We start from the raw sequence: 72,089 nt of genomic DNA on the forward strand, positions 1-72,089 counted from the left end.
AAATAAATTAACTAAGAAATACTATATTCATTAAAGTCTTAACATGACATTTATTTAAGTTACAAAAGTTTGGCTTAAATCTTTACGCAAGTGTTCAAGCTTTTTTTATAAACAAGTTGGCCATTGGTTTTCTATAATTTTATTCTAGGTGTTTTTTTTCATCCTTGATTTTTAAATTACAAATTTTTTGTCTTTTTTAGTAGAAATTCAAATTTAAGGTTAAATTATTGTTTTAGTATAAAATAACTGAAAAGTTACTGTAGTGATATTTCAAAGAGTTTTTATGTAATAAACTTAAGTCTAAAAATATAGGTTTTAATATTATTAAAAATATTGATTATCTTATGTAAACTTCATTATTTTAAATTAAAAAAGTGTTTAAAACTTCATGTTTTTTAAGATTTTAATTTAATTTTATTTTTAGAATTACAGATTTTTCAAAAAGTATCAAATTCAAGTCTTAATGATTTTAATTTTTCTAATTCTAGGTAAAACAGTCACCTTGTGTAAACTAAAACCAACAGTCAGACTTTTTTTGACATGTATTTGACCATGGTATTTGACCCCTACACCATCAGGCCACACAGTCTCAAAAATAATATTAATTCCATCACATTGACTCCACAGTAGTTACTGTTAGTTCATTGTTAATCATAATGTTTACTAAAAAATTACATAATCTTATGAAGAATTAAAAAGTCCAGGCCTTTACTATAAGATCTTGTGTTAGTTCTATCTTTATTTTTTTGAAAATGTTTATCTAATGACCTGATGAAGAGAAAGACCTTGTACATAATAATAAAAAATACCTAGTACTAGCTACTATAGCAAATGCATTCATTTTTATTAACAAAGAATTTTGAAGGTTTATGTATGTTTGTTTAAAAATGATGAAAACAATTTTTCTTTATTAAGGGTCTACCGAACTTATCCGAGATTTTTATTTTTTAAATGTTAAACAGAATACAAAATGAAAGTCTCAAATCTCAATGGTAGATAAAATTTTTCTTCTAAAATTTATTACTTACTTAAAAATAACATTCATAATTTTATTTGAATTTTAATGAGAAATCTTAAAAAGCATCAATATATACTTTGGCTTAAAAAAAATAAACCCATTTAATATCACATAGGTAAATACTAGACTAGTAAACAGAGTTAAAGGGTTCTGCTTGCTTGTTTAAACTTAAAATGTCTTGCTTAAGTATTGTGTGGCGATTAACTCATAGAAATCTGGTTACTACATTAAACTTTTTCTTTAGAAAATAAAAACTAATTTCTATATTTAACATATTTATACATTGAAAATAATGTTTTTGCGTATTTTGTTCCTTAACATAACTTATCTAAGTTAAAATTATTTTTTTAGATGGTTCGTTATCGAAAACTTTGTTTTTTAATTAGCTATTAAAAATCAATTGGTTTCAGCTTAATAAAATATTGTATTTTTTTATTAGATTGACTTTAGTTTTTATTTTACTTCATGTAAATTTGTCGAAAATATAGACTTTCACGCGTGATACTTTTGTTATGAAAGTTTAAAAGTGTTTTTACTGAATTTTTTTTACTTGAAATTTTTTAATTTACTTATAAACTAAAAGACTTAACCAGGTAGAGCAGTGTAACTAATTTTAGTTAGTGTATAAATTTTAACTAACAAAAATAAATTACAATCGGTTTGTAAAACTAGAATAAAAAATTAGTCTATATTGCTAATGCTAACTACATTTTAATGTAAAATAACATACCTAAAAAACTAAATGATATTTATTAATTTTTTTTAATTAATCAGACTTTACCGAATTGTAGTTAGTTATCAAAATCTAAAAAGTACTATATTTCTAATAACTATATCTTTTTTTTTAAGACTGTAAAGTTTGAAGAAAATACTTAAATTATCAAACTCTTAACTTTCACAAAACTGGAAATTTGATAAAAAAATTATATTTATCGATTTTTGTTCTGGCTTTGAGAAATTAAATGAAAAAAATTTAAATTCCTTTCTTAACTAAAAGTCAGAATAACAGGAAGCTTATAAAATTACTAGTAACTTTTTATGTTCTATTTAATGTTAATGTTATAATATTACTTAAAACTTATTCATAAAGATGTTGGGTCTATAAAAATTAAGTTCAAATCAACTTAAAAACAAAAAGTTAAACCTTGTATATTTCTTATTAGCTTGTTTTTACTTTTATCCTTTGTTTATATTGTTTTTAAAATCAATTAATGTATCAGGTACAACGAAATTAAATGTTTTTGAAACACTAATATGCTAACAGTTCTTTAAATATCAAAACAACTAATATTTAAAAAGTAGTAGTTGAAAAAAAAAAAATAATTAAAATATTTTTGGTTAATATAAATTAAGTTAGAAAATGTTTTAAATGTTCAAATATAATGACTGCTTATACTTGAATTAAAACCAAAGTTAATCATAATTGTTTTTAAGAATTAGCTGAAATAGTTGAAAATAAGCATTTAAACCGTTATTATTTTAAGCTAATGAATGCACTATCTATTCTATCGAATTACTTTTTATAGTTTTCAAAAGAGATAGGCAACTTTCTCTATTTTGTCTGCTAGACTTATTAGAAAAAAAACATTTTTGCAGGCCAGACTAGATAAAAAAAATCAATGTGCAGCATAATTTTAGAAAACTGTTTCGAGGATTAAAATAGGATAACTTATAATCAAAGTTGCAATGAAAGAATCATTAAACAAGCAATAATTTGTACTTAAATTAAAATTAAAGCCATACCTAAGCATATTTGTTATAGAAAAGCTTTTTTTCACAATTTTTTTTGGTCAGAAAGGTTGCTGGCTAAAGATTTCTCTTAACGGGCTGCAGGTATTAATTAACCACCCCTAGTTAATACAGCTAACGTTTACAATAAAGTAAATGACTTTAATGCAATTTAAACTGTTAAAACGATCAAAATTTTTAAGAAAAAAAAAGAAAATTTTTTAGTTAAAGTTTTGAATTTTTAAAGAGTTCTAATTAAAAGTTATGTTCTTTCTACTTTTATTAATCAAGACTGCAAACTAAATACAACTATATAAGGTATAAATTATACTCCTTTTAACAAATATAGAAAATTTGCTTCTTACAACCAAACAAAATTTTATAAATTAATCTTATAAAAATTTGCTTTGGACAAGATATAAAAATATATCCGTGGTGTACGACTAGATAACCGAAAGGTTCTTCGTGCACCAGATCCTAGAACCAAATGTTTTTAGCGACTTTTTCAATGTTCAATAAATTATATATAGTACTTTTTTTTCAATTATTTGAATGATTTTTTTAACTGAATCTTCTTTCATGAAAATTGCATATACAGTATTAATTTTGTATTTAAAATTTAACTGACAGTATTTACTATATATATATATATATATATATATATATATATATATATAGAATTAAGTTATTTAACTTGATAAATTAAATCTTTCACACTGAGCCCACCTTTAGGGCTTCATTAATAAAAAAGTTTATTTCAAGATGTAAAACTCAAAGGACTCGAGTTTCGTGCCTATGCACTCATCAAAACAAATTTTGATAGTTTCAAAATTACGTCATAATCTATTTATGCTAAATTTTTTATTTTCCATTTGTGTGTTTTGTTTTGTGCTTTATTTTAAACTTGTTTTGAAGCTGATGAGTGCATAGGCACGAAACTCGAGTCCTTTGAGTTTACATCTTGAAATAAACTTTTATATTAATATTCAAACTTGAACACCTTCTACTGAGCCCACTTGAAGGGCTTTTAAATAATTTATTGAAATGACGATTTTAAAAATGATCCAGTATTTTTAAAATCGTCATTTCAATAAATTATATATATAAAATAAGGTTAATGTTCAAACTTGAACACCTTCTACTGAGCCCACTTGAAGGGCTTTTAAATAATTTATTGAAATGACGATTTAAAAAAATGCTGGAACATATGTTTCATAAAGACAAAAAAGATTGTCTCTAATCTTCAGCCAGTTCAAATTTAAAATAAAAAGATGTATAAAATCTTTGTTTACCAAAATGCTTTTTATTTTAAATTTGAACTGGCTGAAGATTAGAGACAATCTTTTTTGTCTTTATGAAACATATGTTCCAGCATTTTTTAAAATCGTCATTTCAATAAATTATATTACATATATATATTATATATATATATATATATTAAAGGCTTTATACAAAGTTCTGATCGATAGTGCTCGACAAATCAAATTGGAGCTTAATATTTATTTAATTATATAAAAACTATAATTTAAACAGCTGTTTCACACATTGAAATGTAAAATTTCATGTGATGGTCAGTAAGTTACAGTTTATTATTGAAATGTAAGTTGAATTTAAAATACGCTGTGAATGTTATTTTATGCTTTTTAGGAAAGTTTAAAAAGGTTATTTTGGAAAAATTAAAATTCAATACTAAATTCGGCTGCAAACTTTGTAACTTAGAAAAAATAGAAATCGAAAAATCAGATAAGAACGTAACACTAAACAAGAAAAGCGAAAGACAAAACATATGCATCCATTATCAAAAATACTTTTTTAACAAAATTTATTAAATATTTATTAACCAACTAAATATTAAAACAAAATAAAATCGAAGCGGCAAACACGAGTATTTTATAGCATTTTATAACATTTTTCCCAACAGCCTAAAATTTTTTTCTAATAGCTTAAAACATTTTTCCAAAATAACCTTTTTAAACTTTCCTAAAAAGCATAAAATAACATTCACAGCGTATTTTAAATTCAACTAATCGTACAATAAACTGTACCATTACTACGTCATAATTATTATAAAAAATTCTAAAATCGAAATTTCTGTTCACTATTATAATAAACTGTAACTTACTGACGATCACATGAAATTTTACATTTCAATGTGTGAAACAGCTGTTTAAATTATAGTTTTTATATAATTTAATAAATAAATATATCTATATATATAAAATAAGGTTATTATTCAAACTTGAACACCTTCTACTGAGCCCACTTGAAGGGATTTTAAATAATTTATTACAAAAATAAAATTTCAAAAATACTGGTACACGTGTTTCATAAGACTAGACGCCTTAATCTTCAGCCAGCTAAATTTAGCGTCTAGTCTTATGAAAAACGTGTACCAGTATTTTTGAAATATTATTTTTCTAATAAATTATATATATATATATATATATATATATATATATATATTTATATAAAATAAGGTTAATGTTTAAACGTAAACACTTTCAACTGAGCCCACTTGAAGGGCTTTTAAATAATTTATTCAAATGGCGATTTTAAAAATTCTGGAACATATGTTTCACAAAGCTCTAATTTTTCATAAAGCTTTGATCATCAGCCAGTTAAATTCAAAATACAAAGCACTGTACTAAACAAAGATACAAAAGTTATGCAAAAAAACAAAAAACAGTATGACGTAATATTGTACATTACAAATATTCAGTACAAAAATCGAAAATAATCAGTACAAAAAGTTTTCGTTAATTTTAGTTGTTTAATTAGTTAGAAGGTAGATCGATTTTTGTACTGAATATTTGTAATGTACAATATTACGTCATACTGTTTTTTGTTTTTTTGCATAACTTTTGTATCTTTGTTTAGTACAGTGCTTTGTATTTTGAATTTAACTGGCTGATGATCAAAGCTTTATGAAAAATTAGAGCTTTGTGAAACATATGTTCCAGAATTTTTAAAATCGCCATTTGAATAAATTATATATATTTATATATATATATATATATACACTGCTTATCGAACAACAAAAAATGTGTTCAAAATATTTGGTCATAGGACCTGGTGCAGGAAAAAAACTTTTCGGTTATCAAGTCGCCCACCACTGGATACCTTTTAATGTTTTGTCCAGGACTGTATTTTCGGACTTATATGTACAAAACTGTATGTATATATTTTGAAACAAACAATTTTCCAATATATATAAACTTCGACAAAATAAAAGACTCAGAAAATAATCAAGCTTTTCTACATGTTTCTTATAAATATAAAGTAAATATAGATAAAAAATTCTTAAAAAAAATTGTGCACTACAAATATACCATTGTTTATCGAAACTTTTAATACTTAGCACAAAACTAGCTTATAGTTTTTCGTTTTTATAAAAAGAACGACCAAAAAAAAAATGAGACAACTAAAATTTAAAGACAACTTTAAAATTAACAAATTAAAGTTAGAAAGGGCAGTAGTTAACATATATTTTGTTTCAAAAGTTAAAAGTACTAACAATAGTTTTGGAAACTAGCACTTTTAAAAATCTTAAAATGGAGATTACAAATGATGAAAAGGTTTTAAAAAAGATGGCAATAAGACATCTAATAAACAAAAATGTAAAATCATAATGTTTAAGGCTCTAAAATTGCAGAATGAAAATGAAAAAACAAGCAACTTACTTGTATACATTTTTTTATGCTAGTAGCACAACTAAACTGCTGTTAATTTTTTGTTTTCTTCCTAAAAATTGTATAAAAAGTTTGTTGAAATATAATATTTAGTCTTAAACTTTATAAGTATTTAATGCTAGTAAGTTTAATATTTCTCTTAATATCTTGCTGTTTTTCTTGGTGTAAGTTTAAAAACAAAATTTTTTTTTATACATATGTTAAAATAAACAGTTAATAACGTTTTGCTAGATTATATATTTAAAGTTTATGTAAAGTGTAAGAAAGTCTAGTAAAACTAACATTTAGTTAGCTCAAACACTTACAAAGTTTTAAAGTTTTAAAGTTTCAATAATCTGATATAAATTTGTCTAAATATTAAACTAACAACTTCGAAATCAACAAAAATAACTTAAACTAACTTCGCAGTCTTTTTCTTCGGATATTGCTTTTTGCTGATCAAGTTTTTTTGGCGAAAGTTTATCAATTGCAATTGTGAATAGTAAATAACTTATTCCTGAAACTAAAGACATGATAGCAGCTGTATGAAACAAAAAATTTCCACCGAATTCTGCAAACAATTTTCCTCCGATGAGGGAGCCCGTTCCAGCTCCTGGTATTTGTTTAGGTTAATAAAAAATTTTCAGAAGTTAGAAATTAAAACTTGAAAACTGCTTAAACTTTGTTTTAAGTTATAAGCCACTCAAAATAGTTATTGAACACAATTGGTTTTAAATTAAGAAGTTAGAATAAAGGCCAAATCGATTTCAAAATTACTTAGTTTTGCACAGTCGTAGAATTTTAATTATAAGGAAAACTAAGGTGGTACCAGTGGTGACGCGTGGTTGTTTTTGATTGGAGGTGTGGGAAATTTACATAAACCTTAAAAACCCCCTTAATTTTATATTTGTTAAAACTAATTTAGTAAGATAAAAGTACCACAATTACAACAAATTGTTTGAAAATGTATATACTTAAAAAAGTAACAGTTTTATAATGTAATATTCAAATTTTTAGTTTTTTTAGGTTGAGCATCTGTCCAATGCTCCACCATATGCGACGCTTCGGCAGATACTATACTTTTACTGTAAAGTTTATAAGGCTATTTGTTTTTAGCTTTGTTAAGTAGTAACCTTTTTTTTACTTTTATAAAATAACAGCCAACACAAAAAAAAGTCAAGTAATCAATAAAAAATATTTCGTTTAAAACAAAAATTAAAGCTGTTGTTTTTGTTTTTTTTACTTTTAAAATAATATAAAAATGCTATTTGTTGAGTATTCATTGAATAACTGTTACCAATTAAATTAGTAGTTGTGTAGACGAGGGCCATCGTGGTGGACTCGAGACCCTTGACGCTGATGTTTGAAGCGTGGGTGCAAATTGTTGTCCACGCGAGGGCGTAAGAGATCATTCTGAACAACTCTATGGGAATGAGCATCCAGGACTCAGTTATTACGGTGTACAAGTAGAACCTTAGCTGGAAAATAGATTTAAGCTTTGGTATGTAGCGAAAATAAAAATTTTACTTATACACTGTACTAATTAAGTTTTAGCTGTATATTTTTAGTTATAAAAGGTACTCAAATAAGCCCATTAAGTCAATCTAGCTTATGTTTACTAAAAACAAGTGTTTAAGTTTGTTTTTCTTTATTAAATATTAAACATTACTGTTGTGAGTTATAGATACGTTCTAATTTTCTGTAACATATTTCGTTCCAGGCACAAGTAAAATTATACCTTGAAAACTTAATTTAAACAGTGTGCTAAGCGACTTAATAACGTTCAAAAAATAGATTGAATTGTCTAGTTTATATTTTTAATTGATTTAGATTTGTTTGACATAGTATTATAAATTTTTGTTTTCAATACTTGTAATTTTAAAACTATCGTCAGTAAAATATCTATCTTTTTTTTTTGGTTTTAGTCTTAATTGTAAGATAACATGCTTACTTAAAAATGTTTATTTTTTTTCATAAAGCGTCGCTTTTAAGCTTGTTAGGACTAGCTTTGAATATAGTGAGTTACTTTAAAAAAAAGTTTTCTTATACACTTTTTCCTTCATAAAAAAAATAAGAAGAAATTTTAGTACACTATTATTTCTTTTAATTGCTATTTCTGTTGTAAACACTTTATCCACGTTTTTAAAATTTTCAGCGTAAAACTTAAAACTATTAAAAAATACTTTTTAAGCTTTGTATTAACAATAAGAGTACTTAAGGTTTTTACAAAAGTTGTATATGAACTTTAGGATGACTTTAATTGTGCGAATAACAAACTAACAGCAAAAGAAAGCATCGTGAAGGAAAGAATATGCTCCGTTCCAAATACTTTGATGATCTTTCCCACCCAAATAAAAACGGGAAGGGCTGAAACTGTTCCTACCAAGGCGGAAACTCCCAACACCGCCCCGCTTGCATTTAATTTGACCTCCCCGAACCAAAACAAAAAATTTATTAGCATGGACTGGTCCACACCGTAAGTCCAAAGGACTATGAAAAAGGCCACAGCTCTTGGTTTAGCCAGAATTTTCTGTATAAAAATATCTTTAATAATTTGTTAAAATTTGTGAAATATAGTTTGTTATAAACCAAATAGATATTTTTCATTGAGAGCTTGGCATTTCAAAACAGTTACTTACTGTCATATCTTTTAGTCTTATTTTTTTTTCGTCTTCTTTCTTTTTAGTTTTTAGTGGTATGTTAAAGATAGCAATGAGTGCAACACTCCAGAAAAAAATATTGCATAAAAACATCGGAACAAACATCAACTTGTTCTGTTCTCCTACAAAATCTTCAACAAAATCTGTCGAAAAGAACCTTTTTTATTTGTTTTCGATATACAGCAATACAACACTTATATTTTACAACTTTAGCCTTAACTAAAATTTGTCTAAAAAACTATGCAAAGAATAGTAAACAATAGAACTTAAAATAAGCTACATTCACATGGCGTGTTACAAAAAGTTGCGTATTAAGTTATTGTTAACTAAACTTTCTTTGGTATTAGAAAAGGTTTTTAAAACATTAAAAATTAAGAAACAGTTCTAATAAAAGCATGTAGTTTTGGCTATGCAGAAAAGTATGCTAAACAATTGTGGAAAATTCCTCAAACCTTTCAAAACACCGACGGCGGCAATCATGCCCGCCCCTCCGATCCCCGCCCACATCACTTGCCGCCCCAACTTGTCCTTTTTTCCCGCGTCGTCCAGGTAACCGAGAACAGACGCGTTGACGAGCGAGCTACCGCCCCTGTGGCCCACCGAAGACAGGACTGCCAGGCAGAGGGCGGCGACGAGGGTGAAAGAGTAGTTGGAAGTTACCTTGCACGCCAGAGGGCAGCAAACCGATGACGTGCCGAGTGACGTAACAGGCTGGAGAGTTGAGTTTTCAAAAGTGAAGAGGAAGCGGTTGTTTTGCGGAACAGTGGCGCAATCTGATTGGTTGAGAAGCGAGCATGAAATGAACTGGTTGGTTAGTTGAGAGGACGTTAGGTTTTCGGAAATGCTTTCTGTCTGACTGTCAAAACCTGAACAAATCTTTATTCAAAAAATAATAAAAATCATAAAAACACAGCTAGACTAACTTGAATTTTTTTTACTAAAGCTTAAGATTAGAGCTTAAATTAAAAGAAAATTCTAGGATGGGTTACACTTTTGCACGTAGGAACACTTTTGTACGGTGTTACTTTTGCACGAGGTGACACTTTTGTACGGCGTCACTTTTGCACGAGGTGATACTTTTGCACGAGGACACTTTTGTACGGCGTCACTTTTGCACGAGAGGACACTTTTGGACGAGCGTCACTTTAGCACGAGGGGACACTTTTGCACGAGCGTCATTTTAGAACGATGGTACACTTTTGCACGAAAACACTTATGCACGAGTTAAAATTTTTAATTTTTTTTTTTCTAACTTTTATTTATTTTTTATTTTTTGCTATCATTATTACCCCTAACCCTTACCCTCGGTCGGTAAAGTTTTATTTTATAACTTTTTTGTTAAAATTTATATTTGTTAAATCTTTTTATTATTCTATTTTTTTTGAAATAATACTTTTTATTAGGTGTATATAATTTTTTTTATCACTGTTACCCCTAACCCTTACCCTCGGTTAGTAACTTTTTTTTTGTTTTTGTTATTTTATTAGTTGATTTTATTTAATTTTTTACTAGTTTTTTATTTTAATTTATTTCGTAATTCTTTCTTTCTATTCTTTATTTTTACTATCACTGTTACCACTAACCCTTACCCTCGGTCGGTAACTTTATTTGTTTTTTTATATTAATTATTTTTTATACTTTTTTCTTATTTATTTTATATATCTATTCCACTCTCGTGCAAAAATGACCCTCTGTGCAAAACTGACGCCGGTAAAAGTGTCCCCTTGTGCTAAAGTGACGCTCGTGCAAAAGAGTCGCCGTGCAAAATTGTTCACTCGTGCAAAAGTAACCCTGCTTGCAAAAGTGATGCCGAGCAAAATTGTCCCCTTGTTCTATATTGACGCTCGTGCAAAAGAGTCGCTGTGCAAAAGTGTCCACTCGTGCAAAAGAAACGCTCGTGCAAAAGTGACCGTTACCATTTTTATAAGTATTTTATCCATAGCTATTTTAATTCGTATAAATTTTTGTCTTAAGGTATACGAAAAGTAAATAATTTTAAAATTTAAGCTTAAGCTTTTAGCAATATATAAGCAATAAAAATAAAATACTTTGACAAAAAATCAACCGAAACAGACATTTACCAGAGAAAAACTCACATAAATAATTCCTACCCGCATCGGAACCGGCGTAAGGCAGGAAGTACTGCGCCGAAACGGTCACCATGCCGAAAAGGAAGACGCAAGTGAGGACCGCGCGGGGCCGCGACACCTTGTCGGTTATCAGGCCGATGGCGGGAACGAGGAGAGAGGAGAAAAAGCACTCGAGGAGGAGGATGAAGCCGGCCTGTGAGGAGGTGAGACCGAGGTGCTTGTAGAAGAGCGGTCTGTAAGCCAGCACGCCGAAGGAGCCTGCAAAAATGACATCTAAGTTTAAAAATATACAAATTAATAAAAATAAAAAAACTATTTATGTAAGAACTTGTTTTTCTGCTATTTTGTTAACCACGCACATAAATTCATAAAGTTTTTTTTTTACTTGTATTTGTTTAAAAGCCATTTGCAACATAAAACTTTGTGTGAAATAAAATTTCTAAAGATAAGGTGTTTGTAACTTTGTGCTGCAAATGAAAGTAGCATACTAGGAAACTAGTAACATAAACTAAACAAAACAGTCTTTAAACTATAAAACATTAAAAGTTTATTTATTTATTACTTTAACAATATAAAAGTATGTTTTAAACTTTTTATTTAGGAAGTTTAACCATAGCATAAATTGTTTACTTAGCAAAGTACCTGCGTCGAATGCAAAATAAAGAACTTTGATTGGCAGTAGAAGCTTGTTAACTTTGAAAAAAGTTTCAGTACCAGAGGAAAAACTCATAATATTTAATAGATATCTAATTTATTTACATAAATCTATCAAATAATTGTAAAAGTTAAATATTTTTTGCTTACAATAAAAAGTATTAAAACAATGCAATTTAAACTAATTGAAAAAGTTCTTTACCTTGTAAAAATTGTTTTTAAGTTAAGTAACATTATTGTTAACTAGTATTTACCTCAAAGTGTAGTCGTTATTTCTAATAGTAAAGTTAAAAAATAAATAAAACTTATAAAAAACTCTAAAATCTGTTATTTGAATTTTTTAAAATAGTTGTTTTTTATTTCTTTAAAGTAAAACTTCATCAGGATAAATATTGATTTTTTCACTGCATTTAAAACTATAAAAGCTACTTCGGTAACAATAAAAGTACTATACTAGTTTTGGCAGCTATTAGATGTATAATGAAATACCTCATTTAAATTTTAGTTCAAAGTATTAAAAAAACAACGTGTAAAATGCGGTTATATGCTAAACATGTTTGTTTTATTTTAACGTATTACAAAATTTACAAAAATTACAAAATTTTTAAGCTGCATTAAGTTCAAACCACAATTCAAATAAATTAAAAACTTTTGTCGTGGTAATAAACATAAACAATAAACATTGTTAAATAAATAGTTACAAAAATGTTTAATTGTTCGTTATTTGACTATATAACATTAAATTAAGTAAAATTATCTGAATAAAAAAATAAATTTCGTAGTATTTTGCAACAGTTTTACGATCTTTATTGCATATCTTAAACTTATTTTAATTGCTAATTATGTATTGACTACTTTTTAGTATAGTTGTATGCCTTTACAACTAAGAAAAAAAATTGAGGAAGCTTGTTTAAAACTACATAAAACATTTTATAATTTGTACATGGGCGGTTTTTATAAATAAATGTTTCTAACCTTGTTTGGTAAGACTATAAGATTAATTCATGTTTCGTACCAAATAACCTTAAGTATATATTATATTTTTTCATATATTTATATTCTTATTAATATACAAACCTATAACTTAATTAATTAACAAACTTCTATCATAGTATATCAAAAGTGTTTTTGAGGATTTTGCTCATTAATATCAGTTTTTTTGTTAGTTTTTAAAACATAGTTTGTTAATTTAATTTAAACATTAATGTATTCATATATGCTTGCTTTAAATTACAGAACTTAATTATTACAGAAAATCTTTAATATAGTGAAAAGTTGTTTTGTATAAAAAAATTTCGAAATAGTAAATTTTTTAGTTTAGTTTTAATAACAGAAAACAAGCAGCTAGCTTAAAAGAAGCTACCATGTATAAATTCAAATTATTTTAAAAAACTCTTTAAACTTAGATTTTTACTTATAATTCATTTAGCTCGAAAGAATGCAAATTATACTACGTATTGTTACATAGTTAATATGAAATATTAATCATCTAAACAATTATTTTAGAGTAGATGAATACATTTATAGCTTATAAATCTAGATTGTAAAAAAAGTATCCGTTAAAAATAAAAAATCAATTATGATTGTTCTAGATCTTTAATTTATTACATCAATAATTTTTTTTCAGACTTTTACCAACAAAAAATAATAATAGTGTGTTCTAAAACTTTCTTACTAATAAAAAAAGAATACAACTTAGTTTAACTTTTTGTCAATAACAAAGCTTTTAAGTACCTCTTGATATTTTGATATGAATAAAATTAACGTTCACCTTCAAAAAATTGTACTTTTTACAGCTCTCTTTTATAAATTTGTATATTTATTAACATTAATTTTAACTTCGAGCTTGAACTTGTATTTAATTGTTTAGGTTAATTTTAATTTAGTATTTAGTTTGTTTATTTAAACACATAGCTTCTGTTTTGACTATAGCATGCAGTTTTTGATGTTTATTAAATGATTACTTTTTTAGGTTTTATTTTTAACAGTTTAAATATTTTACTACATATTTTAGAAAAATAACGCAGTACGCGAAGACTTTTTAAACAAGTTCGTCCCGCGATTTAATTTTTCGAGTAATATTGCTTCGCCGAATAAAAAAAATTGCTCAACCTAACTTTAGTTGTAAAACTTGCTGTTAACAAACGTCCAGTTAATTTCATGGCACAGAAAGGTCTAGGCTTTTAAGCTTATAACTTTTTTTAAATTTTGTTTTGATTTTTTTAATGCAGATAATCCTTATGGTCAACATTTTATACCTTATAAAGCTTCTAAAAGGTCTATAATTTTTTTTTAACGAAACTTTTGAAAAGTTAGATTAACAAAAAAAATTAAAACAAACTTTTTACCAAGACAACTATAGAATAAAATGTATCTTATGAAACTTTCAATAATCTTGTACGACTGTTGTACTCAACTACTTAATCTATTTGCAATAAATGTATACATTTCCGCAAAAAATAGAAGTGCTAAAAATATTCTTAAAAACTGAAATCTTTTTTTTTATGTATGACTTTTTGATAATAAACTAACCTTTGAGAAATATTTAACAAACTGCTAACAGCAAAAGTAAAACACAATTCGTAGCTATACTTAATTTTTTTTTTAACTTAGTAAGGTGTTTTAATAAAAAAATTAAAGTTTATAACCTTGTAACGAAAAGTTTATATACAAAAACAGTTTTAAAATAGTTTGATTATTATTAAAGTCTACTATATTAAAAAAAACTAAATGTTGTATATAAAACAACTTACTTAAAATTAACAACATTTAAAACAATTCATAGCTGCTCACTTAAAAAAAATAAGTTTAAAATAAAAAACTGAGCAATACATTGAAATATGGTAGTTTGTATTATTAAAACTGAAATGTTAAATAATTATTATAACTGTTAATAATAAATGTTAAGTAGTTGCTAACAAATATTTTTGATCATTTTTCGAATAGTTTTACAATTGTTACCTGAATTGTTTACTCATAAAAAAAATATATATATCAGACTTAATCACATTAAAAACACTACTCGTATTTTTGTTAAAACAAATCAATATAATTTTTACACTTATACTTTTCAATTTCTCCACTACACGGCTTGAAAGTTGAAAAAAAAATTGTGGTGTTCTTTTTTTTTTTTTTTTAAATTTTTGATTGTTTAAAACTTGTCATATAGTAAAATACAATTTTTATATATCCGTAATACATATCTTTTTAAGATCGTTTGTTGAAGAATTTTTTTCAAATGCTACTGTTTTTGCTAATGTTCTAATATTTATTTTGATTTATCAACAGCACAGAGCACGAGGAGAGGAGCAAATACTTTGAAGTAAAAAACCAAACTTTGCCTTATCGATCACGTTGCAATTTATTTTGTAAAAATCTAAATAAACAAAACTTTAATTCCTACTTGCAACAGTTTATTGTAATTTTATGGTTGAAGCTGTGCAAACTTCTCATTTGCTTAAATAAAGTGTACTGTTTAAATTGTACTTAGCACGTTAACGTACTATAATTTAGAATAAAAAATACATACTTTTTATAGTTATAATAATATTATATTGTTAGCATATATATTAAAATAAAATTTTATTGTTAAACGTTACAGAACCTTGTAAACTGAAAAAAAATCTATATTGCATTTACACTTTTTCAGTTAAAGATTTAACTAAGATAATTTAATTTTATTATAAAATTCAAAAAATTAGCACAGGTACGATAAACTGTTAAAAATTCGCTACAAACTTAGACATTCTGTGTTATTATTTGTTTAATACTTTCAAAAGACTGCTTTGCATTATTTGGAATTAATTTAGAAAAGTAAACTGGATATATTTTGCTTTTCTTAGATGATGCATTGAGGTAAGTTGTTTGGCAAAAAAAAACCTTGCAAGCAAAAACAATCAATTACTTTAATGTTGAAACGTCCGTGCTATGACAACAGGTACAAATTATGACGTAATAACACAAATATTGCAAAAGAAAGAATAATACCAGGGGTAAGCAGCCTTTGAATTATCAATTTATTTTTTTCTTCTACATTATAAAAATAAATGTTCTTTATTTAAGTTGTGATAAAATAATCGTAATATAACCACTAAAGCTAATTCATATGTTAATTTACAACAAGTTCAAGTTTAAAACATTTTAGTTAGTTTTAATCGAATTAAATTAAGTTAACTGAGCCTCTGGATTATAAAATGATATTAAGTTCTGCTGGAGACAGGAACTTAGTTGTCAGAGCTTTATAAATGAATTATAATTTGCTTTATTCTGCTACAATAATTTTTTAATTGAGGGTTTTCGAATATGAAAAATATCGTTTCCTTTGAAGCGGTTTTAGCTTTCAGGTAGCTAACTAGTAAGAGTAAGAGAGCAAAAAAAACATTTGGATTATTAACTAGTAAAGGGGCGATTATTTTAAAATTTCTGTCAAGTGGGAGATTATGAAAACTCTTTTAGGCAACCCTGCTGTAATCTATTTTTTAAATAAACGTAGGAAACTTTGTTTAAGTAGTTATGTGAAGAAAACATTTTTACAGTTTGAAAAAGTTCCATCTGGTTTTAAAATTGGAATGTGGGTTTTCTTTTCAATAAAAGTACAGTATCCATCGTTAGTGTATATGCTTACAATGTTTATAAATATTTATACCGTGGCTACGTCATTGCATCAAAAACACCAATCAACACTAAAATTTATTAACGCGCTATTAAAGCTTCAAGCATTTTTGCTTCTAATAACCCAAAGCTAGCTATCAACATAAATTTGCTATCAATATAAATTCTAATTTACGTGCCTGTATTCTGCTGTTGAATGAAGCAAAATGTGTAAACTGTAAAATGTGAACAAAGATTAATGAAACAAAGAATAATTAACATTTCACCTACGATGCCTCCTTCATACTTTTAAAACTGCCGACCAAGGTTTAAAGCAAAAACTTAATAAAAGGATTGCGACCTAAACAGCTTAAACAATATTTAAAAAGCTAAATAATGACCACCACAAATAGTGATCTATAGTTAGCAAAAGAGCGAATATGTATCAAAAAAGTTTTCTTGGCTTATGAAAAATATAATAAAGAAATAAGAGTTAGCTTTTTTTTTTAGAAAAATGTAGTTTTTTTTATCTTGTCGTACTTAAATGATAAATTCATTGATTTCGCGTTTTGTTATATTGTTTAATTAATTTTATTCTTATTACAAAACCTGCTCCAAGGGAGCAGACTGCAGATCATGTGTTCAAAGTTTTTTTTAATGTGAACAACTACTAGTTTTGTAAGAAACTCAAAACTTACTGAAAATTGTCGTAGACATTAATTGAATGTTAAAACAAAATGATGTGCAAAACAACGTAAAATATATGTAGTTGTATATGTATAAACTTACTTATGCTTTGTTTCGCACAATCTACCAGCTATTTGAGTCTTTTACCGCTTATATTTTAGGAAAGTCGTCTTCGAGGTGTGCACGATATTTATTTTCGCTTTTAAGAAAGTTTTTAAATGCACAAAACTCACTTAGAGGTGAAGAAAATTAAATTTGACACTTACACTAGATATTTTAGATATCCTGATATACTAAAAACTATTTAGTAAAAAGTTTTATACACTAAAAAACTTTTGTTGAAGAAAAGTTTTCTAATAAAAGATAAAGCTTCTAATGGAAGAAAGAGATTTTGATGCACGAAAAATTTCTGATGCAAGACTTAAGTTTTAACTTTTTTTTTGGGAGTTTAGATTTTACCGGGTGCACAGAACTTTGCATTCCAGTTTAAACTGCACAGATCTAAATCTCTCTAAGAACTTTTGTTATAGATTACTGTTTTTGAGTTTAGCTGCACAACAAAAAATAATAAGTATGTTGTACAGCAAAGTTGTTTATTTCGAGTACTATTTGAATTTTTTTTTAAGTATAACTAGTATTTCGTTTTTTTTTCTTTAAGACTTTGATAGAGTTTAATTTCTAAAGTTACTAAATAACCTATTGAACTGAAAGTATTTTTTAGAGTGTTAAAAAACTCTTTTTTTCTAAACCTATAAAATTTCTGTTTATTTTCTAGCATTTTTTAGTAAAACATGTTTTAGATTAGTTTTTATGTAAAGTTACAAATTTATTATGGTCTAAATTTTTATTATTTCAAACCTAGAAATTAATCAATTTTCTCATTGGAAAAAAAAAAAAAAAATTTTTCTTGTTCTGTATGGTAAAAGTAAAACGTAAATTTTTTAGTTGTCTTTATGTTATCGTGGTCTAAATAATTTTATCGTTAGTCTAAAAAGAAGATTTTTTCTTTTTTAAACTTTGTAGTGTATGGTTAATAAATAGTATATGCTTAAAAAAAGTTTAAGCTTAAAATTTTAAGCAAAATTCTTATTATTTTACTAAAAATATACAAAAAATTCAAAAAGTTAATAAATAACATACTAAATTCAAAAAGAAGCATATGAAAAATTTAAACGTTTGATATTAATTTATGTGCTACTTTTGATTTTAAAACTCTTATCAATTTTATCTCTTGTTAGAGCAAAAAACTTATTTTTAAATGTTACCTGTTTTTTATTTTTACTTATTAAAAAGTCTCTATTCAAATTTGTTGGCATGTTAATTTTAGTTTAAGAAAAAGTCAGTTTTTGTGTTTTTATTCAGACTTTAACAATTAAGGTCTCTCTAGCTCTTGCCGTGGTTAGGATTTGTTGTTATGGAAAAGCTTTAGCATGCTGTTATATCTATATAACAAGTTTATTGCTTTTATCTCCAAATGATTATTGCTCTTACTTCATATGATAAAAAAAAACTTGTACTATTTTCAAATAAGTTTAAAAACGTTCTACTTACAACAAATCTTACTTGAATATTGTATGTAAAAAAAGTAATAAATGTAGAAGTTCTACAAAAAAAAAGGAAAAAAGAAAGAAGTTTTATTTGTACCAATTGATTAATATATATGACCAAAAAAATTGTAAAAGAACTCCAATGGTGTAAAATGTAGTTGTATAAAATTAATTAGAATAAATTAATAGTAAAAAAATCTTAACTTTTTTTTTTTTTTATTTAATGTTTTTATAAATATTCAAAACTACAAAGCAAATAAAACCAAATAGTTAAAAAAATTTAGCCTAAACTCAACTTTTATTTTAGAAAAATTTATAAACAATCCTACTCCTGGAAAAGAAGTTAAACTGTATCCTTGGTGTACGACTCAGTAACCCAATTTTTATTTTTACATCAGGTCATTAAAACAAACATTTTAAGAGCTTTTTTTGCATGAAAAACTATTTATTAAAAATACTAACTTATTAAAACTAAAACTTTTTTTTAAATTAAGTTAAAAGTATTATTTGATAAGGTGTTCAGAAGTTTACTGTTGTATTGAGGAATGCCACACACTCAGGGAACTCAGAGAATTCAAAGAAACTCAAGGAATTTTCAAGTTATAGAAAATCTCAGGGAAAATCAACAAATTTTGATTTTTTTTCCAAGTCAGGGAAACTCAAGGCAGCTTTGGTTTTATCTAAAAATTTCAGAAAAATTTTAAAATTTTTAAAACATATCAGGGAAAATTTTTTCTAAATCTAGATTGAGAATTAATTAATCCAACTTCAATATTTTGTTCAAAAAAGTTAATTTTATTTATTTTTAAGTGCTTTCTTAGAATTTTTTTAGCCTTGCCACTACTTCTTCAATATTCTTAGAATTAACATTGTAATTTTTTAATAAAGAATAAAATTTTTAAGGATTTGATAAAAACTAAGGGAAGTTTCTGGTCACTCAGGGAGATTTTTTGATTCAAAGAGTGGCAACCCTGTGAAATTGCTTTTTTGTTTATAAAGATAAGAGTTTTATAAAAAGCAAAGTTTTAATTGATTAGTTAACAATCTTACTTTGTATTCAAAATCAATAATAACAATTAATCTTCTCAAGATGTTTTAAGTTTAAGGAATATATAAAAACTGTCAAATATAAAGAGCATTACTGAAAAAATAGTTGAAAAAGAAAGCTATTACAAAAATTAAACTCTTCATATCGTGTACTTTTAATTATTTTTATTCATTTCTTATTCATTTTTGAAAATTTTGGTGTTAAGTACCTCATAAATCTAATGAATTAACACCTATCTATTTAGAGAAACATACAGTTTTTTAATAAAAAATACTCATAAGTTTACAAAAAAAAACATTGATTTTTATCCAAATTCTGATTTAAAAAAAGCTAAATAATTTTTTTATAGTTTATAGTGCTATCAACCAAGATATCTTGTAAAAAAAAAGAAACTATTTATTTTTAGTATTTGATAATTATATCATAGTGTTGTGGAAACAATACTTTTATCAAGATACAAAACTGCTGATGAGTATACCAAAGAGTAACAATTCTTATAAATACTTTTAGTAAACTATAGTAATTATTTTATTTATCTTCCTTACAATTTTTTATTTATTTATATTTTTATATATACCATAAATTAATTAGTTTCAAAAAATGTGTGGCCAACTTTATCAAAGCTACTCTGATTGTTCTTTTTATTTATTTTCATATAAAGTGATTCGGATATGTTATATAATTTTTTATATACAATGGTTTATAAAATTCTAAATTTAAACAGTATAATAGCTAATAAAGTTTTACTAACATGTTTATAGATTTTATCAGAATTTTTAGCTTATTTCATTAATATACTTAACAATGTAGAATATTTTTACTTGTGGTAGTAAGCTATTTCACTTGTTTTCATAAATATTTTATTTATTATTCTAAGTTGTATTGTACTGTTTTCAAATAAAGTAAAATGTTTTTTTAACAAATTTTATAGCTAAAAAGTTTTTTAAGTAAAATTTTGCAGTAATTTATTAATATGTAAGCTAAAAACAAATTAAAAAGATGGCACAAATTCAGACCATTGAAAAGAGTAAACTTAAGGCATCAAGAGTGCATGACTATTTGTACGGTAAGATTTTGTTTTATTGCTGATTTTATACAAGCTATATAAGATCTTATTTTATAGAGTTTTTTCTAAGCTTCAAGATGCTTTTTATTGTTTTAAAAAAAAAAGATAATTTTTTGAGTTATGACCAGTCAAAGCTGGGCCGCATAATAGGTTCCATATGGGAAGGGAAAACTAAAACAGCAAAAAAAGACTACTTTATTTAAAATCTATCTCTTCCTACATTTTTCAAGCAATCTTCATCATAATTCAGTCTAATCTTTATACAATAACAAAAAAATGTTAGTTTGGAAATTATTTTTTTTGAAAAAAAACACTTTTTTTTTTAATTTTTGTGATAAAATTTTTATTTTTCTAAACTGTTAAAACTCATAAGTAACGTTTTTTTCTTTTAATATAAGAAATATTTCCTGAAAATTTGAAAAAGATTTCTTAAAACAAAAAAATTGACCCCAAAAAATTTGTGGTCCATACATTTGTATTTGAAATTTTTTACAAAAAGTAAAATATCTTAAAAGTTAAATGATATTTTTGAATTCTATAAAAACTGGCTTGTAGTTTGTATTTAAAGCTTTCGTATAAAAGCCAAAGTTAATTTTTGTAAAAAAAAGTGTGTTACCCCCCCATGGCCTTATGTCTTTTAATCTGGACTGTCTTCAGGTAGTTCTATAAGTTTTTTATTATTTTGTTTTGCAGACATATTTATAAACAAAAAGCCAATAAAAGCTGCATATTTCTCTATAAGTTTAAAATATAGTCTTTTGTTAAACTGTTTATTTTGTTTAATAAATTTAAAACAATTATGATTTTTAAGTGATGAGCTAAACTTTATATCTTGACTGTAACATTTATATTAAATTTAAATATATGTAATGTTGAAGACATATTATCGTTTAGGTTGTTTTGATTTTAATATGTTTTAGTCTTTCATTGACAAGGTTATTTAAACTCTTTTTTTTGTTAAAAATGATTAAGTATAACATTTTTGTCTATTCAGATACTCAAATGTTTCAAAACAGAATATTTTAAATGAACATTACTTTTAACTTGAAAATAAGTTTTTGAGTTTTTATAAATATATTGAGTTGTCAGTTTATTTGTCAAAACCATTTTTAGCTGAACTTAAAATGATTGTTAAACTTAAAGCATATTTTTTGTAAGGTTATTTATTTTTTTTAAACACTATAATCTTTTTTTGCTAAACAGTTTAATTACAGATAAAAATTTTGCTGTTTCCAGTGAGCAAGATCATGTGAGGCATATGTACAAAGCTAACACCAATGTTTTGCGGGTGGTTAGTATTTACTTAAATATTATAAAGTGTTTTATAAAAATTAAGTAGTTGAATTATATTTTTGGTTTTCTTTTATAAGTTATAGTAAAGTTACAAATGTCTTTAAAGTATAGAAAAAAGCAACTAAGTTTTTATCAAACTAAGTTCTATTTTTAAACAAGCAATTAACAAAATTAACTTCAACGTATATCAAGTTTGAATTGTTCTAGTTTGGATAATTGTGTAACCTAAAATATAAAGGCTTAGACTGAAAAATTTTTACATTTAGTCTAACTTTTAATTTTTATAATATTGAAATTTAAAGCATGCCCACAAGTTGTTATTAGTTCTCAATTTAAGTACATATTAAGACATAAAACGTTTTGAAAACGTTTAGTCTATCATAATGTGTAAAGGTTGCTATTTAGGTATATTAATTGGTAAAAAGATAATTAAGTTTTATAGTATTACATCAATTTTAGGAAAAAAACCAATTGGTTTTATATATTAACAAAAAATTTGGAATTAGTTTTAGTAAGTCTTGCAAAATAAAAACATTTCACTATTTTGTACAAATTATCTAGTAAAAACTTTTTTTTGTTAATCAAAGGTTTGTAATTTGTAACGTTTTCCAATAAACTTTTTTTACTCATTTTTTTACAAACCTTAAATTATTTTATTTAGCTAACTGTATAAAAATTTTAAGATTATATTTTTAAGAAAAAAATTAAACTGTTTTTTTTATAATTTAAAACTTTTTTTTTTTGAAGTTTAACTTTTTAGCTTTGAAATTAGTCTAATTTTAAATATTAGATGATTTTTTTCTTTTCTCAAGTGCTTTAAAAAAAAACTTGATAAACTTTTTGTAAAATCATTAAACCAAATATAGTTTTTATACTCCAGCGCAAGATGCCAAAGTTTGCTCAAATGTTTTCCACACTGAGAAACTATCCAAGCCACACATTTCAGCTGGAGACCGTTGATCCAGTGCCTGCTAGTATCAACAAGCAGTGGCAGGGGAAAGCTAACCAACAGAGAGAAGCATTAGTCAGACATAACAAGTTAGTGTTGTACTATTTAGTAAAAGCTGAAGGTGTACCCAAATTGTTTATAAATAATAACGCAATATTTATATAATATTTTTTAAAATTTTGCAAGTTTCAAAATTTCTTCATATTAATTTTTTTTATTGCAATAAACTTAAAAATCTCCTTAATAAAATCCTACTACTTTAGATAATTAAGTAGCATTTAATTATTGTACTGAAAAGATCAATTGAGTTTAATTAGTCTGTTACAGAAGTTTAGTTATTTGTTGAAAGTTCTCATATTTAGGTAAGCTAAAGCTTTTAACATTTATAATTTTGTTTTAATAGGTTTTATAATATTTAGTTCTAATTATTTATTTCCAGAAACAAATGTAATACTTTAGTTTTTTTAACTTAACAGATTTGGCAACACACCACAAGTGCATATTCCAGAAGTTGAACATCCTGTTGCTTACCAAAGAGGCACCAACAGATTCCGTTATTTTCAAAGACCAATCATTCCATTTTTGCAGCAAGTCCCACCTGATGTTATGTTTCAGCAACCTACGTTAGTTTGTTTATTTTGCTGAACTAAATGCACATTTGATGTAAAGTTTGCTTTTTATTAAAAATTTTATGCTTGTTCATTAGTTGTACACTTTTAGCATATATGTTTTTTACATGAAAATCTTCACCTTTGGTTAAAAGTTTTATTTATTTTATAATTATAAGGTTATATTATAATTAGGTTAAAAGTTTATATTATAATTTATTTTATAAGCTTAAACTTCATAACTACAGATTAAAATAAAACCCCATATTAACTGTTTTCAAAAATATTAAGTATTTTTCATTTAAATACTTACAATGTTACAGGATTGATCCGCTAGCGGCAGCAGAGGGCTACATGAACCGACCTCCGACCCCCCTCACCAGAACTATCCAACTGCAAACAGATTACCGTGAGTCGGAAGCTCAGACAGACCCGTACTCTCCCGAATACGTTGTCAGGCCCGGAAGCGCCCCTGAAGTTCTCGCCTTGGCAACACTGTCCTACAGTGAGTAGTTTAAACTTGTTTGTTTCTGTTTTGAATTTGTTTAAAACTTTCAATTTGTATAACATTTAGTTGAACCTAGTGTCTGTTAATAGTTTTTTACTGTACTAAAATTTAGTAATTACTTATATAAATTTTTTTTTAAGTGTTTGAAAACACTGAACATTGATTTTTCTATAAAAATAGTTTAAACCTTGAATTTTTTGTTCACTTTAAAAATATGTTAATGATAATTCAGTTTAATTTTTAATTAAAACGAATGCTTACAGTTTATTGGTAAATTATAGTTTTGTTTACCCAATAACTCTTCAAAAAAACCTACTAGAACACAACACAAAGGTCTTACCAGGAAAAATATGCACAGACATTGCGCTTCTTAAGTTAAAAATTTCATTTATAAACCCTCATCAATATATAATTTTTAATTTGACAAGAGTTTTATTGCTTGATAATACCTTTGGGATGAAACATTATTGCACAATATTCACTCTTAGAAATTTGTTACTATATAGTTGACATATATAGAGCGCGGTCTGCCAGCCGGTCTCGCCGAGGTGGAAATGATCGAGAGAGCGCGGGCGAAGAGGGAGTGGGAGAAGACGCTCCCTGCTCTGAACGACATGGAGCAGCTGAAGAAGAGGCAGCGCATGATGGAGGACATGGAGACGAAGGAGTGGGCTTTCAGGGAGCACGAAATTGAAGAGTTGGTTTCTTTTTGTATTACATTTATGGTTTTAATTTTGTTAATATAAAAATGTTTTCTACCACAGTTAAAACTATGAGACATGTGTGGAAATTAAGTTTTTCTTTTATTAATTCCGTATGTCTATATTTTTTATGTTGTCAATTCAAATTGGTGTGTGGCCATTCGACTATTACTATAGATAAGTTTTTCTAAACTATACAATAAATTGATCGCAATATACTCAGGGTTGCCTCAAGGTCGGAAAAGTCAGGAAAAACTAAAAAAATTGGCTAAAGTCAGGAATAGTGAGAAAAAACTGGGGGTTAAAAAAAAGTCAGGAAATTTGACAAAATTTGAAAAAACGTCAGATTTTGTCTGTTTAAATTTACAAAGTTCGTTATTTTCCAAAGCCTTTAAATGGTAAAAAATTAGTTAAAAATCCTCCAAAGTGAGAGTAAAAGTGCAAAATTTTACTAAAAATTTACAAAAATACTTATATTCCAATGCCCTTATTTGGTAAAAATTAGTAAAATATCCTTAATAAAACTGAAAAGTTTTTCTACTAATATATTGATCACATACCCTCCCTACTTTAACAAGCAGTTTTTGTATGCTTTTTAGTATTGATGATCTGTGGCAAGACTTTCATAGTGAAATTGTAATATATACACAAAAGTTTATCTTGCAGAATTTTAGAATCAAATTGTTTTTTCTAAAAAAAGTAAATAATTAAGTTCTTTATAATTAAGCACTAAGTTAAGTATTTTATGTAACAAGTTTGTGTGTACCTTTCACCTCTTTATAATTTTTTAAAAGTTGTTTAAATCTGAAAAATAAGTTGTAAGAGGTATATGCCATGGTTAAATTTACTTATTTGTAATTTTTCCGAATAATTGAAGTTTTTAAAATAAATAAGAGCAGATTTATTTGCTACAACCTTTATACTAAATGACAAGAAGAAATATAAGATTGAAAGCTATATATATAGTTTCATGTGTTTGATTATGTATTTTAAAATAAGTTTGAATTAATAATTAGAATTAGAAAAGTCAGGAAAATTATAATAAAAAGTCTGGAAAAAGTCAGGGAATTTTTCTCACCTTGATCTGTGGCAAACAAATATTAGTAAGTAACAAGTTCAATACACAACTTAATTTCAATGTCTCTTATATGAACACAACACACATATTTTACATAGGTACTTCCGTTTCCTGTCTAAACAAATAGAGCAAATTAGTTGTATAGGGTTGATAATAAAAATGGTAATATACTACTTTACTCTTCTTAAGAAAAAAATCGAGTTTATGAACATTCAAAATTGAAATTTGGGGATATTTTTCTAGGCTTCAGGCAATTCGTTTAGAGCTTCTAGAAAAACTTCTTCGCGAAAGAGAATTAAAACAGCAAGAAATCAATGAAAAGAGGTACGATAAATTGTGGAATGTAAAACAGAAGGAGTTTGAAAAGAAAGCTAAAAGAATCAGAGGCGATCATATAAAGAGTTTGTTTTGTTTTTTTCCAAAATATTTTTGTTTTACAAAATTTTTGCAAGCGTTACGTAATACACTTATATAAGTTTAAGACAAGCACTTCTTAAAATTGTACATAACATTTTTATTTTGATATGTTATAAAGTTATTCTTTTTGATAAACATTTAGTTTATAGTTTTTAGAGTTACTAGTAATTTCAGTTGAGGGAAAACATGAAATTCTTGCTGCTCTATCTAGCATTTTTGATTATTCTTTCATTTTATTTGTTCTTATTTATAAAAACTTTATAAAATCAAAAGTTTTAAATGACCTACGAGAAGGACGATTTGAGAAAGTTGAATAATATAATATCAATACAAACTCTTATTTTTGATTATGCTCTTTTTAGTTTTGTGCTAACTTTTTTAATTACTTCAATGAATTCAACAGAGTTGCGCAAGCTGTTGAAGAAAAGAGAGCGGGAGTTCGACTACAAGAGAACCAATAAGAGATCGGTGGTGGAAGAGTGCGGGGACTTCTCCTCCCAGACGCACGCTCCCATTACCAGGATGGGAGTCTTCCTCGACAGGAAATCCGAGCAGTTCGTCGTCAATTCCAAGTACATGGACAGCTACGAAGGTGCTTTTGAGTTATTTTGCTTGTAAACGTAAAGAGTAATGTGTTATCTTGTCAAGTTTTGAAAAAATTTTTGTTCAAACTTTGTAATTTTTTAGAGTAGAATACCTGTATAGTTACAAGGTCAAGCTTAAGTAGTTTAATCTTTGAACATATTTTTTTAGTCTGCTTTGTGTTTTATAAGTTGTTTACAATATTTTTGTACATGTACTTTCATGTTTAGTTAATTAGTTTGTTCTAAAGTTTTTGTTGTTAAAAAAAGCCTTTAGATAATCTTTAAAAAATTTTTCCAGGTCTGCTAGAGTTAGAACAAAGTTTACCAACGAGCGTTTTACAACCACAAATAAAAGCTCCTCAAAAAGTTCCAAAGGAAGACTTGTACAAAAAGAAGTCTAATCGCCTACAAAGGCAACTTCATGAAGTTTATGATGTTTGTTATACACATGTTATATTTGCATATAAATTTTTATTATAAGTCGGTGTTAATGATATGTAGAAATAAAAAATAATTGTATAAATAATAGACAGTGAACAAAATAGCACTTGTCTAAGATTAGTTGCAGAATTTAGCTAATTACATTGTAAAAAAATATAATAAAGTTAAAAATAAACTTTTTTTAAATATAGCATAAAATCAAACACTATAATAATTATATTTTCTTAAATGCATCCTATTTTTGTTAAAAGAAAATTTCATATTGTTTTAATTTTATTTTTGTACTAGTTGTTATTGTGATTATATCTAATAATTATTGTAAAAGTTTTATTCAATAAAAAATTCTTGCTAACTAATTTTTTTTTTTTAATTTTTAACGTTTATTTTAGTTTTGAAAATAAAAAAAGGATTACTTTTCGAAGTATTTTCATTGAATTCGTTTGAATTTTTACTTGTAACTCTAGCAAATATTGTTTTAAAGTATACATAACTATTAACTATTAGAAAAATAAAACAGGAAATTCAAGCAAAGAAGGATGCTGCTGCCAAAGGACCAAAATCATTGAGATTTTTGGTCGAAGTTAAGAAAGAGAAGCCGAGACCACCTACTCCTTCTATTGCTACTCCTTCTAAAGTTCGTTTAAGTTTATTTTAATAGCCCATAAAAACACTTTGAAATATTTTCTGTGAAATTATAAGTTCATTAAAAAGGTGTTCTGTTTTTCCTCACTTGAATTATGTTAGTGTAATACAGCATAGAATTTAATTTGAAAGTAATGGGGTCTGAGTTAGTTTACTAAAGTATTTTGAATGATTGATAAATTAAACATTTGACAAATTAGAAACATCATTAATTTGCATAACTCCTAAATTTAGGTAAAATTGTTTGAACATATTCAAAATAAATCCTAACAAAAATAAACCTCTTATATTTTTACTGTAAGTTCTCCTAAATAGATGCATTCATGTAAACAATTTACCTTAAAACTTCAATTTTAATAAAACATTTTGAAATATTTTCTGTGAATGCATAAATTAATTTAAAATTTGTTCAGGTTTTTCCTCAATTGAATTATAGTAATTTTATACCGCATTGTGGCTATTTAAATACTGATGTTATTTGAGATAATTTGTGATTTTTTTGTTTGTTTAAGTATTTGGAAGAAAGTTAAGTTTTAATAAAATAAATACAAACAATTACCAGTTTACATTATATTCTAAGCTTGTGCGAAAATTGAATAAGAAATTACAAATTAAAAAAAAAGCTATTTTAAATAGCCTCTATAAATACTTAAAATTTCTTCTATGTTGTGCTGATTCATTCATGTAAAAAAAATTTATCATAAAAATTTAAACATCACAACAACCAGATGGGTGAAGAGATGGAGATAGCGGCCATCACACTGCAGAAGGTGATCCGTGGCAGGGCGGTGCAGAACACGATGTACGAGGGCAAGGAGAACAGGAAGGAGCTGATAGAGGAGATCAAGACGACGCACGCCCTGCAGAAGATGGAGCAGTTTGTGAAGAAGGAGGAGAAGCAGGAGGTGGTCGCCCTGCAGAGGCAGAGGAAGCTGTACCAGAACAAAGTTTGTTTTCATTTGTTTGGTACACTGTGAATTTCTTATTAGTTTAAATAATATTTTCTGACAAATTAAGTTTTTTTTCAAACTGTAAGTAGAGTGTACAAGTTTGTTTGTTAATATGTGTGTAAACAGACTTCAAATTAATATAAATTGCCTGATGTTCGCAGAACTTCTAATTTTAAATATTTCTTTAAAATTATTTCTAAATAAATAGAATAATAAGTTAAACATTCTTATCTTGATAAATACAACTAAAAAATAGATTTAATTATGAAGTAAGCATCTTTTGTACTTTTACTTGTTGTCGTCATGTAACATAGAAAATGTTCTAAAATTTGCTAGAAGGTAATATGTGTGTAATATTATTTTAATTTATTTTTCAAATAATATCCAACTTTTGGAGTTTTGGTCTCAACCAGCTTTTTTTTTCACATTGCAGTTAAAAAAAACATTAAATTAGCTTTAATGTTTATAATATTCTGATATAATTTTGTATTTAAATATTATGTGAGTGTTAATGTTTGTAGCTAAACTGAATGAACTTTAAACAGCAAGCATTTGTGGATGAAGCGTTGAGCCGTTTGGAAGGCGAACCAGTCGGTGATTTGCTCGATTATTTGTCAAAAGAACTCGTCAGACTGCAAGAAGAGAGAAAGATACATGCTTTCTGGTTAGTAAAATGTTGCTTTTGTAATATATAATATTTTTTCATATTTTAAAAATTTTATGTTAGAAATTCTACAAGATTTAATTTTCAAAAATTGTTTTAGTTTTTTAACAGGTAAACAAACTAAATTTACATTTTGACTAGATTTTGTGAAAAAGTTAAATGCCTTATCTTTGTTTCAAATTTTTATTTTTTCAAATAAATGAACGATAATTAACAGCATGTTGGCTGAAAGAAGAAGGAGATTGAAGGAGGCTGCTGAAGCCGGAAGGAGACAAACAGAAGAAAGGAGGAGAAGGGAAGAAGATGAAATATTTAAGCAGGTTTTTATTTTTTATAACTATTTAAAATATTATTAAAAATTTGAAAAGTATGAAGTTAATTGTTATAATATTTTTATTGATAAAAAAAAGACTGAATTATAAATAATTTGAGAAGACTATATATTTTATTTTATCAATACTGTTTCAGTAATTTGGTGTGTGACAACTTTGAGTACAATTTTTTTCATTTCACTGTAGATTAAAAAAGGTAAGAGTTCAAACCAAACTACTATGTATCGTTATAAAAACTCCACAAGAAAAATTGAAGTTTAATGCTTACCTTAATTAATTCAATGGTAACGTCTCAAATAACAAATTAAAGTTTGAAAACTCAAAGCTTGTAACAAGTTTATATTAAATGACGCAGGTAGTGAAGATCCACCAGCAAACAGTGGACACCTACTTGGAAGACATCGTCATGGAGAGCGTGCAATCCACCGCGGACGAGCAAGCCAGGTGCGAGGTGCAGAAGTATGCTGATAAAATCAACGACATCGCCCACAGGGTCGAACATAAGTCAGTTGTTTTGTTAAAAAATATTAAATTGCTTATTTCTTTAGTTTGGAAAAAATATTTAATCAAATTAGAAAGTGACTGTTCAAGTTTTAAAAAATTATTTTTTATGGTGTTTTAGAAATGCTACAACAAAATGATATGATACTAAGATCTTATTTATAAGTCATAAACCATCCGAAAACACTAATTAAAGCTTAAAATAACTTTCATAAAAGAAGTTTTTTTTTCTTGTTTTATTGCTATCGGTGCTTTTAGTTATCTTATTATAGTATTTATTAATTTCCACTACAGTGTATCTATGTGAATAAAATTTTTGTTATAACTAAAGTACGCATGAATGGCTATAATAATTTTTAGAAGATTGTATTTTATATTTGTTTTTATGTATCTCAAAAAATGTTTAAAAATTTTCAAAAAAGAAAAAAATGGCCTGTAGATATTAATAAGACCTACATACGTATATTTTATTCTTTTCAAAAATGTATTACTTTTAGAGAAATAGTCTCTTAAATATTTTTATAAGAACTTGAATTGTCATGTAACCATTTCTTAGTGACTAAATAGTTTAAAAATATCAGGCGAGAGCTTTTCAATGATATTTTCATTTCCATTACTTTATAAATAAACTTTTTTAAGCTATAAATAATTTATCTAATTTTTTTTTCTTAGCTTCATCAATGTTTTAAGAAACTTTAAGCAGTATCGTATGAAATTGTTGATTTGTATGGTTTATTGTTAAAAAATTCGAAAAAAGGTTTGTTAAAAGGCTCGTGTTTTAAACTTTTTCTCAAGGTTGCTTTTAAAAGCTAAGTAGAAATTTAAACATTACAAAACTAAAATGTTTTTATCAAGTTTTGTGGTAACAATGTTTATTATTTTTATCGATACTTTTTATTTTATTCAAAAGTGTAATTTTTCAGGAAAACCAAACTGGAGTCAGAAGAGATTTGTGCTGAGCTTGTTCATAGTTTCTTGCTGCCTGAGATTCTCAAAATAGAAGCGAGAAAGAAAAGTTTGTTTTTAATTTTCAAAGTTTACTTATGGCAGAGTTCGTACGCATCAAGCTATTTTATTGGAAAAATTGCACAATATAATTTTTTTCTGTTCAAAGGTTAAAAGTTTGAGAATAAGTTTGAGTAAACTTGTCACTTTTGAGTCATGTATTTCTTTTTAAATAAGCATTTTGCTTCTGTATTTGTCCGGTTTTGTTATTTCAAATGCTTGGAAATTTCTGAATCTCAAAAAAAATTTGAGTTTGTGTTTTTTTTTAAGGAGTTTTTAAATTGTTGGTTCGATTCTAAGCATTTATTTTTTGTTGGAAATATGTCAGTATTTATCAATTCAAATATTTGAACGTTTCTAAATTTCTTTAAAAAAATAAGATTTTTTGTTTATATTAGATAGATACTATAACTTCCTTATGACAAATGTAGTTTTCTATTGACACATTCAAAAATTTCTTTCAATGAGGTAAATATATTTATCTGTGAGAGGGTAATGTCATAAAGTGAGTGTATCAGTTTTGATATAGTTAAAGATTATTTAAAAAAATTAAGAACGGGTGAGTTACCACTTTTTAAATAAAATGTTAAGTATGTTTGTGGCACTTAAATAGCAATTAAAGTTTCGAAAACTAAAACTTTTATGATATTTCCCGGGTGCCATATTAAACTTAGTACATGTTTTAAAATTAAAAAATAAAAATGTGCTAAAAGCTGTGTTATTGATAGGCTACGCAAGTTAGAACTAATCTAATTTGTTACGTGGTTTAATCTGGTTATAAGCCCAGCTGGTAGCCAATCAACAAAGGTTTGCAAAAATGTTTGTCTAAGTCGGTCTAAATTGTGAAATATCAGTCTAAAATTTTTCTAAAAAATTTTGTCTACGAACCCTAATATGGTTATCAAAGTAGATTAGGGTAAGGCAACGTACGACCCGCGGGCCCAATCCTGCCCGCCAAGAGAAATTTATTGCGCCTGACGTATTTTCAACTTGAAAAACATCTTGTGTAAGTCAGATAAAATTGAGCTTTTTAATAGCAAATAATTTAAAATGTGCTCTTAATTTAGTTTTTAATACACAGTAGTCCTTACTAAATGATTAATTTACATTTTACTTTCAATATTTTTTATTTTATTTATTTTTAGAGTACAATTTTTCAAGTTTTAGCGGCCCGCAAAAGATTTTCTTTGATAAATCTGAACCAGACTAAAAAATCAGCCCACCCTTACAAAAGGCCTTACTCAAGTATTTAAAACTTAATTTAGTTAGTTTTACATATCATAACACATATATGGATTGTGTACTGTATGTAGTGCATAAATCAGAGAAGTTTGTAAAATTTTAATTATTTAATTGGTGTCACTTTTTTAGTTTTTAACTGTACTAACAAAAGTATACATGAAAATTCTATATAAGTTTTAAAGTAAAAAAAAACAATGAAACCAAGTGTATATATCCGTTACAAAGTATATAAAAAAATGTAAATGAATAATAGAAAAATAAATAAAAAACAAAGAAAAACTTCCAATTTTAACATTTTTATTTTTTTGATGAAATTTTTTTTAATTTTTTTTATTCAGTAATAAAACAATAGTTTTCATATATTAAAAAAAATATATAAAGTTCCTAAATAAAAATATCTAAAAGATCTTAATAGTTTTAAAAAGCTTCAACTTTGTTTTATAAATGAAAGCGAATTGTTAAGTAGTTCAAAACGTTATTTCATTTGCTTTATTCTCACAACTAATAAATTAGCTTTCTTAATACGAACAAAAAGCTGCATTGTAACATAACATTTATGTTATTTATAAATTCATCACAAAGTATATGGATTCAAGCGGGCGCCATGGCTTAGCTAGTTAAAGCGCCTGTCCAGTAAACAGGAGATCCCTTGATATACTGGATTCGAATTTTTTTTCTAAGATCTTGTTTACTTTATTAGGTACCAATTGTAATTATGTTTTGAATATTTTTTATTATTTATTAACAATGTTCAAATTATACTATTCAAAATATGCGGTTATAAGGGCTCAGACTATTGATTCTTTTAGTAAGTTGTAAGTTGCTCATTATTCTTATTTATTGGATTTACAACTTTAATTTAAATATATTAAGAATAAGATTTTGACTACTGCAATATATTAAAGATGCAAGCATACTAAAAACATAAGTATACTAGTAATAAATTATAAAAACTTTCATAAATTTCTACAGTAAAAGACGAGCAACGCAAACACCTGATGGCGGCAAGGAGCATCATAGGGGGCACGATGGTTCCCGTTGTCAAGGCGACCTCTCCCCGCGCCATCTACGGACCAGACGCCAGGGAAAATATGTGTGAAAAAAACAAGCAGCAGGTGAAAAATTTGTTATAAATAATATTTTACTCTTTCCTTAACTAAAAATTTCATAATAAAAGTACTACAGATAATGATATTTTATACAAAACAGACACTGTTTTACGCGTGTTTTTTCTTTACACGTTCATATAGCATCAAGCCTTCCTCCGATTTATAACTAACTTGCTCTACGTAACATATAAAGTATATATCAATGGTCTTCATGGTATGCACGAAATTCATTTTGAACTTACACTTAATATGCTAGAGTTTATGATGAGGAGCAAAAATATTTTAGGAAAATTCAAGGGGAGTTTTGAAATTTACACTAGATATTCAAGGAAAAACTTTTAAATAGGCACTACATTTTTGGTGAGTTTTGAATTTTGTGGGCACATATTTAAACTACCGTGAAGACAACTGGTATAGAGCACTGTATACCAAATTTAAAATAAACAACCTTATAAATGTATAAATAATGGCAATAGAAATTGTAAAAAACGGAAAATTACTTGGAAAATTTTCTCAAAATTCTTTATTTCAAACCAATATTTACGTATTAGGAGGAAAGAGTGTCGGACGTGAAGGAGCTAACTGAAGCGGAGAAGTCGAAGATCGTCGGCTACCTGCAGAACCGGGAGGACGTGGAGCGTCACTTGAGGGCGCAGAGGCAGCGGCAGGAGGAGCTGGAGGCGCAGCGGAGGAAGAAAGAGGAGGAGAGGGCGGCGGTGGAGCGGAGGAAGATGGAGAAGGAGAAGAGGATGAAGAGGCAGGAGGAGAGGAACATGAGGAGGGACGAGTTCGGATCGGAGTGCTCGCTGTCGGAGTGGAGCTCCGAGTACGACTCCGTGTCTGACGAGGAAGCTGAAAACGAGACGCTGGCCGACGTGAGTTGAATAAATACATCATTTCATAAACATAATGAGAGAAAGAATTAAAAGTTAATTATTTGAATGAAAAATTAAAAATAAGTATTAATTTGGTTTGTTTTTGTTATTTTTATTTAATTTATGTTTTATTTTTTCAACTTCATTTAAAATTTTTACTAAAATAAACATCGTTTCTAACATATTATATAAACATTTTAAAGTACTGTGAGTACAGTTCAACCGTACTATTTATATTCAGGCTGAAGAGCATTACGAAAAGGAGGCTTCGGTGGAGCCGATCGCGGAAGTTGCGACCGAAGAGGAGGAAGTTGTGATCAGCTTGGACGAACTGGCGATCGCGGAGGAGAGTGAGGACAAAGAAGAGGACAACAACGCGGCAATGATCGATACCGCCGTCCACGATGAGTATGCCACGCATGAGGACGACGACAAGAATTAGTTTCATGATTTAATATGTATACACTGTGAAATAATCGCTGTGTCTCTCGTAGAGGAAAATAAAAAGCGCTAATACACACAAGCTGTTCTGTGATGATGTTTTTATTTAGATATTGTTGATTGTTTGCAAAAAGAAATCAAAGTGTGTTGTTATAATAACAGGTTTGTCTAATTATAGTTATAATAGACTTGGTTTTTTATGATTTTCAAACGTAACTTTTTTATCAATTTATTGTGAAAGTTTCAGTGAAGCTAGTGTTAAAATCAAAAAAAAATGTTTTTACTTAAAAATACTTAAAAAATAGTTTATTAGTAAATTACTTTGAATTACAACTTATAAATAATTAACACTGACATTCACGATCAAATCAGAAAAAAAAAGTTTTAATTAGCATAACCTTTCTTAAAATAAAATTAAAAACGCGAGTTAATTGCAGAATGATAATATTCTTATTGTTGACCTTTTTTTGTCAATAAATAATACAATTTAATTAAAAGAATTATTAGGACAGGTGTAATGCAATAGCTCTTTTATAAAAAATAATATTTAAACTGAAAGCTCTGGAGGCCCACAAAATCTGTCTATATTAATTTTTATTAAAAAACAGTACAATGTTTACCTATCAAAAAAAGACTATAGTTGGGAGTACAAGACTTTTCAAGTTTATTGAGTAAATAATTTTTTGACATAATTTTTAATGATAATATACTAAAGTTAATTATATCATTTTTTTTCTAAATATACTGTTGAAAAAGTGAGTAAGACTATTGCTAATATGGGTTTTTTGAAATTTCAATGGAAAACATAATAACGATGATCAGTTATAATTGATTTTCTTAAACAGCAGAATATAAGAGACTTTATAAACTTAACTACCAAGTGATGTTAATAATCCTGGTAATAAATATTTTTTAAATAACTCACTTTATGCTTCTTATGTATATGTTATTTTTGTTTAAGACTATCAAAGCATAGATTAGCTTATAGAAGTTCAAATTTGATAAAATTTTACAAAAAACCGTTTGACTGAAAAGCATCGACTACATAAAATCTTACATAAATTATTCAAAATTATTAGATTACATAAATTTATCATGATCAAATTTAAACAAACAATTTTATACCATCAAACATATATTATTTAAAGCATATTTAGTACTTTAGATTAGAGTGCACAAAACATTTATTAAGCCAGTAAAAATAACACTGTAAGCGTAAAATATTTAAATGAGGTAAGGTATATGAATTATGAAAACATAAACCTGCAGCACAGTAGAAAATATTCTAACAAACTGAAGCAATCGATTCAGATGCAAAATTTTTATTACCGAACAACTTCAGATAAAATCTGCAAATTTGTTGATTTCTTAACTCCTGACGCAATCAACAATGTCTATGATGTCATCGATCAGTCTCATGTGAAACTGTTCCTCAACTGCCATCAAATAATCGAGCTCCACTGGATTTCCGTAAAGTTTACGGTACAAACGACTTCGTTGCTCAAATCCAGCATTAAAAAATTGAACCGATGATCCACGCCGAGCTGATAGCAGCTGACAGAACTACAAAGGCGTCAAACGTAACAAGTCTTGCTGAGGTGAGGTGATAAAGTCGCGTTTTTGCACCTCCAAGTGTTCAGTTTAAACAACTGGCACTAAGACTTGCACTGTGATTGCGCTCGAAATCAGCCATTTTGTTTACACTTCTGATAACTAGGTTCGACTGTTGTTGCAAACATTTTTAGCTTGAACATGTGATTTCATTTAAGCTAACTGATTTAATAAACTTACGTTTTAGTCATTACGGTTTATTTAAAAGTTTGGCTTAAGTAAATTAAAATGGACATAGCATGAAAGTTACTAAGAATAATAGATATGTGTAAGTAAAAAAGCAAAGTAAAAAAGTAACTTTTCACTTTAAATAAAATTTGTATTTTTATTTGTAAAAGTTTAAGTTTGACGCAAACAAAAACAAAATGATATAAATTAATCTGAACTTGATGTTTATTAACATAATTATTTAAAATATAACATTTTATGAGGTATAGTTATATAAAAGAGTACTTATCTATTAGCTTGTTTTTTTTTACCAATATTCAATTTGAAATAGGGGTGGGCAACGGTACGGAACGCTGGTCGAATCCGGTTCTTGGATTAAAATGACAGGGTCAATAATGTTTACAAAATTTAAGCCAAAAGTCCGCGAAATATTAAACTTCGGCCCGCGAGCATATAAACTAGACCCGCTAAACCAAAAATTTAAATTACACTATTATTATTATTGTTTATTAAACGAATAAAAAAAGCGCTGAAAAAGTTTGGTCTTAAGACCTGGTGTACAAAGGAACCTTTCGGTTATCGAGTCGTACACCACATGCTTATAAAGTTTCTAACGAACTATTACACATAGTTTTTTTATCATTTAAATCTTTAGTAATAAAACAATCAGTTAAAAGAAAATAAAACTAAACGAAAAATAACTGAACTTTGTGTTTAATAATGTACTATGAATCTTGTTTAGTAAAATAAAAACTAAAAAAAATATAATAAATTAACTTTTAAAACACTAGATGTTTTAGGATTTAAAATAAAGTGCGAAAGTTAAGTTTTAGGTACATTTTACTGAGGTTTGAAACTTACTGACTGCACTTATTATTTTTTACAGAACTTCGTTGAAGTGTGTTAACTTGTTTAACACACAGAAACATATTTCAGTTCAATGAATAAAAGTACTGCGCAAACAGTTTCATTATATTTGCTTTGTTATCTATTTTTTTTATAACAAAATAACCAACACTAGACTTAACGACTAAACTTATACTATTATAAACCTAAGTTTAAAATACTTTTTTGTAATTAAAGGCATCCTATAACTTTAAATTAATTTATTATATACAAAGTTTTATAACATTCTAACCATAAAACTTGAATTTGTAAAATTAACTTTAAACCGTTTTTTTTTGTCTGTTTTAATTCTTTGGTTGGTTAAAGAAAGTTGATTAAGTTAAAAGATAATTAAGTGAAATTTTATTATATGCAGACATAATATTGATGAGATAGGTTATTAAAAAAAAAACAATATTTTTTCTTATCCGGCCTTATTTACAACAAAAAGCTTGTCCGACATGGCCGAATAAGCGAGGTAGCATTGTTTTGAGTATTTAAGAGACTTAACACTTACGCTTTGTTATAATGGTTTTAAAAATTGAGTTTAGTTGTAACCTGCACCAAAGGACCATCGACAACACTTTCAGCGACAATTTGTACTTATCAGTATCCGTCGTCTTGTTCTTGCTAGACCAAATCAAGTAAACATGCGAGAAACCGCTGGTTCAGATTTATCAATAAAAATTCTTTAGTTTAGTGAAAACATCTCATTTTTGCTGAAGTTAGCAGAAATATTGCTATTACATAAACAACTATTTACTGTAAATTATCAACAAAAAATGTCTTTAGAGAAATATTTTGTTAGTATGATTACAATTTTTCAGTGTTTATAAAAGTATTGCTGGTCAGACAAAAATTTAACTTATTAAGAAGTTTAATGCTTAAATCATAAACTCTATATATAAAGTTTATTGAACGATTAAAAAAGCGCTCGAAAAGTTTGGTCTAAAGACCTGGTGTACAAAGGAACCTTTCGGATATCGAGTCGTATATCTTTGTTTAACTAATTTCTTAAGGTTAAAAAAGTGTTTTATAGTTAGTATTACACTTGTTTTTTTATTATAATTATTTTCTATCTTTAAAGGCTAACCAATCTTAAATGTGTTTATTTAAACATATTAACTTACAACATTAAAGTTTTGAATTTTAAAACTTAGGGTACTGCCTTCAGTGTAAGTTCTATAAACAATTATTAAATTAAGTTGAAAAGGTTGATTGTTTATAAAAGTTATAAAAAACAATAACTTTTCAACTGTCTTAAAAATTACAAAAAAAAGAAACTTAAGTTTAACGAAAACTATTTAAATAGGTAATCAAAAAGTGGTCTTTTTTAAATAACAACTTAAAGATAAAAGTAATTTCGTTGAGTTTAGCTTGTAATGTTATATTAGTTAGTTAAAAGCTGCAGAAAATTGGTTTATTCAAGTTTTATTTAGTATTCACATGTAATAAATTAGAACTTAAGCTAATAACTAAATCTAGATACATCCATAAAAAACAGATTTTATAAACTTATAAAAGTATTTTTCTTTTCAGAATAGCACTTAATAGAACTTTTCTAGATGTCCCATAACTATAAATTACATACTTGAATATTTTGTTGTGATATATTCTCCTCCTAAAAAGTTTATCTACAGAACTAAAATAAATGTATAACAAAGTATAAAACTTTATAGCACTACTAACAAAAAACAAAACAATTGCCTGGTTGTTTAGTTGTACTCTAAAAACAAAATAAATACTTTTTACAAGTACAGGAACACTTTTATTTTAACTTAAATTTACTTTAAAATTTTTTAAACGTTTTACTTTCAAATTTTTTTAAATTATTTTTGTTGTTTTTATTTATTTTAGAGTATCTTTTGTTTTTAATTCTTTTTAGATTATTCATAAAAGAATTAGTATACAGCAAGCAAAATTGCATAACGTAATAATTGATTACAACATTGAAATTTTTTAAAAACGTTTAATTGTTCAGACAGTTTATGTAATAAATTACCAAACAGCAATATTTAAATATACGTTCAAAATCTCAAACATATATAATTATTAACTAAAAACTGTTGCTATATAATTGAGTTGTACGTTCTTTTACTTATTACTTTTTTTATTGTAAATCAGAAAATTTTTTAGAAGTAACAGCTTGCTATTATCAAAGTCTGAATTGAAAAAAAAAACTTGTTTAAATTTTAGTTAGATAATAATATTTTAATTATAAAAACTTTTGTTAAGAGAAGTTTAACTTAAAAATAACAACTTTAAAAGTTTTCAAAATTCCTTATAAGTCTTTTTAGGTGGATCATCTGCTCCACTCCAAGCGATGCCCCTGGAATATTTTATTTTTAGTTCTTTCATTTACTTTATTTTTTTTAGTTTCAACGCACTGTTTTATTCTAAACCAGGAATCAGAAAACTGCGGCCCGCGGACCACATGTGGCCCATAAAAGGTAAAAGTGCGTCCCACGAGCATGTTTTTATATTGAATGGTATGCGACCCGTGAAATGTAAAATTCAGCCCGCGAGCATGTTAATTTTTGAACTCACATTAGATTTTGTGAATTTAAAAATATAAAGTAAAAAAAATGTCTTAGGGATATTTTTACGGGTTATTCAAAACCTACGCTAGATATTGCGAGTTTGTTAAAGTTAAAACATATACCTGTGACTCGCAAATATTTCTACTTCTGAAATTTGGTCCGCAACCCTGTTCTAAACAAACTTTCAAATACATTAAATATCTATAAATTTTTTTTATGATATTTTGAACTAAAGATCGGCAACCCAATACAAGTCACTAGACTACTTCCCTATGAAAAGTTGCTTGCAGGCAGCCCTGAATATAGAAAAGTCTTCTACGGGCCGCAATATTTAAAGAATATTGTAATCAAAAAATATACTAGTTTATAACATTAGTTTGAAAAAAAAAATAGTCTTGAATATTTTTTATTTAACTAAGAGGCTAATCGTAAGTTTTCATCACAAAAAATACTTTATCACTATTTATATTTCCTGCTTTAGACTTGTAACAAGTATGCTAGAGTTTAAAGTGTTAGCCGAAATTGTAGCACTAAAATAATAGACTAACTCTTTCAAAGGTATCTGTAAAAAACTGCATATATATAAAGCAGCAACAAACTCGTGATTTGCTAACTATTTTGAACTTGATTTAAGTATTTGCAACTAGTTTTAATTTAAAAGTACACCTGAGTCCCATCGTTACTTAAGAATAGAAATGTTTTTACTTAAGTAATGGAAATGAAGTATATAAAACCCATAAAATTTAAATAAAAAATCTTTTAAGTACTTATTAAAAAGTCTGCTGATCGCTTTCAGTGTTTAATACATTATCTTTTTTTTTTTTTTCTTAGTCCAAGAAGAATAAAACATATACTATTGACTTTAAGTTAAAAGACCTTCTACATTATAAAACAGCACTGTACACAAAATTAGATTGTAAAATTTTTATGTTTCAATAAGTTTTTTACACTTACTAATTTTAGACTTAACATTTAAGGTGTCAAGTTAGATATGTTTTTTATACAATAAGATGAATGTTAGAAAATAAAAATCTAGAGTATAAGTATGAATCCTTTACCTTGAAGTATTTATACTTCATAAACACATAAGATAACTTTTTTTTTAGTTTTTGTAAGTTTTTTTTTCGTAAAAGTTAAGTAAATTCATGCACTTATAACATTAACCTCTAAAAACCTTTATCTTACAATGAATTTTTGCTTAATGTCTAGGTTGATTTTTATGTAATACTTGCATAAAAAAAATCATAGTTTTGTACTAACTTTATAAAGGCCTTAAAAGTTGTTAATTTAGTCGTAATCGAGTATATGAGCAAAGCATTTTAATTTTATACCTATATTTAGCTCTTCATCCAAAGTTTTGGCTTCAACTTATACCCATGTTAAAACTCTTTTTTTTAGCTTTTTGCTGTAAGCAAAGCTTTGCAATAATTATTAATCGCAGATTGATTTTTACATCATACCCGAATAACAAAAATACAAAAATAAACGATCTAAAACAGTTTGTTTTTATACGTTTATAAAACTAGACGTTAATAAAGTATAACTAGAAAAAAAAAATTACTTCTGGTAATTTAATTTTGTTTCTTTTTTTATCTATTTCAAGTTTTAAGCCTGTTATAAAAGATTATTATGAAAAAAAAACTTTGTGAGAAAAAAAGAATTAAAACATAAGATGTTTAGACAATAATAGTAAAACTATTAAACAAAACAGAGTTTTGTGCTTAAACGGCATAATTAAAATTAGTTTTGTTTGTTAGTATAACAAAACTTATAAATAGAAATCATAAGTATTTATTTAACTAAAGTCAAGTTATTAAACTATATTTATCTAGTTAAAAAATTGGAATTCTTTAAAATTGTGAAAGTCTGTTGTATGTTATTAGACACAAGAGTTCTGAAAAAAAATTGTTTTACTATTTTCATTTAAACAAGAAAGCTAAAGTTCTAGATCAGGGACTTTTTCTTTTTTCCCACTAAAATTTTGTGTTTAACTCTAAGTTAAATTCCAACTATTATTAAGTTATAACATTTGTACTAGTAGAAATATTACTCTTTTAGCCTGGAGTTATCTAAATTCTATCATTTTTTCACGGTTAGTCCTTTGTGTGAGTTACAACTGTTATAATTTTTCTCAGTTATTGTGGAATAACACATGATGAGCTTAAATTCACTCACTTGACCTTCAGAAAATGTTTATTGTTGCAGAGGGGAGAGTTAGTTCTGATGTTTTTCTACCTTAAATAAGTATTAAAATAATTTATTATAAATAGCTACATTTTCGTTAGTTTCTTTAATAACTTTACTATTATTTATATTAAATTTATTTATTTACACAAAGGCAACAACATTTCACCCCTAAGGGATCTTCAGGCCTGCAAAATAAAATAAAAATAAGACGATGGATAACTGAAAATATATAATAATGCAACACATTATAATCGAATTCCAATTAAATTAAAAATCATAATATCAATACAGTATTATTACTAAATAATTAAATTAACAAAATTAAAAAATCAATAACAATTAAGAAAAAAAAATTAAATTGCATTTATACTTACAATAGTTGATATATTTTATACAGATTTAAATTTAGCTTATAACAACACAAAACAAAATGGCATTTAACAAATAAGGGTACAAGCAAAAACAAAAAATAAATGATAAATGTTTTAAATACACTAAATTTTAAAATAAGATTTCCTAAAGTGTGGGCAGGTGTAAAAGAGCTCTTGTCTTTTGTTTAAAATACGTTTCTCGTTAGCAAGTGCTATTTCAACTTTTTCCAGGTTGCAAGTCTTGCAGATTTTACCTATATTTTTATTTCTCTAATCTTATGCATGATGCTCCACCTTAAATCGTAGCAAGTGTAATTGTTTTTAATCTCCAAATGTACTTTGAAAGTTCTGTTCCCTTGTTATTTTCATTCGTAATATCACTAATGTGTGCATACCATCTCTTTTTGAATTGGCCTCCCGTGGATCCTATATATTTCTTTGTTTCGATCTGACTATTGATTGTCACCTTATATACAACACTCTCCTGCAAGCATTTTCCACTTAAGGGGCAGGAGTCTTTGTCAAGACAGTTGCTTGTCTTATTCTCTTGGTTGTTTTTATGATTCAATTTACTTAGTATCTTCTTGTTGTGGCCACTTATTAATGATTTAAAATTTTCCATACAACAATACGATATTTTGCAAATGCTTTTGTTGAAGATCTTTGTCTCCGAAATTAAATCTGTTGAGACCTGTTGTGCCCAAGGAATAGTCCTTGCATATACTTACCATTTTTTATGTATAAAATAAATTAATTTTAGAATTGCATAATTTTTAAACACAAAAAAAGTTTTTTCTAATTATTAGATACATTTTATAAATTATGCAATATTTTTTAATTTGCAAAATTCTAATTCTAAATAAACAAATCTACAAAACTATAATAATCTAATCATATTTTTAATAACAAATAAAGATGATTAAATATCTTTAAATATTTTATATTATTATATTTATCTTTTAAAGACAGAATCTAAACCTTACAATGAAACAAAGGTCTTTCTCAACACCAATCTATTGACCATAGCTGTGAGTTTCAAATTTTTTTCTTAACTAATGTTGTTATATTTTTATAGCTTAAAAAAAGTAACCATTTTTCGATTTGTTATCTAATTTGTATACCCTTAAAATAAAATGTATTTGATTAGTGTCAGTGTTTTATGTGTTGTCAAGTTTTAACAATCTTGCTCAGCAAGGAACACATCAAAATCAGATGACAATGACAAGCTATAAGGGAGGAAGAAGAAACAGTGGAAAGCGACTGAACTTGACTTTAAACTCAAACAAGGAACTCAAACAACTTACCTGATTTTCACTTAGTGTAAATCTTTCTTTGTTCAAGCAGTTTTAGTTAGTATTGCATTTTACATTCTGTAACCTTTTAATGAAATTTAAATAAGCATTTTAATATTTTTTAAGTCTTACTTTATTGAGTTGTAACTAAGCTATGAGTTGCTTTTTGTAGATTTTAAAAGCTCAAAATATTTTTGAGATAAAGCTGGTTGAAGCTGGAGACTACAATAATACTAATCAAGACCCCCAACACCTAAAATGACTTCTAAAAGGGATTTTTATTACTTTGAAAAAATGTCAGGCTAAATTGGTCTCAGTCAGGCTAAATGAAAAATAATTCGCGCACAAACCCTGATTAACTTTTTGTATAGTGTTTTTAATATCATTAATTTCTCTTAGTAAATTTTTTTGACTTTGGGAAATCACATGAATAGAAAGCACAAAAAAAATTAACTTCCTAGCTTTAAGCCTGTTGGAGCAATTTAAATTTGAAAATTTTGCTTTATTTTGGTGTATTTAATAAGGGGAAAAAAGACTATTTCACTAAAAATTTATTTTCTCCTACGTTTTTTAAGACAATTACCTAAAAAGGTTAGGAAATGTTTCTTGCCATATTAAGAAAATTCTGTATAAACAAAACTAAAAAAAAAAACTTTTATGCAAAAAATAACAAAAAAAATCAGTTATTTTATTTTTATTTTTAAATTTTTATTTTTTTAAAGTTGTAAGTGATACAATACATAAATACCGTGTTCATAACTGTTATTTTATGCAATAGTTGTTTTATTTCTGATGGAAAACGTCAAAACAAGCGTCATTATGTTTTTTCCTTTACTAAATATTTTTTTACAATAAAGTAATTTTTATAAACTCTACTGTGCACAGATGTATACTGTAAAAACCAATGCTCTATCTAAGTAATACATCAAGTATAAACAAACCTACAGCATAAGATACATATGTAATATGATTTACCCGTTTTGTAAATGTTTACAAAGAATTTAAAATAATTGTACTTTGTATATAACTCACAAAAGTTTTTAATGAAATATCGAAAAGCTAATTTTCAATTATTGGATAATTTTTCTTTAATAGATCATAAAAGTAAATAATTTAATTATTCACTATCATTTTCCTTCCTTCTCTTTGTAAAACTCTTTTTTTTTTCTTGACTGTTTTTAGTATTATATAAATATTTTTGTTTATAAATATAAACCAAATAACCATTTATTCTTTATTCAACGATCTATAACAAATTCAATATAGTTAAAAATCAATTATCCAAAACTAATTATTCAGTTTAAAATAATTGTGTTTGTTTGTAATTTATAATTAATTGTTTTAAAAAGTTTAAATCCTACACAGGCCTGATAAAACTCGAATAATACAATGATTCAGTGAGTTGTGTTTATATTAGTACTAATTGAGCTAAATTTATACCCAAGTTACTTATTTTCATTAGAGATTTATATCATATGTCGTTTAACTATTTATCAGTTTTTCGTTTTTTATGGTTAATGTACAACAAATAATTTTTTTTTTTTTTTGTATTTAGTTGTGATATAGACTTGTTGGTGGATATAATACTTATTTGTGTATTTGTATATCTTTAGTGTTTACATTTTGGTAGCTCACAAAAACTTGAAATATATCAATACAATTTGATTTGCTTGTGTTTTAACTTATGTAAGTAGAGTTTTTGGTCATAACTTTTTAATCTAACCTTACTTGTGTAATGATCAGATTTTTTATTTAATTGCTCACTGTAGTTTTTGTAGACTTTGAATATTTGTTTAAATAGAGAAAATAAAGTTAAATATTATAATAAGTAAATACTCTCTTAGAACTAAATGTATTTATTTTTCTATAACAAAAATTTTATCTGTTAAGTTTGACACTTTTTACTGTTTTAAAATAATCTACATGTTTTATATTTGTTAGTTTTTAATAGTATCTTAACATTTTGATAGCATCTAGTTTTTAAGATTTGTATAATTTTTATTTGTAAATAAAACCTTTTAAACTAAGTTATGAATTTATTAAATATCTAGTCTGTTTTTTTTTTTAGATAATATACTCCAACTTTATTTGGACAACCGAGTATGATTTTATAAAAATTATATTATAGGTAATGATAAACTATATAGATATATGAAATATAGTAATTTTTTTATCGTGATGCTGGTAAAAGAGTTTAATACATTTTTTTAGTTCAATCAAATTTTTAAAATTTGCTTTTTACAATTTTTATTTAATTTCAAGTTGTAAAAAAGCTTTATTTAATTTGAAATATTCTAATGCTAGTTAAAAGTTGGTAATTTTTTTTTAAATCTCATAAAGTTGTTTATATTTTGTAAAAATAAAAAACAAAAATTGGTAGTTAATTGGATGTAAAGTCTTTTCAAATAAGATTTATTGAATGGCAAAACAAAACCTTTACTAAATCTTTATATTGTTTCCAAACCGCAACATAAAAAAAATTAGGATAAAGTTTTTCCTTTAATTTAGGTTGACCATTAAACCAGGAGTCTTTAAACATTATGGATTTTACAGTTGAGACAAAAAGAATTAAAATCATGGAATTTCATACTTTTTAGGAAAAACCTGGAAATTTTAACAACTTTTCATTGAAAAGTTATAGAACTTAAATATTTGATTTTTTATTTTAAAATTAAAGATAGTTTTTAACTCGATAAACTAATAAATAAGCAGTTATCTGAAAGTATAAAGAATGATTTTTCAAAAAAAAGTATTTAAATAATACAAAATTCTAGTTTCACAGTTTTATTTTGTTACAGGTTCCAGGTTAAACTATAAAAAAGCGTTTTCTAAGTTTTACTATCCCTTAAGTTTTTTATGAATTATGTATTTTACAAAAGTTAAATAAGAAATAATTTAAATTGTTGGTTGTACCAATAAATATATTTTGCAAAGTAAAAGAAATGGTACACTAAATAAATTTTTAGACCAAATTTTGTAACATTATACAATACATCAGATAAAAGTAACTGTAAATGTTACCAACATACAAAGCTACTGATGTAATAAACTAAATATTAGCATTTCTTACAAAAAATTCTAGTAAATTTTAACAAATATGAGATCTTATTGTTAATTTATTGTATACAGTTTAGTACTTTTATCTTGTTGTCAAATTTAATATTCATCTTTGTTTTATATTTTGTCAGTGTTAAAATCTTTTTTTTATTCAAATAACTTTGAAATTATTTATCAAAAATAGCTTCGAAAAAAATATATTTATCATAAAGCATCTAGTGAGTTCTTGCTAAAATAAAATTTTAACTAGGTTGTATATAATTATTTAGCATGTTTATGATTTATCAGTAGTTTGGCTTTGAAACAATCCTATGACAAGGAACTTAAAGAACTTAGTTCAAAAAATTGTTACAACTTGAAATTGATTTGAACGCATTTATAATAGCAATGCAGTATCTTTTATTAATTTTAAACTATTAAAAAGTACTTTTCTGGCATTGAAATTAAACTTTACTAAAAGGGTAGAGGAAAACTTGTACTTTAAAAAACCTGAAAGAAGTTTCCAAAGACCACTTTAACCATAAAATACATAATAAAACTTAAGGTTGCCATGTATTAAAGTATGTCCTGTACTAACATATTTTATCAAAAGCGTATTTTATTGCTTATCTTATTGTTATGTACTGTACAGTGTAACCAAAATTTGTCACTATTATTTATAAAATTTTGTCGCATGTTATTGATAATAAATGAATTAAACAGGGTTGCCAAAGAAGCTGGAATCGTGGAAAAACCTGGAATTTGACAGTTTAAGTAAAAAAACCTTTAATTTGAGAAATTTTGAAATGAGACCAGAACAACCTTGAATTTCGATCAAAAATCACTAAGAACCTGGAATCTTGAGCTTTTACGTGAAAAGTAATGAAATTTGGATAAGACACGAATAATCTATCAAAAAAAAAACTCATCAAATAATTATTCTATTAAAAAACACATTGAAAGTAGTTTTACAATGTTGTAATAGTTTTTAAGATAGTTTTTTACCTTAAATTTAGTTTTTTACTAAAAATAAAACAAAAAACTTTCATTTTTTAAAACCTGGAAAAATTTAGAAAATCTGGAAAATAAATTAAAAAACCTTTATCAATCTTGATTGTAGTTTTTGTATTAGTAAAAATATTTTACAAAAAAAAAACAATATTGTTCTAAATTTTACAGAAAACAAAAAAATAATCTGTAAGATAAACTACACTTTATATTTTTTTAAAAGACCTATAATTCTAAGTTAAGCTATCTATTTTATTTAAGATCGTAATATACTCTTTAAAATAATTTTTTCATGTATAAAGTATGGCTAACAGTTTTTGATCTCTAAATATATTTTTACATAACAAAGCTTTATAGTAAAAGCTTTTAGAAACCAAACATTTAACAAAAACTATAGTTATTTAAAATTTATATAGCATCATTATTCTAAACTGTTTGCATATTCAGACTTGTTGCTGACCACGGTTTTAAAAGAATTTAATTTAGTTTAAAATAAAAACTTGGTAGATTTTTTTGAAGTATAGAGTTATTTTGTACATAGTAACATCATTAATAAAAGCCAGTAAAGCTTATTTTTGTGTTGTTTTACGTTCAAGTACAAGTACTGCGACAACTTTAAAGTTTCAAAACTAAACATTTTATTTTTCAGATTTTTATAATCATTATTATAATATGGACAAGTTCGTGCAGCAGAAAGCCGAAAAGGCCGCCCCGCTGAGCCCTCTCACCAACCACAAGCCCAGGGACACCGCCGCGAAATTCTCCAAAAACCTCGCCTTCGACAAGGCTCCATCCAAGCGAGCGAGGGTGGATTCGAGCGAGGGCAAAGTCGTTTACAAGGACGAGGACGACTCAGAGGAGGGGGAAGGGTACACGAGCGAAGAGTCGGAAGAAGAGTACAAGCCAGACGTGAAGAAGAGAAAACTGGACGAGTCTTCGGATGATGGTGATGACCTGAGCGAAGCCAGCGAGTCAGACCTCGAAAACGACAAGTCGATCAGCAACGAGTCGGAAATGGACGTGGACAAAAGCTTTTCCGAGGAAAACGTGATCAAAGTCAAAAAGATGCTGGTCGGAAGGCAGAAGAAAGAGTACAAAGCGAAGACTCCCGTGAAAGCGAAAGAAGAAGGATCTGACGACTCCAAAGAGGTCAAGCAGGAAATAGGGTTGTTCACGCACGAGACGCTCGACTTCCTCAAGCCTCACGCTGTCAGAGACATTGAGAAGAGGCGGCCGTTGCACCCGGAGTACGACCCTTCAACGCTGTTCGTCCCGTACGATTTCTTGCGGGAGCTCACGCCCGGCATGCAGCAGTGGTGGAAGATGAAGCAGCTCCACTATGACGTCATACTCTTCTTCAAAATCGGCAGGTTCTACGAAATGTACCACATGGACGCTTGCGTTGGAGTCAAGCAACTAGGGCTGACGTTCATGCGCGGTAAGTACGCCCACTGCGGCTTCCCGGAGCAGGCGTGCGGCAAGTACTTTGCCCAGCTGGTCAACAAGGGGTACAAAGTTGCCAGGGTGGAGCAGATGGAGAAGCCGGACGACATGAAGAAGAGAATAAAAGGAAAGAGCGGCTTGGAGAAGTCGGATAAGACGCTGAAGAGGGAGATATGCCACATCACCACTGTTGGCACCCAGCAGCTGATGGTGTTCGAGGACGCGCAAGTCAGCGACAAGAGCCACTACCTCATGTCAATCAAGGAGACGGTTTGCAAAGATCAGGAGCAGAAGACGAGTTACAAGATAGGAGTTTGCTTGGTTGAAACGCTGACTGGCAGCTTCAAGCTCAAAGAGTACGCTGACGACAGAAACTTGTCGAAAACAGCAACCATATTGGCGCACTATTCTCCTTGCCAGATACTGTACGAGCGCAACGGCCTGTCGGGTAAGCTCAACAAGCTGGTGCAGAACGTTGCGTCGGCAGTGGTGAGAACTGCGTTGAAACCGTCTGAATTTTGGGACGCCGAAGAAACGATAAAGAAAATTAAAAAGAGCGGCTACTTTGACAAGATAGACGACGAAGACGAAATTACTGATTGGCCCAAACTTTTGCTGAGCATGCTGGACAATGGCGACGTACTGACTCAGCTGCCCAAAGAGGACTGCTTGCTAACTTGGAGCGCACTCGGAGCTTGCGTCTTCTACCTCAAGTACTGCTGCATCGACCACCAGGTAATAAGAAACAGCAAGTTCGAGGTTATTGACATCAACAAGGACAAGACGAACAACAAAGACGGCAAGTTCCCAAAGAACATGATAATCGACAGCGTCACGCTTGCTAACCTGGAGATCGTCAGCAACTCCAACAGCGCCACCGACAACTCTCTCTCCTCCAGGCTCAACACGTGCCAGACCGCTTTTGGCAGGCGGCAGTTCTTCAAGTGGATATGCAACCCTTTGTGCGACCCGAAAGACATCAACATGAGATTGGACGCCGTTGAAGATTTTATCAAGAACGAGACCTTAAAGGTAAAAATCATCAAGCAGGTGAGAAAGATGGGCGACCTGGAAAGGATGGTGATGCGGGTGCACACGTTGAGCCAGGGGTGCGTCCCCGACGACCATCCAGACAAGCGGGCCGTGCTTTTCGAGGAGAAAAGGTACGCTAAGAAGATGGTCAACGACTTTGTCGCCATCCTTGAAAATTTCGAGAGCTTCTACCGCATGTTGGTGTCTGTCCAAGGCGATGTAGAACTGTTAAACAGCACTCTTTTGAAAAGGCTTTTGGGCGTTGAGGAGCGGATTGTGGACGGTCGGTTTCCCCAAGTCGGCAAGCTCATTGAAGATTGGAAGAGGAAGTTTGATTTCAAAGTGGCGAGAGAGACGGGCAAGATCATACCGAAGAAAGGCACCAACTACCAGTTCGACGCGGCTGCAGACGAGATCAAGAACGTGAGGAACAACCTCGAGGAATACCTGAGGCAGCTGAAAAGAGTGCTCGGATCGAACACCGTGGCGTTCAAGGGCGCCGGCAACAAAAGGTTCGCCATCGAAGTGCCGGACGCCGTGTCAAAAAACAAAGTGCCGAAAGACTTCACGAACGCGGGGCAGCGCAAAGGCTTCAAAACCTACCGTTCGCCGCAAGCCGACAGGCTCCTTGCAGCAATCATAGAGGCCGAAATCAAAAGGGACAAGGCGGAAGCGGAGACCTTGACTATAATTTTCAGAATGTTCAATAACGACTACCAGACGTGGTACAAGGCGGTCAAGTTCGTCGCGGACACTGATTGTCTGCTCGCCCTGGCCAACTTCGCCCGGTCGTCCCAGAGCGACGGGCCTGTTTGCAGGCCCCGGGTCACCCTGCCCCAGGACGGAAACCCGTCGCTGGAGATTGTCGGCGCGAGGCACCCAAGTCTGAGCGTCAGTTCGCTGTTCAACGGCGGCGACTTCATCCCCAACGACACGTTTCTGGGGGGAGACAAACCGAGGAGCATGCTGCTGACCGGACCCAACATGGGCGGAAAGTCCACTCTGATGAGGCAGGTCGGGCTGGTGGTTATACTGGCCCAGATGGGGTCGTTCGTTCCGGCGGAGAGCTGCAAGTTGACGGCGTGCGATCGGGTGTTCACGAGGTTGGGAGCGAGCGACTCGATAATGGCGGGAGAGTCGACCTTCTACGTTGAGTTGAGCGAAACTTGCTCGATTCTGAAGCACGCTACCAAAAACTCGCTCATACTGCTGGACGAGTTGGGCAGGGGAACGGCCACTTTTGACGGTAACGCCATCGCCGGTTGGTTTGAATATATTTATTTATTTTCTTAGTTGTGATTTTATTATTTGCATGATTGTTATTTAATTAGAAATATTAATTTTGTCTTTTAATATATGTGAAAGAAATTTTCTCAGGATTCATAATTTCTAGAATAGTTTTTTTAGTTTGAAGTTATTTCCACATATATATTGCAACAAATCTGCAATTTTTTATTTTCAAAAACAACCCACCCTAATAACAGGAGCAGTGTTGAATTCCATCAGCGACTCTGATGACGGACCGCGCACAATATTTTCGACTCACTACCACAACCTAGTGACGGAGTTTACGGGCAACAAGAACGTGCACCAGGCTCACATGGGATGCATGGTGGACGAGGATGGGGGAGAGGAACAAGTTTGAAATAATTTTAATTTATTGATAATTATGTGTTTATTAGCTTTGTTTTGCAGAGGTAAGTTTATCGAGTTTATAATTATATATCTATTAATTACAGTCTTAATTGTATGTTATTAGTAAAACAAGTAAAATTTCAGCAAGAATTAAACCATACATAAAACTTTGATATAAACCTACAAAATAACATTGTTTAAGTTTCTTCATTAACTAATTAAAAGTTTTCACGCTTAAATTATTTTAAGGCATTTTGGGCTATAATGAAATTTTCAACAGGTGACGTTCCTGTACAAGGTCACCGACGGCCCTTGCCCCAAGAGCTACGGTTTCCATGCCGCCAGGGTGGCGGGTATTCCCCTCGATGTCGTGGAGGACGCGAGGAAGGTTGCGGAGGGTTGCGAGAAGGAATTGGAGGACCTGAGAGTTCTGAAGGGTTTTCTTGAGGAGTGTTGCTAGGATAATTCATATTTGATTTTTATGTTTAACACTACCTTAGAATAATTTAACTTTGTGTTAAACAGACTTGACTTAGCCATTTACGATAATGTGGATAAGTTAAAAATGACAATTTAGTATAGTTTTGAATGTGATGTCTAGTTTTATAAGTAAAAAACTACGATTGTCAGTCTTAAAGCTATACGTTAGTGAACAAATCCAAGTTCTTAGTGAAATAGTTAAAACTAAATAATCCATTTTTGAATACTTGACATTATACAAAATAATTTTTTTTCATACTTTTTACTATATTGTAGCTTAGTTTACTGGCTAAGGTGATATATTTAGCCACCAGGGAGTTGGAATAAAACTCGATAAACTAAAAAGTTACTTTTATTTTTATAAGGTGACAAACAAAAGTGTTATAACTACAATTTCAGATATAATCAAAAAAAAAAATTATAGAAAAAATTAATTGTTTGCAAGTTTGTTCAATCAAAAACTCTATAATGATTGAGTTTTTTTTCAGAAGTTGGAAAAATATAAAGCTACAAACATTTACTAGCCTTTTTAGTTATACCCAAAAGTTCAGGTTACAATTTTCGCATTATAGAATGGGACTATGTGGTTTTACTGTTTATTAATATAAAAGTTTTTTTTTTATATTAAATGTAGATTAATAAGTAATTATTTTCTATTTCACTTATAAATGTAAGTTAATCATGGTCGTAGTAAATATTTTTTTATATATAAATAATACATTGTAGTTAAAGTTTTATTTTGAAGTATTGTCATTTAAGTATTGAATGTTTTTTAGTAAAAAATTTAATAATTTAAAAACGTTGTTTGTTAAAAAGATTGTTTTCTTGCCTTGAACTGCTATAATAAACCTAAATAGTACTTAATTATTATGTGAGTATAATTCGCTGTTCGAAATTAGTTTTCATAGTTAATTTTACTAGGTTTTAATTTTTAGTCATTTGAATACGTTTTGGTGTTTTCCTCTACTAACAGTATTGTAAATCTGTTTTAAAGCAAAATTATGTATAATTTTCGTTTTTCGTTAAAATATTTTTTTGTTTACTTCAATTTTTCAGTATTGAATAAAAAAAATAATTTATTTGATACACTAATTGTGTTTGTAGTTAATACCTAAATTAGTTTGTTTATCAGCCTCCCAGATAAAAAATAGAGTTAAGTTAAACTAGGCATCGTAATAAATTTAAACAAACTCAGTTATTATAAAAATGGTTTTTATACTGTAATACATTACGGACTTGAAAAAAAATATATTTAAATTTAGCTATATCAAATTAAAGTTAAATAAAGATTTAAAAGTTTTCGGACAGTTTTCACTAAATTAAAATGTAAATATTTTAAAATCTAACACATTTGTATAATACCTTATTTAATTTTTAAATTTAACTTTATTAACTTTTTAACGGTTGTTAAGTCTGTAAAATGAAAAACAAATTTCAAGTTACTATGTAAACTACAAGTTAACTAATTTTTTAGTATTAAAAAAATGAATCACAAGAGACAATAAAACCTTTTTTTTTGTAATGGTGTTGAAGCTTTTCAAGAACAAAAATAAATTATATCACTCTTTTAAAATAGAAAAAATTAATGAAATTAGATAACAACAACGAAAAATTTCACGCAGTATTTTCTGTATTAATCATAGACATTTTTCTATTTGAATTCTTATCAACACGATGTTTTTTTAATTTCCTTCGTATTAATCCGCTTACTTGCTTTGAGTAAATGCAGTATATAATCATAATGGCAAGTCCTTGCAGATTGTTCAGCACTATGTCCAACACGAGAACCCAAAAGTCGTACAACTCAGCCAAAACTTCAAATTAATCACTACGTATTACATTAGATCACTTGAATATTTTGTATAATTAAAATAAAACATTTGAAAGTTATGACAAACTAAGTTTTAAAAACAACTAATTATATTATTACAGCTACGCATAGATCACCTATAATTTTAAAAATAATTAAGGAAGTTCTTGAAGAAATACTAGGGCATAAACATTTAAAGTTAGTGCTTTGTTTAAAATAAATTGTACATAAGTATTGATTTTCAAAAAACGAACTATAAAAGAGCTTCCAAAACCAAGTTATGCCCAAACAAGGAATCATGAGAATTGTTGCTTTTAAAGTAGCTTTCAGCTGTTCCGAGTTCTTACCACTTTTACTAGTGTCACTACTTGATTTGTAAACAAAACTTGATACTTTGATTATTACAAACAAATTGTAGGAGACGATTATAAAAATCGGAACGTAAAAGCTGTAAAGAGATATGCCTTTTCTAACCAAGCAAAACTTGTTTTCACCATTTCTAAGTGTTTCTACGTAGTCATTTCCAAATTGACCGATTGCGAAAGAAGTGAAAGAAAAAACAATTGGAATCACCAATGTGATAAATAGTTGTAGTTTTAATGACTTGTTGATTATTTTGTTTTCTGCAGACATTGCATTTTTTGAAGTTTTAAAGTAGAGGTTTGTTGCTTCAAGAAACATCCAAAAACCTTTGAGTATAGTATTTGAGCAATAATTCTTCTTTAAATAGGTTATTTGAAAAACCTAGAATCTCTTAGTCTAAAGTTCTTCAATAAGTAGTAATTATTTATTTTCTCGTTGTTTAAATAGAGAAGGATTGAAATTTACTTAATTACACTTTATTAAATACAAAAAATACACATTTAATTAGACTAAACACCAATTTTTTTTTACTGAAAGCAAAACATTTACTTAAAATTCATAAAAGTCTTAAATTTATATAGTTTTTCGGTAGTAACCTTTTTGTTACTTGACTACTTTAAGATAAAATAAGAGTTTATTTTCAGTTAAAATATTGCACTATTTTGATTCTTACCAGAAGAAAACGAAAAATATTGATGAAGAAAGGCGATTGAAATACAGACTACTTCTAAGTGCTGTGCTTCGTAGACAAAAAAATTAGTTGCGTTTAAGAAAAACAAAGACAGACATAACCCTATCTGAACTTTTGTTCTGCTATTCCGTATTCTTTTCTTTAGTTTTATTAATACAAACGCTGTTATTAGCAGAGAAGTACAGCCTATGACAGAAGTAATGTACTGAAGTATCTAGAAATTTTAAGTTAGTTTACATTAATTAGAAAAAAAAAATTAATGATTTAGAATCAGTATTAAAAAAAAATTAAATTAATTACAACTCAAATAAGTAAATGTTTATACTATAATCTAAATTGAAAATTTAATTACTATAATATGTTAAACTTTTTATGTACTAGTTTGTACTATAGTTTTAATATATTTTAGATAATTTTATAAACAAAGCTTCGTAAGCAAAATATTCTTAATTACTATACATCAGGTACGTAGACTGGTACGTTTCTGCAAATCTGTTTTATGTTTTGCCTTATTAATAGATAAAATCAATTAATGATCTAAGAAAAGTATAAGTTTTGCTCATCTTTTTTTTTTAAAGATCTCTTATTTTTCATACATTTTGAAAAAATTATAAAGTTGAAAAAACAAACTGTAGACAAGTTGTTTATATATTTTATACTGAACGACAAAAATCTAAGCCCAAAAAGTTTTGTCCAAGGACCTGGTGAACAAAAAACCTTTCGGTTATCGAGTCATACACCAGAACAGTTTAACGTCATGCCAAAGACCTAGAATCAGACTACTATACTAACAATTCCCACCTGCGATCATTTTCCACCCACAAAATTCCCACCCGCGCATAATTCCTACCATAAAATATGCTATATTTCATTTTCTTATTTATTTATTTTTATTAATTTTGTTTTTTAATTATTTATTTTTGTTTATTTTTTACTATCACTGTTACCCTTAATCCTTACCCTTGGTCGGTAAACGGTTCTCGGATTTGGTTGGGTGGGAATTTTGCGGGTGGGAAAAGATCGCTGGTTGGAAGTAAGGGTTCCGAATCAGACTAAAAGATGAATTTAATGCTGTATTTCTATAAAAAATTTTTTATTATAACCGACTAAAATTCACTTGACGAACAAACAACTTTTTTAAAACTTACTGTTAACCACTCAGGAGACTTGAGATAGTTAATTTGGGTAAAAACCATTAATGTGTCGCAGGAACTTGACTTGCAGATAATTTTGTCACCATCCGAAATGGTAGTCACTGATTTTTCATCCATTGAAATTTCCTTTACTGACAAGCAAGCGCATTTAAAATCAATTTTCCAAACGATACCTTTTCGTTTTTTGCTGTATATTGAATCGCTTATGGCAGCTCTTTCAAGTTCTAGAAAGGTGTTCTTAGCTTTGTACAGTTTGCCTTCGTAGTATACTCTAGTTGTTTTTGCTGGAACTGAAAAAACGGGCAACCATATCTCATAACTGTGCCTTTTGAACTCATTTTTCAACTCAGGTTTTGCATTGGGTTTAGGCATACATTTATAAGCATGAATTAGTGAATAACTTGAATTTATGTAAGTAGTCTCAAATATAGTTTCTTTGTTTTTGCAATTTTTTGATTTATATTTTAGTTTTTCTGTTACATTAAAAGACGGTTGTTTTGGCTGCTCGTAGTTTTTAATAAATTCATCATCTGGTATTTGTGTTTCATTGAAGATGACAAGCGAATTTTTCAAATTATCTTTTATTAGATCGTTTTCCAACGAATCTATGAGTAAGTATATTTTTTAAAATCAATTTTCAAACATACAAAGCAAAGAAAAATTATTAATGCAGTAAAACATAAATATTTCAAGTTATATGCATTTCTAAATTGTTTTTTGCTTGTATTGTAACATTGTTTTTATTAAAAGTAAACTTGAAAATAACATCAACAAAGACAGTATAAACAGCTTTTATTTCTAACATAAAAAGTTAAAAAGCAATACAATAAAAAACTGATATTTGCGTCAAATTATTTAGATTATTTAAAAATCGATACAAATCTAAATTTAACAATAACAGCTTAATAAGTAAACAATGTATAGCAAATCATTGATAGTTTTTGACTAAATCCGATATTCAGTTTCTGTTTAAAAACCTAATAAACCATTATTTAGTATTTGAAATTTATACAACATGTTTTTCCATAAAAGTTTTATATACTTTTTATTTTGAATATTTGACTAAAACTTTTGCATAGTTTGTCATTTTAACTATTTATTGCAGAATCACAGTTTGAACATCCGTGCGCAGTGAATATCAGTTACTGTATAAATTTTTCAATAAATTTTTTATGAATTTTATAAACTATAAAAGTTTCAATACCCCCAAAAACAGAAACATGCAAAATATGTACAGATTTTGACAAGTAAAAGTTTAAAAAATTAGTGTAACTTAAACAAAATTGAAAATAAGAGTGACATCACACAAAATAATCATTTTTAACTGAACCAAAGATATAAGTATTTTAATTTTTATCTGTAACATGCTTTAGAACCTTTAAAAAAAGCACCAAAATTAATAAAAAAAACATGTGAACTAAGTTGGAGATCAAGAATTGTCATTAGAAACAAAATTTAGGATATAAGAATGGATGTTGTAAAGTAAAGAAGTTTTCTTAGTTTTACAGCAACTAGTAGCTGGATGAACAATGATCCGAGTTAGTGAACAAAACACATACAGTAACAATTTTGTTTTACTAAAAACTATAAAAGAAGAAATGCATAAAGCATAACAAACTTTTTCAAATAGTTTTGAATGTGTAGTAAATATATCAAACTTATTTGTATTTCTTGTGGTGAACATTATCTTAATTTTAGGCACTATTTTACTTTGGTAGCTGTTTCGTTAAACTATCATTTTGTCTATATATGTGTTATTTTTTTATTAACTTGCACTTATTAAAATGTTTGCACTGAACTAAATAAAAGAATATAATCAAAAAACCAGCTTGAAGGTTATAAATCAATAAAAAAAAATCAAATAAGTGATTAGTTAAGTCTTAGTATTGTAAAACCACCTTTAAAAATATTTCATTGATGCTTTATTAAATATTAAAACGTCGGTATTTAGTCCATCGAAGCTATGTAGAAATAAAAAATTAGAACTATAACCGTAATAATTTAAGATATCAACATTAGTTACAAAACTGAAAAATAAAAAATTGAACAAAAAACTTACTGGATACTGTTGTTACCTTCAAGGATCTTTTTGCTGAAGTAGATAGTGAAACAATTAGTATTTTGAGTATTATGTAATATTCAAACATTTTTTATACCTTAAAATAAAAATTCTAAATTACAAAAGATATTTTCATTAAACTTAAAAAATAAACAGATTAGCATAGTTTATTAGAAAACAGCTAAAGTAGTTTATGTTAAATTAAGATTTTTTTTTAGTTTATTTGTTATAATTTATAAATTCAAACACTAATGTTTACTTAAATAAAAAAATACGAGACATTTAATAGTTAATAAAATGCTATGTATATTTTTTAAAATTGAAATTAATGATTACAATAACCGTATTAACATTAGACAATTGACCTTAGTTCTACTATAATAATTTATAAAATATATTAAACAGCATCTGCATTAACCTTTTTATTAAACCAACTTAATTTAATTAAAACAATATATAATTTTGAAAGAAGATGTTGTTCTTTTTTTTATGATGTGATTGATTTTTATCAAACAGGTGCTGGTTTTTTAGACTATTTTTTTCTTTTTTTAAATTAATAACTACGTAAGTTTAAAACTACTCTAAAATAAATAACACATTTTTACTAGTAATGTCGCGATGAAAAAGTTACTTTAGCAGCAAATAATAAAAGCTGTTACTGAATAGAATTACCTTTGTTTTATCCAAATCTTTATATAATGAAAAGCAATAGATATCCCATTGTATCTAAAAATAACATTTTTTTCTAGCTATGAATTGAAAAGACGTATTACTGTAGTCACGACTTTTTTACGGTTACTTTTTACAGCTTTGGTATGAACAAAAAGGTAAAAGTAGTACAAAGTTTTGAAACAAACTTTAACATATTGTACTTTTATATCTTCAACTATTAATAGTTTAACAAACATACGTTTATTTTAATTGAATTATTTATATTACATACTCATCTGCTCAAACTATTAATACAAAAACAACAATAGAGAAATTAGTTAGTATAAAAGTTAAACACATATTTTTTTAATTTTTGCCTTAAAAAAACATTTAAAAGTAATACTGCAGAAAATATCTAGTTTCATGTAAAACTAAATTCGAGCTAAAATTAGTTTTACATAAAAATAAAGTATTTTGTGCATATTTATAAATTCAGCTCTATTGAACTTGCAAAAAAAAACTGACTTGAGATTTTATTATCATTTACACATAGAAAATTTCTATAGTGCCTTTTGTTTATAAAGATACTTAAGTATGAATTTAAATTTTAAACATGTTATTAATAACTTTTTACCAAACAAAAATTTTCAAAAAATCATTGTTACTTGTTATAGACAATTTCTTTTAATAAAAAAAAACTAAAATATTAATATGGAATAAAGAAAAAAACTAGTTGATACAAAGTAGTAAAAGGATGTACTTTGTATTGTGTGATTAATATTTACACAAAAATATCAAGCTTGTTCCGCGGACTGCTGATGCTCCCTGATGTTCCTCAAGTGCCTCCTGTTTTTCTCCACCTTCTCGTTCAGCTCCTCGATCTGTTCCCTGATCAGGTTCCTGAACTTCTCGTACACCACCTCCTGCATGTCGGTCGCCACGTTGTTTGCTTGCTCGTTGTTTGCCGCGTCTTGCTCTGCAGCCGACGACAACGACTCCCTGCTAAATCTCGTCTCTATGATCCTGTACCTGTTGTTGCGCTTTCTATTTTTTGAATGTAATTGCTTGACATATACTTTGTATATGTTACAAAAAACTGTTTTGAAATTGTTTGATAACTTTTAAAATTTATTTATTTTAGATTTACGTTTGTAGTTTTGATGTCTTTAAAAGAATCATATCAAAAATTTCTTTTTTAAAAACCATCGTGAATTAAACTCACAAAGAAAAAACTAAAAAAACCTGGATATGAGCATTTGGAGCTGCCAGATGTAAGCTTCCAATTCGTCGGCGACCACCCCTTTGAAGTCCTCGTCGTAGTGCTGCTCGCTCCCGTCCCTCAGCTGCTCGAACAGCCGGTTGATCCGCTGCTCGGGATCGATGGCGGATATCGCGCTGAAGATGCGGCACATGTCCACCAGCAGTCCCACTTGCCTCCTCATGCCCGCGGAGAGCTCCTCGGAGATGTTGTGCTCCTCGAACAGCCGGGCCAGTTTGGCCTCCAAACTGTTTTCGTCGTTGCTCGCCATTTGTGTGTTTTTCAAGTGCAACTTGATTTACAGCTTGTTAAAAGTAAGAATTTAAGTAGTATTTAGGCTTTTTAATGCCTATTGCTATAACTCTAAACGTAGTTTAAAGAAAAGCGTTAACAGAAAATCTATATTATAACGTAAAATAAATTATGAGTTTTATTCAAAATTTTACTTATTTTAAGAAACAAAAAAAAACTTTAATATTGTGACTGGCTGTTTTCTAAAGCTACGTAACCTAAATTTACAAATATAACTTTATCAGTTAGTAATTGGTTCTAAAAAATTCCTTGACTTAAAAATAACTTTTCACTGTAAAACAAATTTATAACTGTAAATCAGAGACATTTCATTCTAAACAGATACATGGCTACTTTAACATGTTCAGTTTTTTTTACAAATTGATTTTGAACTTTAAAAAAAAAAAGTTCATTCTAAAAAAAAACTTTTCCGACACATGATTAAAAATATATTTTAATTATTTTTATAAAGTATTTAATTAAAGTTCCGATGCAAATGTTTTAGGAGAAAATCACATCTAACTTTATATAAACTACTTGCACTACCTTAACTTTAATAGTTTAAAACACTAATTATAAATTATTAAAACTTCAAAACAAGTATAGCTATTTTCTTCCGTATTACAGCTTAAATACACAAAGTTTGCTGTTTCAACCGATTTACATCTATCATACCAAATAAATAACTAAAACTTAGCTATATATAAATTTTTTTTATCAGTCTAAATGCTAAAATTAAACAAGCGAAATGAATAGTTTTTGTTTAGATTTTTAATCAAAAAAACTTTATGTCTATTAGAACGAAATTTTTCTTAAACAACTTTTTTTGTACATGCTCGCTATATACATTTTAAGTTTTCGATAAATACAAAAGTACAGTTAATAATTTTTATATTTATTTTTTTACTATACTTTAACACACTATTTTATACAAACAAGCTTACCTATGCACTGAACACGTAAAAAATATATTAGTATTTACCTCAAAGCTTATTACTAATGGTTGTATTAATAATGACGAAAGCAATACATTTTGTTAGTTATTAAACTAAACATTGTCTTTTAAAACTTATTTTGAAAATTGTTATAAAAGTGTACTTGTAAAGTGCTTTATTTTTTTGTAAAAAGGTTTTATAAAAACTTTAGTAACAAGCTTTTAATACTTTCTAGATCAACTTAACATATGACTAATTGTATTTATCTTTATTGAAACTTTTTTGCTATATACAAAAATAAATTACAACTAAGTTTTAATAATTAGTATGTAAATTTTTAGAATCGCATATAAATTTATAAATTTATCACTTTTTTTTTAGTTTTACCACTATTTCAAATAATGTCCTGGACAAGACATTCAACTGTATCCGTGGTGTATGACTCAACAACTGGAAGGTTTTTTCGTGCACCCGATCTTTGGGTCAAACTTTTTGAATGCTTTTTTTGTCGTTCAATTATAAAATACAATAATTTTATTTTTAAAATAAAACCGAACTTTTATTTAGAAATTTATTACTAACTTTGTTTTTACTGGTAATAAATATATGTTGAAAAAAACAGCATTTTATTTAGAACTTACTCAGATATTAAGTAGTTTTTTTTTTACTTATCCCGGCACAAAATTTATTAGAAAACGAAATATTTAGTGAACTAATAATAAAGTTTAAAGTCACTAATAACTATCCTAGTAATAATATTTAAAATTTACTTGTTATTTTTTTGCATAGGACAATATGCGTTTAAATTAAAAGCTTTTAGTTTATCCTAAAGAGTTTTGATATTTTCTTATTTTTAATGAAAAGAAAAACAAATATTATAAAGTTAAAAAAGAAAACTAAGCAGTAGAAAGGTAGTTTAATATATAAGTTTAAATAAAAATTGTGAAGATTTTATTTTGCGTTTTTATAACATACAATTTTTTCGATGTTTTAGAATAGCTGGTTTAATATTTTTAAGAATAGCTGGTCTTCATTAAGTTTCACTGTACTAAAAGTTTTAAATGCTTTTTCTAAATTGATACTTTAAACAGATATATATATATATATGTATATATATATATATATATATATATATATACATATATATCTCGTACTGTACTATATATCTTAATGACGTTATTTTTGAAATTTTAGTTTTAATTTAAATTAATTACAGTGAAAAGATAAATTAATAATAAAAGTAATTTTAAAGCATATTCTACAAAGTATCTTTATGTATACTTTAAACTTTTATAGTCATCTTTTAAATTTATCTTAAAGCTATTATAAATTTTGAAAAACAACAGTATTATTTCATTTATAAAAATTTTTAAAGATAAAATTTAGTATATACATCTTTATTTGATATATTTAATTGAGGATAGATTGTTTTTTTTTTTTTGTTCATATTTTGTTTTGTATTTGTTTTTACTAAAAAAGGTACTATTAATTAATTTTTTTTTCGATTTTATTATTATTATTAGAGTTTATTGTGCGAAGATGGACTCGGGCATTAAAACCTGAGCCGCTTAAACAATACACACGAAAAAAGAAACAAATAAATTTCATTCAATGAAAATTAGAAAACTAAACATAACATAGTAAAATAAAAATCATAAACAAGTAGTCCTGTATGTTGAAATATAACTTAGTATGCACAAAAAACAAATAATATAAATTTCTATATATAAACTTATGTATTGACTATAAAAGATTACACATTTACAAAAATTATATATAAAAAATTTAATCTGTAGGGGGAAGGTGTAGGGAGGAAAATTATTCTTAGTGGTACTAATGTTTTGAAACAAGTAAATAGAAATTACTTCAAACCATCATTATAATGAATTTTTAGTCGATAGTCATTGTATTTTACTGGTGTTTATATTATTTAAATCAATTTTTTAAAGTTTTAATCGAAAATGTTTCACCCTCCCACACGTAACCACATCCTGCAGTAACTTATTCCTCATATTTATTTATGTTAGGACTAAAACTTTCCTAAAAACTAGTAACTTATTTCTAGATAATATTTTTATATTGTCAAATTTACTTAAGCTCTACTAAATCGTAATATTTATATATAGAAATATAAATAGTTTTCATTATAAACTTAACTAAATAAATATATCTTTTCTCATTAAGTCTTAAATTTTAAAGTAATTAATTAAGAATTAGTTATCAAAGATCTGTCCGCGTCTATTCAAGTTAAACTAAACGTTTAACAATCAGACCAAGATCTAGCAGTGTCTATTTACTTTTTATAGAATAAATTTCTAATTGTAATACTTTACAAATAAAACGAAAATGTAAAAGCTCTTTTTTAATCTATAAGTTGAGATTTTGTGACATTAATTATTATATCATTTTGTTAGCAACGTTTTCAACGGTCTACTAACCATAGTCTTGTTAAGCGGTTGTATTTAGCAACCTGTTTAGCAACCTATTTAGCAACCCTATTTAGCAATTGTCCTGGACATGACGTTAAACTGTTCTGGTGTATGACTCGATAACCGAAAGGTTTTTTCGTACACCAGGTCCTTGGACCAAACTTTTTGAGCGTTTTTTGTCGTTCGATAAACAATATAAAGCTTGTTTTTGTATTTAGCAAGCTAATTTAAGCAAGCCTTTTACTTTTTCCAAACAGGTTTATTGACTATAGTTTTAAGCAATTTTCTATACTAACTCTTTTTTGAAGTGTTTTCAACTCTTTTAAAAGAGTATTTACTTTAACAATGATTTTACTAGATACGTTATTTTATTCGTTTAAATGCAAATAAACTATAATTTAAGAAAACTAAGACGTATGTGATTTTTTATTTTGTTTTTCATTTGTATCTAAGTATAGCTTGCTTAGGTTTCATTCAACATCTACAAATTAGTTTTTACAGGTTTGAATTTTTTATTTTGTAATTTTTTTACTTATAGGAACCTTATTAAAACTTTTAGACATTTGTGAGTTTTTTGAAATTTGTTGTTTTCTAGTCTGACTTATTTTTTATGATGGATTTTATGCTTAAAAATAAAAACTTTTTGCTGTAAATTTTATATCTCTATCTATTACCTTGAAGTAAGTATTATAGCATTTACAACAAGTTTGTTAAAAGGTCTAAAACTGAGCTTCTTTTGTTTAACTTAATTAAATTTATCACAAAAAAAACAAATTTGAAATTCAAAAATTTGAAAAGATTTAATAGTTAACTAGAACCCTTAATAATTAAGAAATACATATAGTTGATTAGAAACATAAATCTCAATAGTATACTTACTACAAATTATCAGGTATGTACTTGAAAAGTTGCCAGTACTTCAAACATACCGTAAATACACTCTTTTTTATACTTGTGTAATTTGAAAAAAAAAATCTTTTTTATATGGTTTTATCAAACTCTTTTAGGATTCTAAGAGTCAAGAAAAAGTCTATATAAGTAATGTTTCTATTTAAGGTTATCTAATCATTCTTAGTTCTACGATTGATATTTTGTAAATTTTAATTAAAAGTAGTAAAATTTGAAAGTAGTTAATTATTACACAATTTAAAAAGGTTACCTAACTAGTATGTTAAAAAAATAATAAATGTTATTATTTCTTTAATTTATAAAAAAAACAAAGTTTTTCTTGTAACAAATGTACTTATAAAATTTTACAAAAACTTTTTGTTTGCTAATAAAACATATTATAAAAGTACTTAATCTATCTTTAAAGCTAATTTAGTTAGTATTTCTTTTAACATACGGATGTGTTCAAGTTCAAGCTTAAAGCATTAGTTTTAACCTTAACAAAAGCATATAAGTAAATTAACATAAGTAAGATGCGTTAAAAAACATTAAGTTATACATTTAAAAGTTTTAATCGGGTCGGCTGCATTTGTAAAGTTCTCGATTTTTTTCATTCTAAATTTTATGCAGATTAGGTAAAGTGATAATACAGCTCCATATTAAGAGCATCTATACTTTATACTAATCCCTAACCCAAAATTTTTAACCTATTCCCTGACCATAACTCACTTTGCCCAAGTATATAAAATTCAAATCAAAAAAAAAAATCGTTCATAAAAACTTAAAATAAAAATAATTAAAATACTAGCCAATCAGAGTTCAGAAGCGCCTTTGTTTTGCCGCTGACTCGTTTTAAACTGATTTTAAGTTATGTATATAAAATTAAAATAAATCGTAAATTTAAAATTTAAACAACTTTTTTAATTAAATTATAAACATTTTTTTAATTCCAAACAAGTTTTTTGCTAGTAAAACTCGTATCTTTGAAATAAAATAACTACTAATTTAGACATGAGTTAAGTAAATTTAGCAGCATAGCTTACAAAAAAGTACTATTTGTTTTTATTGTTTACTCAAAAAGCACATTTTTCAAAACAATGTGTAAACAGTTTAACTGAAAATCCATGTTCATGTCTAAAATTTCTATGCTCAAGTATCAAGTGTGTAAACTTAAAGCAAAAAATAAAAACATTTAGTTCAAATCAACACATTCAACTAACAAAATAGTTTTATAAAAATAGATAAATTCAAAGTTTTGAAATAATTACCCTAAAAGAATTACATTCAAATGGTATAATAGTTATTAAGTTGATAAAGATAGACATTTATATATAATTTATTGAGCAACAAAAAAAGCTATCAAAATATTTGATCTTAGGACCTGGCGCACAAAGAACCTTTTGATGATTGAGTCGCACACCAAGGATACCTTTTAATGCCTTGTCCAAGACTATTTATGTTTATTGAAATTATTACTAAGTGATTCCATCTTACTATATATGGCTTTAGTTTTATAAATTAAGTTTCTGATTTATTAAAAAGTAAAACTAATAAAAAAGTGTAAGTGAGTTGAACAGGTATTTTTTATAAAAATATGTACACATTTGTTAAAGCTTTTCTATTTTCTTTCTATGCAATTATAATCCATACTTAAAACAAAAAATCTAAGCAAAATAAATAAGTTCAAGTTTATTTTATTTTTCCTAAGCATAAAATTAACTTTGACTTAAATAGTGTTTGGAGCTACAAATTTTTGTCATCATCAAAATTTTTTTATTAAAAAACAAATTTTTAGTAGTTTTTCAGTATCTCTTCCATATTATTCTACTACTTAACACAGTTTTTAACCTTAAACTTAACTTTAAACTAAAATTAAACCCAAAAATGTGTACTTTCAAAAACCTTAAAGAAATTTCTCAAAAACCAGTGGCCACCCTGCATCCATAAGTAACCTTTTAAACTATCAAGCTTGTATGTCAAAAGTTACTTTACTCTTTTAAAGTTAAAAATAACTAGAAATTTAAACATTTATTAAAAAAGACATTGGCAAAAGTCTGCAGAGACTTTTGTTTGCTGTGAGACAAGCTCAAGCTTAACAAAGAGTTTATTATGCCTAAAAAGGACACCTGCATTACTCTTTGACAGGTGTGTCACCCCAGCCAAACTCCCCTGATACAATTGTCACTGTCAGAGATCAATTTCAATGTCAGTGTAAGCACCTCCCACTTATCTTACGCCTCTCATGTCTCTTCATGAACTAGAGTCAAGCTCAACACAGTCTTCTTTCTTTTAAACATTTTTGTGTACTTTTATATTCAATTATACAACTAGAATTATTGAACTGATCTCTTACCAACAAGAAAAAACACAATTAATCAATCAAAAGTTTGTTACAATACCATGTTTCTCCATTTTAATATATTCAGTTATAATACTTATTCAGTTAGATAAAAGTGGAAATTAGTTATTTATAAACAAAATAACACAAAGGTGTATATAATAATATTATTTCGAATGTTGTCATTGTTAAGTTTGATTCAGAAACTTGTTAACTACAAGTATATTATTCTTTAAATGGGGAAGTTAAGGCCATAGGGGGGGTAGAAGCCATTTTTTGACCAAAAATAACATATAGACTTATATTATAGTAAATTTCATAATCTTTCAGATGTTTTTTTTAGATTTTAAAAATATTAAGTAACTTTTTTTTTATGACTGGTTATAAAAAGGGTTGTCTTTATAAAGGGTATATAAAGGGTAACTTTAAAGCCGTTTTTCTCGAGTTTTTAAAAACGGGCTATAAAATCTATCTTCTCCTTCATTTTTCAAGCAATCTTCTTCAAATTTTCAGGAAATGTTCCTTACATTATGAGAAAAAAACGTTATTTGTGAATTTTAATAATTTTGAAAAATAAAAATTTTATGACAAAAATTAAAAAAAAAAGTGATTTTTTATCAAAATTTTTTTTTTTTTTTTTCAAAAAAAAGGTATTTTTACTTGAAATTTTTTAAAGTCACAAATAACGTTTTTTTGTTATTGTATAAAGAATAGACTGTAAAAGTTTGAAGAAGATTGCTTAAAAAATGAAGGAGGAGATAGATTTTGAATGCATTAGTCTTTTTTCGCCGTTTTAGTTTTTCCTTCCCCATAAGGAACCTGTTATGCGGCCCGACTTTGGCCGGTCATATCTCAAAAACTAATTCGAATTTTTAAAAACGGTAAAAAGCAACTTGAAGCTTAGTAAAAACTCTATAAAATAAGATCAACTTGTAAAAAACATGGCCTACCCCCCCTATGGCCTTAACTTAAATGTTATATAATAACTAAGTTTTTAAGGCAAAAATCATTGTATTTGTTGAATTAAAGGCCATAGGGGATTCCAACATTTTTTTTTACAAAATAAACATTGGCTCATGTATGAAAGCTGAAATTATATTTTATAGGATACTTTTCAAAGAGCAAAAAAAATCATTGAGATATAGGCATTGGTTTACGTACTTTCTGATAAAGATATATTGAAGAAAAATATTACATTTTTAATTTCTTGAAATTTTGAAATAATTATCCTCTTCTTTATTTTCAAAACAAATACAAAGTGTTAGGAAATGTTCCTTGCGTTAAAAAAAATGTTATTAAAAAAATTTACAAAAAATTAAGAAATTTATATCTAAGTTTTTAAAAATTATAAATTTTTAAATTGTTCTCACTTGTTCTAAATTGTTAAACTTAACTCAAAGTACAATTATTAAATTAAGATTAAAATATTTAAGTAGTAACTAAACTCTTATTTTTTAAATAAAAACTGAAGCAAAAGATAGATTTTTATCGAAATAGTTTTTTTTTTGTTTTGGTCCTTCAATAAGGAACCTGTCAAACTCTCAGACTTTGTGCCCTTGTATCTCAAAAACTAATTTGAGTTTTTTTTAAACAGTAAAAAGCAACTGCAGACAAGTCAAATATCATTTAAGTAGGATTAACATGTGAAAACTGCCTCATATCTCTATAGCCCTAAAAAAAATTTTACTTTAATTGTAACTTACTTTTTAACTTCAAAAATATACATCTTTAACTTAGGTTTATGATTTAGGCTAATTTAAGCATTTAAGAATAAACTGAAAGTTGTCAGTTTATTTAATTTTATATAATTCCATTTTGAAATTTAAAAACTTGTTCAAGTCACAAAATGCTTATTCATTAATTTTTAAGAAGCTCAATTTAAATAAAGTTTGGTTAAAGATTTCCATGAACAATCATTAATGGCCTGTAACTTTTAAAGTACATTAATTTTATTAAAAAATATGTTTTTATTGTTTTATATTATAAAAGTTATTGTTTTTAGTATTTCTAAATAACACTTTACTAGTAAATAAAATTATACATATTAAAACTGCTCATTTTAGATCTTTTTTTTTTTTATTCAAAGGTAATCTAAAAATTAAATTGTACTTCACTAAGTTTTTAAAATAAGTTTATTAAACAATTTTCCAAAAATGCTTCTAAAATTTGAGATAAAAACATAACATTTTTTTAACTATTGATATATAGTTATACTTGATACATGAACTTGATTTTATTTTATTGACTGTAAATACCACTTAATTATTTGAATCATCTATTGTTAAATGTATGCTGATATTTAAAACTTTATTTCTCTCTTTTTTTGTTTGTTTTTGAATACCTTTAAGTGCTTTTAAACAGATCTCTGTTTTGCTACACCAATTTGTAAACTAAAAATTGCCAATTTATTTTCAAACTTTTGTTAATCTAAAAGTGTTAACATTTTAATACTTAAATATTTTTAAGAAATTTTTCTATTAAATTTTTTAGATGTTTTATTTTGTAAAATTTTGAGTGTTAGTTTTGAAATGTGTTGAATATTTAAATTTCTAAATCAATGTACTATTTGAAAATGTTATCCTTTTTCATTTCTTAATTAATTTGTCTAGTAATAGATTATAATATACACATTAAGGGCACATAAGGAGTAATTTATTTTTCAGAAATTTAGATTTTTTTTATACTTTCTATAACTAATCTTTCAGTTGCTTTCTACTGTAATATGAAGTTTACTAAACTAATGAAACAAGTATGAGAAATATAAATAAGTTCCTTTTGTAAGAAACAAAATAAAAATGCTAAAAATGTTTTATTTAAAAATATATCATCTATAATTTTTTAACAATTAGTTTCAAAATCTATCAATTTAATGTTTATAAAACTTAAAAATTCTCTTCAAAAATATTTTAATTTTTTTTACTAATAGTATCTTTTTTATGTTGAGTAGATAAAAAAATACTTGCTTTAGGTCACAAAATGTTTATCTTTAATTGAAAAAATGTTTAAATATGTTATTTTAGATATTGTAATAAACTTTTTTAAACAATTCAGGTATGCTGTTAAAACGTAGGAGGAGATAAACTTAAATGAAAATCTAGTTTATCATCCAAAAAGTAAAGTTTGTATCAAAGTTTTTTTTTACAAAACGGACTGTATGTCAAACTAACTGAAATGTTTGTATGCTTTAAAAAGTATCCTATACACAATCGGAGTTTAATTTGAAAAAGAGAATGGAATTTTATATAATACAGGTTTGCCACAAAGTCAGGAAAATCAAAAAAATGGCAAAAGTCAGGAAAAAAATGGAGGTTTTTGAAAAAATGACAGGAAAAGTCAGAAAATTTGATATAAACATGCTATTAATAAAAATATTTAATATCACTATTAATGCATTTTGCTAATGTTATTTAAAAAAATTGCTTTGCAGTTCATTTTTTTCAGAGTTTAAATTATTTTTTGGAATAAATTAAAACCTTTTACAATCTCACGCGTGTATTTAAGGAACAAGTCAAATATGCACAAACACATTTTTGCACAAAGGATCAAATATGTACAAACGAACACTTTTGCACAAATAGTCATTTTTGCACAAAAAAAAGAAAAATAAATACAAGAAAATAAAAAATAAACAAAAAGCAAAAAATAAAAAGTTACTCACTGAGAGTAAGGGTTAGTGGTAACAGAGATATATATAAAACATAAATTTATTAAATAACTCAACAGAAGAAAAAGAAAGCTACCAACCAAGGGTAAGGGGTAACAAAGATAGTAAATATAAAACAGAAAAAAAAAGTTCTAAAAAAAATAAAAAAAATTGAAAATAATTTATAAAAAAACAAAAAGAAAGAAAAAGATAGCTACGGACCGAGGGTTAGGGGTAATAGTGATAGTAAAAATTAAAAACAATTAAACCCGTGCAAAACTGACCCTTTGTGCAAAAGCGACCACTTGTGCAAAATTGATGCTGTGCAAATGTGTCTGTTTGTGCATATTTGACTACTACCCGTTGTTTTAATATGTATAAAATTAAGATTGAAAACTTAACACAATTTCAAGTGTTTATTTATGTATCTTTGAATCAGTTTTGTTAAAGAATTAGATCAAAAAATCAGGAAAAGTCAAGAATTTTTTCTCAGATATGTTGCAACCTTGATAGTATAAGTATTTGTAAATCTTTTTAAACATTACATTTTAATGTTCCAAAATACTATATTTGTTGTATTTTGTTAAAACAAAAGTTATCATAACTTAGTAGTAGCTATCTAAAATTATTTTACTGCTTACTTTTTATTAAAAAAATAGATTTATTAAAAAAAAAGTAAGCTAAGCTTACATATTTTTTTTTGTTTGAACCACTTGTAGATATTTATTAGAAGTAAATATAAAGTTTTTATGGCTTGTTAGTATTGTATTCTGCTTAGTTCTATTGATAAAATGT

At 27.0% G+C, this 72,089-nt stretch overlaps 3 protein-coding genes across 3 annotated transcripts; 2 read left to right on the forward strand and 1 right to left on the reverse strand.

Moving 5' to 3' along the window:
- Positions 1-6,305: 6,305 nt before the first annotated feature.
- LOC145839094 (major facilitator superfamily domain-containing protein 6-like) lies at positions 6,306-11,927 on the reverse strand. The gene is made up of 8 exons (XM_082946707.1): positions 11,807-11,927; positions 11,186-11,422; positions 9,527-9,940; positions 9,054-9,217; positions 8,696-8,944; positions 7,712-7,892; positions 6,837-7,027; positions 6,306-6,487 (listed from the first exon to the last, which is right to left on the reverse strand). The coding sequence occupies exons 1-8, from the start codon at positions 11,892-11,894 to the stop codon at positions 6,458-6,460; spliced, it is 1,554 nt and encodes a 517-aa protein (XP_082802833.1). The 5' UTR covers positions 11,895-11,927; the 3' UTR covers positions 6,306-6,457.
- An 8,723-nt stretch (positions 11,928-20,650) lies between these two features.
- On the forward strand, positions 20,651-35,168 carry LOC145842572 (cilia- and flagella-associated protein 91-like). The gene is made up of 18 exons (XM_082950072.1): positions 20,651-20,756; positions 21,971-22,047; positions 22,930-23,087; positions 23,475-23,621; positions 23,930-24,111; positions 24,634-24,811; positions 26,137-26,294; positions 26,714-26,902; positions 27,193-27,329; positions 27,853-27,969; positions 28,706-28,924; positions 29,473-29,591; positions 29,809-29,911; positions 30,279-30,427; positions 31,348-31,439; positions 33,644-33,786; positions 34,332-34,655; positions 34,897-35,168. Exons 1-18 carry the CDS (start codon positions 20,690-20,692, stop codon positions 35,095-35,097), a joined length of 2,760 nt encoding a protein of 919 aa, XP_082806198.1. The 5' UTR covers positions 20,651-20,689; the 3' UTR covers positions 35,098-35,168.
- Positions 35,169-49,146: 13,978 nt separating this feature from the next.
- On the forward strand, positions 49,147-52,987 carry LOC145849156 (DNA mismatch repair protein Msh6-like). The gene is made up of 3 exons (XM_082954253.1): positions 49,147-51,930; positions 52,154-52,308; positions 52,585-52,987. Exons 1-3 carry the CDS (start codon positions 49,209-49,211, stop codon positions 52,762-52,764), a joined length of 3,057 nt encoding a protein of 1,018 aa, XP_082810379.1. The 5' UTR covers positions 49,147-49,208; the 3' UTR covers positions 52,765-52,987.
- Positions 52,988-72,089: the final 19,102 nt, after the last annotated feature.

Source organism: Thalia democratica, chromosome 1 (genome assembly GCF_965202585.1).
Source record: "Thalia democratica chromosome 1, ktThaDemo2.hap1.1, whole genome shotgun sequence".
Lineage (NCBI taxonomy): Eukaryota > Metazoa > Chordata > Thaliacea > Salpida > Salpidae > Thalia > Thalia democratica.

Excerpts from the sequence above, each read along its gene's own strand:
- LOC145839094 (XM_082946707.1), bottom strand. The coding sequence starts at position 11,894 with ATGAGTTTTTCCTCTGGTACTGAAACTTTTTTCAAAGTTAACAAGCTT. Across the intron at positions 11,423-11,806 it reads TTATTTTGCATTCGACGCAG|GCTCCTTCGGCGTGCTGGCT; the intron begins GTACTTTGCTAA and ends TCATTTTTGCAG. Across the intron at positions 7,893-8,695 it reads TCACGATGCTTTCTTTTGCT|CTAAGGTTCTACTTGTACAC; the intron begins GTTAGTTTGTTA and ends TCTATTTTCCAG.
- LOC145842572 (XM_082950072.1), top strand. The coding sequence starts at position 20,690 with ATGGCACAAATTCAGACCATTGAAAAGAGTAAACTTAAGGCATCAAGA. Across the intron at positions 29,592-29,808 it reads AGAAAGATACATGCTTTCTG|CATGTTGGCTGAAAGAAGAA; the intron begins GTTAGTAAAATG and ends GATAATTAACAG. Across the intron at positions 33,787-34,331 it reads GTGAAAAAAACAAGCAGCAG|GAGGAAAGAGTGTCGGACGT; the intron begins GTGAAAAATTTG and ends TTTACGTATTAG.
- LOC145849156 (XM_082954253.1), top strand. The coding sequence starts at position 49,209 with ATGGACGTGGACAAAAGCTTTTCCGAGGAAAACGTGATCAAAGTCAAA. Across the intron at positions 51,931-52,153 it reads TGACGGTAACGCCATCGCCG|GAGCAGTGTTGAATTCCATC; the intron begins GTTGGTTTGAAT and ends CCCTAATAACAG. Across the intron at positions 52,309-52,584 it reads AGGATGGGGGAGAGGAACAA|GTGACGTTCCTGTACAAGGT; the intron begins GTTTGAAATAAT and ends AATTTTCAACAG.